This window comes from Tamandua tetradactyla, chromosome 5 (assembly GCF_023851605.1).
Source record: "Tamandua tetradactyla isolate mTamTet1 chromosome 5, mTamTet1.pri, whole genome shotgun sequence".
NCBI lineage: Eukaryota > Metazoa > Chordata > Mammalia > Pilosa > Myrmecophagidae > Tamandua > Tamandua tetradactyla.
In genome coordinates this window covers 58243570-58315658 of record NC_135331.1, presented here as the reverse complement: position 1 = coordinate 58315658, position 72089 = coordinate 58243570, and the positions used below count along the sequence as shown (strand labels likewise).

At 38.4% G+C, this 72089-nt stretch overlaps 1 protein-coding gene and 1 pseudogene across 2 annotated transcripts; both read left to right on the top strand.

Annotated features, from left to right (window-relative positions):
• The first annotated feature begins 25531 nt into the window (after positions 1 to 25531).
• Positions 25532 to 26020, top strand: LOC143682459 (peptidyl-prolyl cis-trans isomerase A pseudogene; annotated as a pseudogene).
• Positions 26021 to 28246: 2226 nt separating this feature from the next.
• On the top strand, positions 28247 to 70381 carry SPTSSB (serine palmitoyltransferase small subunit B). 2 transcript variants are annotated; one of them, XM_077159150.1, is made up of 4 exons: positions 28247 to 28434; positions 44331 to 44465; positions 45716 to 45808; positions 67374 to 70381. In XM_077159150.1, exon 4 carries the CDS (start codon positions 67406 to 67408, stop codon positions 67634 to 67636), a length of 231 nt encoding a protein of 76 aa, XP_077015265.1. In that variant the 5' UTR covers positions 28247 to 28434; positions 44331 to 44465; positions 45716 to 45808; positions 67374 to 67405; the 3' UTR covers positions 67637 to 70381. The 2 variants fall into 2 exon arrangements, with proteins under 2 accessions (XP_077015265.1, XP_077015264.1); XM_077159149.1 differs by lacking the exon at positions 44331 to 44465 and having other exon boundaries at positions 28251 to 28434.
• Positions 70382 to 72089: the final 1708 nt, after the last annotated feature.

Below are 72089 nucleotides of genomic sequence, written 5' to 3'. Positions count from 1 at the left end.
GCTATACAGTAAAGCAGTGGGGTGGGAAGCATTCAAGCCCTGAGACAAAGAAGAAATGGGCTCAGCAAACACCCATATTATCACTTGCACCACAATTTAAAATATAAAGATCTTACAAGCCTTATGAAACCACAAAGATAGGAATTGTTTGAAAACAAAGGCAGAATCAAAATAGAAAATGCATGGTAGCTTCTTACATATATGACACTGGATGAAAAGGCATACCCCTAGTCACTGACTTTGCTAACCTTATAAATGAGACAAACCACACTGTCTTACTTTCCCTCTCACCTTTTCCTCCTTCCTTCTTTCTTTCCTTTTAGCCATGTCTAATCACTAGACTGGAAAAAAAAAAACAGTAATCTATGAAAGTAATTCTGGTGTCTGTAGATACTCGAGGAACTAAGTTTTTTGAGCCAAATGTATTAAATTGGGATATTTACTATATCAAAACAGTGTATAAGAGAAGCAACTCTGAATGCAGAATGAGCTTTAATTTAAAACTACTTTAGCAGCCTGAGCAAACCATGAAAACCTGCAGAAACTCACATGAATTTTTCTCTTGCAAAACTGTAATAAAGCCACTTAGTTTACTTTATTATGAAGATCAGCAAGAATGTTTAAAAAGTGCTAGGAACTTGACATTACAACAATTGATCATTGACACCAGTTATTCCTATCATTTCTGCAAAGATTTAAATTCGTTGAGCAGAAACAAAAGACATAACTTTTTATCTTAAAACTTCCACATTTACCATTTTATTAAAGATTTTGTGGCTCTTTTTGGCAATTTCCTTTCTTTATCTCTGATAGCAGCCATAGAAAATGGAAAGTCGTTTAAGTTCAAACTTAAATGTAGGTTTAATAATGAAATAGTGTTTGGCTCCTTAAATATTACCTCTTTCTTACAGCTTTTGGCTGAATACCTTCTATACATATACTTATCTAGGAGAATAAAGTTATATTAATTGGGGTATTCAAAATCTGTCAGCTCTTTAGTGTTGAACTCTATGATTGTAAGAGAGGCATATTTTTCTTCAGCACCACATATCTGCCTTCTCTCTTGGAACAAAGGATGACATGTGTCTCTTCCTATCAAAGTCCTAGCCCTTCAGTGGAGTTTTGGCTTCCCTCCCATCTTGACCTGTTCAAGGACATCACTCCCACTATCCCCTCTCTCCCGCATCTTCAGTTTCTCTTCTACTACTAGTCATTCCTATGAGCATAAAACACGCCTTAATATCACCCAGCTTTAAAATATATAATAACTCTCCCTTGATCCTATGTCCCCATTCAGTTTCAGCCCCACACCTCAGTTTTCCTCTGCAACAGAACTGCTCTAAAAGATTGACTAATCCTTAGTTTCAATCCTCTCTCCAACCCACTCTAATAGTCTTTCATCCCCACCATGCACAGAACAACTCTCCTGGAGGACATTCACACCCACCAAACCCAACCATCAGGTCTTTGTTCTTATCCAAGCCAACATCTCACCGCCCTGTGACCTCACTGCCCACACTCATCTTCCCGAACCACTTTTTTATCTTAGCACCCACAGCTCCTCACTCCTAATTCCAATTCCTACTCATTTTTTCTCATTCTATGCCCATCTACTAGTTACAAAACCCCAGGACTAAGTCGTCAGCCCTCTCAGCTTTTCTAACTCCTCTGCCTCCACTCTTCAACCATCCCATAGAGCCCATCTAAGACAATGATTTAAAATGTTATCAAGCAACCAATGATGATCATATTTTTTATATCTAGCCCTGACCTCTCAACATCCACATTTGGGTGTAGAATTGGCATATTGATGTTAACATGTTCAAAAGAGAACTCCAAATTTCCCCTTAATGATCTCCACTTCTTGATGATGTGAGTGGAAATAAAGACCCAAGGATATCAGTAGCTTTGCAGAGGTCCCTTTAAAGCTGTTAGGTTCTTTAGATCATTCAGCAAATGTATTACTGACACTGTGCTGAGTGCTGAAGATACCAGGTGGGATGAAAAGGACTTCTGCCGTCAAGAAGTTCAGGGTAGTATGAAGCAGTGACTCAGCGCTCTGCTACTTCAGAGCATTTGAACAGAGCTAAAGCTGTTCAAACTTGGACTACTTAAATTCTTGGCTTCAGTTGTCACATCCATAACATGAGGATAATAATATTAAAATAATAACATATTTTGCTCATATGATTGTTGTAGAATGCAAATAGAATTTTATATATGTATATATATACATACATATGCATCGTGTATATATATATACGATGATCCCAATGGCCATATAAAAAAAACTCACTAATTGTTAACTTTTAAGCAAGCAGCTAAAAGTGTATGTCATTGACATCCAAAATTCAGAAGTGTCTTTTTCTTTACACCTGGAAAGAGAGACGGACGTATACATAAATATGGAAATTATGCTAGACATTTAGACGAATACATAAAATAATGTAAGTTCTGAAAGAAAATATTCTCCAACAAAAAGTCCAAGCCAAACAACTGCAACATGAACATCAATTGTTTGAGACTTCTTTTTCTTTACCTTATAATTACTCCTTTTAATTTATTTTGTCTTATGATCATCTCTTTTCTATCAAGTATTCTTCATTAAAAGAGAGGCTCCCACATTTATCGGCATATTCATTCTACCATCCTCTTACGCACAGAGGATCTATAACATTAAAAACCTAAGTCAGCAGAGTGACGTCATTTAAATGTCAATCACAGTAAGTCCATAAATGAAGCACATCATTTAGTTTGCTGAACAAATAATTTTCAAGCACTCCTGATTTCCAGACTATTGGGATTGTTTTTCCTTTCCAATCAGAAGCATCGAGTCTTTAGAAGCATGTCCTTTCCTTGGGAATATCGAGGGAAATATTAATGGCAAGTGACATGAAGCAAGGCTGGACTGCTGAACAGCAGAAACTGATTGCATCACTTGATTTCAGCTACGATCAATCTTGTTTTGAAAAAAAAATCTCAGTGATACTGTGAACTCTGAAATTTCTCTTAGAAACATCTCCTAACCAAGCCAAGAGTCCAACCCTTGATTCATCTAAGGCTCCTCCTAATTTGTGCTATGACTAGAGTTTTGTGTATCCTGCTATTAAGTCATTCACATGTTGGTCTTCTCATGAAGACTATGTCTTTCTTGGACAGCATACTTAACCTCAAATTACATAGGATACATATGACTACTTTTCTGTTTGTTAATTTTACAAAACTTTTGCATTCAGGTAAATGAAAAGTGAACTCAGAATTTCATAAAACTGACATCAAATCTTGAGGAATGTAACAAGAAGCATTATCTATGGTTTACAGAGGGAGAAACTGAGACCCAGAGCCATTACCAAATCCATGACAGGGCAGGGAATGGCTAAAGGGAGCTTGGTAGTAAAACACTTTCTCCTTTTTGTTTCTTACAGGACCTATTTAATCAGCAGCCTAAACAAGGTATATCCTCCTCAGTATATTTGCATTTTTCTTGAAAAGAAAGGAGGAAGAAGTATCTTTAGCACATTTATCTGTTTTCTTTTTCCCAGCTGTCTCAAAGCAAATGAGTCCCTCTGTGCCTTTTCCTTCCTCTGTTTTTGTGATGACTTTACAAAAAAGTAAACTTTCTCATTTCTACTCAAATTCTATAAATAATGAATTATTGTCTTCAGAGATAAAGGCAAGGATTAGTTTTTCCATACAATGAAAATCCCACCAAAAAAAATCATATTGGAATGCTCCCTTAAGTCTACCCTTGAAAGGACACAGAAAGGGCAAGTTCTGTGTCAGAGACCACCTCACCAGGACCTGGGAAGGAAGCATTATTTATGTCTTTCATAGATGAGAAATTGAGTCTCAGAGGGATTGACTTGCCCAAGCTCACACAGCTAACATTTGACAGAGCTAATATTTAGCAGAGGCCTGATTTCTCCAATCCATCTTATTTCCCCTTTGCCACTATGAAAGATGAAGCTTAACCCTTACAGCACCTTCAGGAGTTCTGTAATCTAACACACCATCATTATGATCCAGTGTCCCTATTCTGATTCAAATCCTAGGTCAGCCTCGGAAGTTATCCAGTCCGCCTGAGAAACCAAGGCACAGCCAAGTCTCACCCCAAAGTAGGGATAAATGTTGCTCTTCTGGATCTTTCTCAATCAAAGATGAGCCAGAGTTGGGCCATCTGCAGCAGTTAGACAGGGCAGAACTCCTGATCAGGACCAGAAGTAACATGGCATCAGAAAACGGAAAGTGAGAGAAGCAGAAGGTCTCACCACCAGAGGACCAGGTTCTCCTCCCAAGTTCACTTGGCAGCGGGGGACCTCGAATTGCCTTACTTCTCTGAGTCCCAGCTTCCTAAACTGTAAATGGATATGAACTTCTGACTAGCCATCATTACAATGATGGTCAAAAAGGGTAATGGAAATAGTCCAGGTATCCCTCAACAGGGAAATTGATAAACTGTTGAATATACAAAAAGTGGAATATTACTCAGCAACAAAAAAGAAACAAATTACTGATACATTCAGCAAGACTAATGAATCTCAAAAGTATCAGACTAAGCAGAAATAAAGACACAGAAAGCTAGATAGGTTCATTTATGTGAAGTTTCAGAACATGAAAAATGAATCAATGGTGAAAGAATTCAGACTAGTGGTTGCCTAATGAGTGGTGGTTACTGACTGGGAAAGCACGAGGAAGCTTTCTCAAGTGAAAGAAATGTTCTATATCTTGATAGAAGAGTGAGTCACAAGAATGTATGCATTTGTCAAAAATGATCGAATGTACAATTAGGATCTGTACATTTCACCATATGTAAATTGTACCTCAATAAAAATCATAATAAACACCCTTTGCAAATAGAACTCTGTGCAAATGTAAAATGCCACAATTGCTTATCTAAATATAAGTCTTCTTTACATTACTCACTGCATGGTCAGACAATCCCATATGAGTGACTTGCGGTGGCTACAGAAAGTGCATTTAATTGAAGTTGCTTCCTCTTACTATCCTGATTTTATGATTGGATCTGAACATAGGGATTTCTGAGAAAAGCAAATAGCATACAAAAAAAGAAATACTAAGTTTAGAAGTAATGAGTCATAATCTAATAACAAGTGACATATGGGCCATTCCATAGCATTGACACTTTCTCTAAATCAGACTCCCTAGAACTCCATAGAAAAGGGAAGTTGCTATTTAAAATTTAGTTCAAGAAAAGCAAGTTGCAATAAAGAGAATAATATACATTTTTATTAAGGTGACCAGGCTCTTCCAAAATTCTCTTATTTCTGCTCACAACAGCCCTAAAAAGCAGATATAATTTTCTCCATTTAACAGATTAAAAAAAATCAAAGCTCAGAACTGAAGTCTTTTGCCTAAAAATATATAGGAAGAATTCAAACCTGGGTGTCTGACTCCAAAGCTTCTTTCCTCTATCCTTAGAGATTACACATATATTTTTCCCAGTCTCACTTATTGTTATAATTTGCTATCTTCACAGTTGTATGTAATTTTATCTCTTATACAAGACATTAATAAGAATATCTAACATTTATTGAATATTTATCAAGTTCCAGGCACTTAATATGTATTAACTCATAAATACTTAAAAGAACCTAAGAGGTAGATATTATTACAAGCATGTATTTACAAAGAAACTGACCAAGGGACGTACAAAACTTTCCTGGTCATGCAGTAAATAGCAGAGTCAGAATGTGTGCTCAAATAACCTGAACTCTCAGGCCACTCAAGCATCAACACAATTCACTGCTTAGCTTACCTCTGAGAAACCCAAAGACATTACTCAATAGAACCAAAGCCTTTATTGTGGAAAATGGGAGAAACATTTCCAAGTTTCCTATGAAAGGTCTGCGACCAGAAGCTATTCTTAGATTATAAAACACATGTCTTCTCTTACTTCTAACTTATAAGAGAAGCAAGAACAATCATTATACCCATAGTAGATGCAAAGACAATAGAATTTTATAAATCTTTATTAGCAAGTATTCTAAAAAGTTCACAAGTTTGGGACATGTCTGCATGATAATTGCCCACCTCTTAGAAAATTTCATTCACCTCGTCCTATGGTTCATCCCACAGCTTCTAAAGGATGTGTCAGATTCCCGGGGTAACGGGGTTCACTATGGCAATACTAGGAATGGAGGAAGGGGACTGAGAGAGGGGACCCACATGTTTCTGAGGCTCCTCTTTCTTCACCTCCTCCTAGAGAATGAGGGATCTAAAGCTTTCATTAGTATCACAGGGTTCTCAAACTTGAACATGCAGGAGAATCACCTGGATCAGAGGTATTCCTAACAACTTCCCAGGCCAAGCCAATGCTGCTAGGCTGAACATCACATTTTGAGAAACACTGCCCTATAATATCCCCACTAAGCCTCTATTTTCATATTTCCAACCACAAGGGGCACTGAAGCAAACTTGACATAGCCCACTCCACAAAGCAGGAAGTTACAATTTTATTAACTATTTATCTAGTTACTATTTATGTTAAGCAGTAATGCTTCTTTTTTTTTTTTTTTTTTTTTTGAGGGGGTAATGCATGGTCAGGGAATCAAACTCGGGTCTCCCACATGAAAGGCGAGCATTCTACCACTGAACTACAGTAATGACATTTTAATAATAAATTCTAAAAATGCTTACTCCTGATATAAAAACAATAGAAGTTGCTCTATGTCACTTAAAAATAAAAGGCCAGATTTTATTTTTTAATAACTACTGCAAAGTTCAGTTCAAAATTGTTCCTGGATGATGCTTACGCTGCATCAGAGGAGAATCCTTGCAGACCCAGAAGCTAACATACAAGCTCTACACAGATTTCAGCAGCCCAAGTCTCAGCTCAACTCATTTAACTTAGCAAGTTTCCAGCTTCAGTTCACAGTTAGAAGCAGAGATCAATAAAAGCTCCGTAATGCTTTTCTGTTAGCTCTAGACTTTGCACAAAATGATAAAAGATGGATACAGGTGATAGTGTGAAAGATATCACCCAGGCCAAACGTGCTACAATTACTTAGTCAAGAGGCACTTTTAAAGGGATTTCTATGTTTTTCTAGGGTAATTTCAGAGATTACACATTTCCCTGTGGCTTGTTACTAACTCACCAAATTCTAGATATGACAGAGGCCTAGAAATATCTTGGTTCCATTTCCTATCAGCCTATGTTATAAGAATCTCTCCTACAATATTCTTAGGAAATGGAAAAATTACAGTCTTTTAAAAGATGAAGACAGAGACTCTCAAGACTTCCTTCTTATTTTACATAGAGTCAAGAGATCATTCTGGAGGTTACTATTAGAGAAACTTCAGCCAGATATTACAAATTGCCATGGTATGCCAAGCTACAACCCACAGTATTCCTGAAAACCCCAAAGACTCTATAAGACCCTCTAAGACTCTATAAAAGTTTTACTTATGAAGTTTATTTTTTCAGAAATTTAAAACCTCCAGATTGTTCCTATGCCAGATAAGTCCTTAATAAGATTAGACTGAAATGTAGAGGTACCAGTCTCTCCCAGAATATCAACCAGCTGCATTCCCCCACCCAAAATGCTGAAACTCCTTTTCAACATGAAGAAGTTAGAATGGTCATTGTCCAAATAATCCTGAAGACTGAGGGATGATCAAATGAGAGGGGGGAGTTGTAACAGAGAAGTTAAGATTTAACAAAGGAGTATGACTACTGAATCATTATATAGATCTTTATTTTTAGTTTCTAGTGTATTGGAACAGCCAGAAGGAAAAACCTGAAATTGTGGAACTGTAACTCATACTATACTTTGAAACTTGTTCTATAACTGCTTGTTAAGCTGTACTTTGAAACTTATCACTTTTCTGTATATATGTTATATTTTGCAATAAAAATATTTTAATAAAGACTTCTCTTTTTAGTGCTTTGAAAACTATTGCTTTATTCTTCCTTTGCTTCGTATATGTTATATTATACAATAAAAAAGTTAAAAAAAAAAAGACTTCTCTGTTTCAGAGTAACTTTAACCAACTCCCTAACCTAATCCTAGTCACTGCTATTTAAAAATACACCTTTCAAAACTATGGTATCTAAAATGGCATTGGAAAAGAATCAAGATTATTCGACTAATTTACCATCACAGAAACAAAAGTTCCATGAAGGGAGGAAGTCAGCCTGTGTTTGTCACTGCAATGTGCTAGGATGGGCACAGCTGAACATATCTGGTGTTCAATAAATGTTTATTGGCTAAATTAATCAATGAATGATACCACCAGAGGTATTCATAGCTGTCACAGCATTTTGTAACTTTCCAGAATAACTCTAAATGGCTTGTTCTATTACTGCAGAAAAACATGTTTTGGCTCAAGTCCAGAAGGAATTGTGTTTTCTACTTAAAATACTTGCTAGTGATACCAACTAAACCTTTCAAAATAGGCAAAATTTAAAGTGTCATTTTATAGATGCAAATAGGAAGCTTTCAATTTTGGTATTGTGAAATTTTCTGAATTTTTCATTTTAGTTGGATTGTTGCAATGATCTCTCTTATACGTGAACATGAAATTCCTCAGAAACAAAGCTGGAATTTTATTTAACCCATTTCATTCTAGATTGTAATTTCACCACTTAAAAAAAAAATACTTCCATCATCAATTTCACTCTTAAGGGGAAAAGGAAACTAATAACCACAGAGCTCCTGTGATGTATGAAGCAAAAGGAAAGACTCTAGAACCATCACCTATTCATGACATCAGTAGGCTTTAACTTGCAGATATCTAATCATCCATTGAATACAAAAAAGTCAATTGGACAACTTTTGTGATAAAATTAAATTAAGTGACCCAAAAGCTCTACGACCTAACACGTGCCTTCATAAATGTGTTAAAGGACTAGAATTGGAGAAAATAAGCATTGACATTAGAAGATAAGAGGAGGAAAGATTTCCCAGTCAAGTCAGGAATGCAGTTTTATATGGCTGGAGAAATCAAGCATTTAGAAAGGCATTGATTATTTCCTCCAGGGGAAAAAAAGTAAAACAATAGTTCTGCATGATTTTTTAAAGGAGATAGAAGGTGGGGATGGCCATCACATCCTTCACAAGAGATGGGAGAGGTCAAAAACTTCCCTTAAGTGTAGGGAAGACTTAAATAAATAAAATAAAAGACTTTAATCTAATTTAAAAGCAGAGTATCACATCAGCACACTTGCTACTAACTCCTCTTCCTTCCCTTCTTTCATTCTCTTTCTTATCTCTCTCCCTAACTGACCCTCTTTTTATTCCTCTTTTTATCCTATGGTAGAAGTGTCTATCTGCATCTCGACCCCTGCCTCTTCACATACACATCTTCATTCCCCACCCACCACTTTTATTCCTTCCTTTCTCCCCTAGGGACCACAATATGGAATTGAAGTTCTCAATCTTATAGCCCTTGATTAGGACATTTTATATTAAAGATGGCTTGACTTTTTTAATGTGTTTCAGTCTTGTTTAAAAGTCATGATTTTGTTAATTACTAACATGTCTCGAAATCTGCTATATACAGAAAACCTTGTTCTAAGTCTCAGTGAAAGATAATTTTAAGATGAACACACGAGAGGCATAATTTCTGTAGGCCAGAAGGAGTGCACATCACAAAATATGTTTCTAGGTATGCCTGGCAACTTCTAAAGACAATCATCAAATTAAAGAAAAATAAAAATACAATTAGAGAAAAATTCCAGTATGATGAAACTGGTGTAAATAAACTATACTCATTACTAAGATAGCTACATTGTCCCAGGATAAAGTATGAAAACCTTAATAGTTAGAAATTTTAAACACAACATTTTCAATAATGGATAGAACATCTAGACAGAAAATCAGTAAGGAAGTACGACTTGAACAATACTCTAAACTAACCACACCTAACAGACATATATAGATCATTTCACCCAACAACAACAAAGTACACATTCTTCTTGGGGTACAGGTGTATCATTCTCCAGAATAGACCATATGTTAGGCCACAAAACAAGTCGAAAGAATGAAGTTAGAAATCAGTAACACAGGGAGAAATGGAAAGTTTACAAATATGTGGAATTTATGTGAATTCTTAAACAGCCAATGGGCAAAAGACGATATCACAAGGGAAATCAAGCAACATCTTGAGGTGAATGAAAATACAACATAATATATTTTATGGGATGCAGCAAAGGCAATGCCAAGAGCGAAATTTATAACTATAAATGCTTACATTTAAATAGAAAGAATATTTTAAATATTAACCTCAAAACTGGAAGAAATAGAAAAAGAAAAGCAAAAAAAAAAAAGAGCAGAAGAAAGTAAATAAAAAAGCTTAGGCTGGAGATAAATGAAGCAGAATAAAAATAAAGCAATAGAGAATCAACAAAAGAAAAATGTTGGTTCTTGAAAAGATTGATAAAATTGACAAAATTTTACCTAGAGAGATGAATTGAAAAAGAGAGTACAAATTGCTAAAATCAGAAATTAAAAGGGGGACATTAATACCAACACTTCAGAAATAAAAAGGCCTATAAGAGGAAAAATGAACAACTGTATGCCAACAACTTAGATAAGCTAAATGAAATGGACAAATTCCTGAAAACATGGAAACTACCTATCTTGAATCAAGAAGAAATAGAGGATCTAAACAACCCAAAAACTAGTAAAGAGATTGATCGGTCATCAAAAACCTCCCGACAAAGAAAAAAACAAGACCAGATGGCATCACAGGAGAATTTTAACAAATATGCTGAGAAGAATTAACACCAATCCTGCTCAAACTCTTACAGAAAATTGAAGAGGAGGGAAAGCTCCTTATTTCATTCTACAAGGCCAACATCAACCTCATACCAAAGACAGATAAATATTCCATATGAAAAGAAAATTATAGACCAATATCTCTCATGAATTCAAATGCAAAATCCCCAAGAAAATACTTGATAACTGAATGCAAAAGCACATTAAAATAATTACATACCATGATCATGTGGGATTTATCCCAGGTATGCAAGGGTGTTTCAACACAACAAAATTAATGCAATAGGTGCATTAATAGAATTAAGGGGGAAAAAAAAACACATGATCATCTCAATTAATGCAGAAAACGCATTCGACAGAACCCAACACCCTTCTTTATAAACACTTAGAAAACTAATAGGAAACTTCTTCAGTGTGACAAAGGGCATATATGAAAAACTCACAGCTAACCTCATATGTAATGATGTAAAACTGAAAGTTTTCTCTCCAAGATCAGGAAACAGATAAGGATGCCCACTGTCACTACTGTTATTCAACATCATTCTGGAAGTTCTTTCTAGAGCAAGTAGGCTAGGAAAAAAAGGATCCAAATTGAAAGGAAGAAGTAAAACTTCCCTTGTTTTGCAAATGAATGATCCTATATACCAAAAATCCTGAAAAATCCACAGTAAGATCCTAGAGCTAATAAATGAATTTAGCAAAGTGTTGGGATAAAAAAAAAAAGCAACCTTAAAAATCTAGTGGTGTTTCTAGACACTAGCAATGAATGATAGGAAGAAAAAATCAAGGGAAAAACACCATTTACAATAGCAACTAAAAGAATCAAATATCTAGGAATAAATCTAACAAAAGACAGATAGGACTTGTAAATAGGAAACTACAAAACATTGCTAAAAGAAATCAAAGAAGACCTAAGTAAATGGGAGGATATTCTATGTTTATGGATTAGAAGATTAAATAATGTAAAGATGCCAGTTCTACCCAAATGCAACCCCATCCAAAATTCCAATAGCCTTCCTTGTTGAAATGGAAAAGTCAATAATTAAATTTATATGGAAGGGTGGGTGGGCCATAATGGCTCAGCAGGCAGAGTTCTCTCCTGCCATGCTGGAGACCTGGGTTCGATTCCCAGTGCCTGCCTATGCGAAATATATATATATATATGTAAGAGATAAAGGGCCTTGAATAGCCAACGCCTTCTCATAAAAGAAGATTAAAGTGGGAGGACTCACGCATCCAAATTTTGAAAGTTATTACAAAGCTACAGTAATCAAAATAACGTGGTACTGGCTCAAGGACAGACGTATGGATCAAAGGAAAAAACTGAAAGCTCAGAAATCAACTCTCACTTTTATGGTGAACTGATTTGTTTTCCCCATATATTATAAAACTTTTCCAGGATGCACAGGTGGTTCAGTGGTAGAATGCTCACCTCCCATGCAGGAGACCCGGGTTCAATTCCCTGACTATGCATCTAAAAAAACCCTTTTCCAGCACACAGAAAATTAGAGGCTGGGTAAGCAAACACCCATTTACCCATCAGCTAGACTTAAAAGTTGTTAATATTCTGCCATTCTTACTTCATCTACTATTTTTTTTTAACATTTGTTATTGTGGAATATAACATATATACAAAAAGCAATATTTATCAAAGTATGTTTTAACAATTACTTTTAAGACAAATTTCGAAGTTTTGTATGGGTTACAGCTCCACAATTCCAGGTCTTTCTTTCTAGCTGCTCCAAGATACTGGAGACTAAAAAAACATCAATATAATGATTTAGCAGTCATACTCATTTGTTAAATCCTAACTTCTCTGTTAGAACTCCCCTTTCTCCTTTGATCCTTTTCCTAATCTTCAGGTATATTTGGGTTATGCCCATTTTAACTTTTTTATGTTGAAAAGGAGCATCAGCAATATGGGATAGAGAATGAAACTGGTTGATGTTCTAGGAGAGAATGGCACCTTTGGATTTCAGCACTTGTCTGGCCTAAGAACCATCTGAAGGTGTTAGGTTTCTGAAAAGTAGACTTAGTGCCTGCAACTTATGTAGGATCTCAGGTACAGCCCTGATTGTTCTTTAGAGTTAACAGGAATGAATTTGGTTGGGATTTTACAAAACTTGGCAATTAGCAATATCTATCTGAAGCCTGCATCAGAGAAGGCTTCCGATAGCCTCTGGACTTTATTTGAACTCTCTTAGCCACCAATAGTTTATTTTGTTACATTTCTTTTCCCCTTTTGGTCAGGAAGGCATTGTTGACACCATGGCTCATTACTGGGACTCGGGTCCCATGTTGCAAGGGAGAGTCACACTCCTGTATATCATGTCCCAAGCAGGGGGAACAGTAATGACTTTCTTTGCAGAGTTGGGCTTAGAGAGAGAGTCTACATCTGAGCACCAAAAGAGGTTCTTTGGAAGCAACTCTTAGGCATAATTATAGGTAGGCTTAGCTTCTCCACTACAGACATAAGTTTCACAAGAGTAAGCCTCAAGATCAAGGGCTTGACCTATTGAATTGAGAGTCCCCAGTGTTTGAGAGAGGACCTAGGGTTTCCCAGGTGGGAAAGTTTAATAGTTCCATATTTTTTCTCCAGTCCCTCAGGGATTTAGTAGATATTTTTAAATTATCTACTCAAGAAACTCTGGGAGGTATCTGGATATTACCTTAAGCTATACAGAATTACAAGCCCTCATTCCCATTCTGGGCCCCATGTATTTGAGTTGTTTAAATGAGGTATTAGGACAGGTTGAGTTAGATTGTGTGCTACAAAAACCTTAGGTTTTGGACAAAATAAAGCTCTCTTCCTTTGGTCTCATACAGTAAGTTAAGTTCTAAAATACTGACACTGTCATCCTTTACTCTGTATTCTGATTTAGCGTAGTTCCAACCAGATTGGCTTAACTCTTATCCCTAATTGAAGCCTGATCTCTTTTTTGATTTCTTTAACAGTTGTTGAATGTTGTAATGTGATTTTCACGGCTGCACAACTACAACTCTAAATGTTATCACGCAGGTACCCAGAGTTCCAGGAAAATACCTGCTTATACATATATAGCACAGCATCTCACAATCTAGAAATAACACTTGAAGTTCAGGAATAAATGAGACTGCTATAAGAGTTTAAAATCTAGGTCCAAATTTTCTTATAAGTATTTTCTAAAAGAGACCATACAATATTTGTCTTTTTGTTTCTGGCTTATTTTGCACAACATAATGTCCTCCATTTCACTTATCTCACTGAATGCCTCAGGACTTCGTTCCTTCCCATAGCACAATATTCCATCTTATGTATACATCACAGTTCACCTTTCTGCTTCTCAGTCATTGTACCTGTCAGCCACCTCCTTCCATTGAGCATCATGGATAATGTCCAAAATAAAATCCATGTCTCACAGTACCCTCACTTAGTTAGACAATCATCATGGCTCTTGATTTTAGACAATTTCATTGCTTCAAAGAGAAAAATAAGAGATAAACACACCTTCACTAAAGAAGAAAATCCAAAATTCCCCTTAATGGCTGTCTCTTCCCCACTCCCTAATTGTTTAAACCTAATATTGCTGTCTTCCTGTTGAATATAGACCATAACATGCAATGGTAGTTTTCATCTATATCCTTCTATTACTGACTCTTTGTACAAGATTCATACCTTTAAAGTAGTTCATGCAAAAACTTATTTATATTTTTAGTGTTAATCAATGAGATACATGGCTCTATATAACCCCTTTAAATTATATTCATGTTCAATATGGCTGTGTTATTTACAAAGCCACTAATGACCTACCATCACTTGTATCCATTCCCATATATTTAAGTTCAACCTCACTAGGTAACTGTTCACCTATCTCTAGCTTCTGTGTATTTCTAGGTGCCCTATATTCTACATTATAAGACTCTGAGTTTACCTTTACCAGGGTCATATTAATGAAATGAAACAGTATTTATCCTTTTGTATTTGGCTTATTTCACTCAACATGTGTCCTCAAGATTATCCTTGAGGACCTCATTTCATCTTACTGATGCATAATGTTCCATCACATGTATAAGTCACATTTTGTTTATCCACTCCTCTGTTGATGGGCACTTGGATTGTTTCCCTCTTTTGGCAATTGTGAATAATCCCGCTATAGGCATCAGTATGCAAATATCTTTTCATGTCACTGCTTTCAGCTCTTCTGTGTATATACTGAGTAATGGTGTTACTGGGTCATAGGGCAACTCTATATTTAGTTTTCTGAGGAACCGCCAAACTGTCTTCTACAGCAACTGTACCATATACATTTCTACCAGCAGTGAATAAAGTGGTGGATTGATTTTTGACAATTGGGCAAAGGCCAATTAATTGGGAAAGAATAACCTCTTCAAAAAACAGTGCTAGGAAAACTGGATCTCCATCTGCAAAAGAATAAAGTGGATTCCCACCTCATGCCATATACAAAAACCAACTCAAAATGAATCAAAGACCTAAGTATAAGAGCCAGAACTATCAAACTCCTAGAAGGAATCATAGGGAAGCATCTTCAGGATCTTATATTAGACAATGATTTCTTAGACTTTATACATGAAACACAAGCAACAAAAGAAAAAATAGATAAATGGGACCTCATCAAAATTATAAACTTTTGTGCCTCAAAGGACTTTATCATGAATCTAAAATTATGACTTCTTCAATGGCAGAAAATATTATAAACCATATATCTAATAAGGATTTAATATCCAGAATACATAAAGAAATCCTTCAACTCAACAACAAAAAGACAAACAACCCAATTCAAAAATGGGCAAAAGATTTGAATAAACATCTTTCCAAAGAGGATATATAAAGAGCCAGAAAGCACATGTAAAATTGCTCAACATCATTAGCCATCAGGGAAATGCCAATCAAAACTACAATGACAATGGTAGAATGCTTGCCTTTCGTGCAGGAGACCCAAGTTCAATCCCAGACCATGCACCCCCAAAAAACACAATGAGATACCATTTGATATCCACTCAAATGGCTCTATTAACAAAAATAAATAAATAAAAAGGGAAAACTACAAGTGTTAAAGAATTATGGAGAAATAGGAACATTCATTTATTGTTATTAGGAATATAAAATGGTGCACCTACTATGAAAGACACTATTGGTGGTTCCTTAGAGAGTTAAGTATAGAATATGATCTTGAAAATCCACTTCTAGGTGTATATCCCAAAGAATTGAAAGCAGGGACTCAATTAGATATTTGCTAATTGAATATTACTAATATTCATAGCAGAAATTATTCACAATTGCCAAAAGATGGAAACAGTCCAAGTGTCCATCAACAAGTGAATGGATAAGCAAAATGAGGTATAAAAACACAATGGAATATTATTCAGCCATAAAAAGAAATGAAATTCTGATACATGTGATGTTCTAGTTTGCTAGCTGCCAGAATGCAATATACCAGAAACAGAATGACTTTTAAAAAGGGGAATTTAGGGGCGGGCCGCGGTGGCTCAGCGGGCAAGAGTGCTTGCCTGCCATGCCGGAGGACCTCGGTTCGATTCCCGGCCCCAGCCCATGTAAAAAACAAACAAACAAACAAAATATAATAAAAAACAAGAAAATGTTTAAAGATGTTTCCCTTTCTTCCTCCCTTCCTTCCTTCCATCCTTCCTTCCTTCTCTCTGTCTTTCCTTCCCTTCCTCCCTAAAAAAAAAAAAAAAAAAAAGGGGAATTTAATAAGTTGCTAGTTTACAAAAGGCCGAGAAAATGTCCCAATTAAAGTAAATCTACAGAAAAGTCCAATTTAAAGCATCCAGAGAAAGATACCTTGTTTCAAGAAGGCCAATGATGTTCAACGTCTCTCAGCTGGAAGGGCACATGGCAAACATGGTGGCATCTGCTGGCTTTCTCATGGCTCTACCAAAAGGGACTCTCTCCAAAATGTCTCCTCTTTTAAAGGATTCCAGCAAGCAACTCCACCTTCAATGGGTGGAGACACACCTCCGTGGAAATCATCTAATCAAAAGTTTCCACCCACAATTGGGTGGGTCACATCTCCAAGTGAACAATCAAAATGCTCCCATCCAGCAATACTGAATAAGGATTAAAGAACATGGCTTTTCCGGGGTCCACCATAGATTCAAACCAGCACATTCCACCCTTCGGACCCCAAAAAGACATGCTCTTTCCAAATTCAAAACACATTTGTTCCATAACAATATCAGAAAACCTTAAATTTTTCAGTAGCAATACAAATGAAGTACCAAATTAGAGACAGTATAAAATCTCATCAAGTCACTTACAGGCATGGTCTGTCCTAAGGTAAAATTCTCCTCTGGCTCTGAACGTGTAAAACTCAAACATGTTATTTACTGCCAACATATAAAAGAAGAACATTCATAGGATACATATGCCCATTTCCATAGGGAGGAACGAACACAGGGGTCACAGGGCCCATACAGTTTCGAAAACCCACAGGGAAAAGCCCATTAGATTTTAAAGTCTGAGAGTCATTTATGTTCGGGGCTTTAGAAAGCAGCTGTCCCACCCTTTCCAAGGGCCTATGCAGTGGCCTACCTATCTCCGAATGCAACCTTGAGGGACATTGGGGAGACCACCTTTTTCTCGGCTCCACCCTCTCCAAGCATCAGGGCTGCACCTGGGCTCTCTGCCATCTTCGGGGCACACGTTCAATCCCTTCATGTGGTGGCAGCCAAGCTCTCCCCAAATCCCAAGGAATGTGCTTCATCCTCTCCAAGGTCTGAGGGGGCATGACTCTTCCACTGCAACAAGGTGGAAGACCCATCCTCTGCCTTTGGGGCAAACTCACCCTCTCCACATGCTTGGGTGAGTCTGTGCTTCTGGCCCAAAGCTTCTCAACTCCAGACCCCAGCCTCGATGGCTTTGCTTCTAAAGTGATTTTTCCTCCAATGTGTCCCTTCTCTGAACCCCCCAGTCCAGACTGGCAGTGGCTCTGTTTATACAGGTCCCAAAGCATTCTTGTCGGCTTTCTATGCAGTAGCCTCGGATCATGCCCATGAGACATAAGGAGTTTCCAAAAATCCTCCCTGGATAACTCCATGTCCAATCCTGGCTTTCTCTGAAATGGCTGGCTGGTTCCACATTTGGTTAAATCCTCACACAGGGCACTATTCTCTAGGGTCTCTATTCTCTAGGGCACTATTCAGAGGCCCAAAACTTTCCAGAACTTCAATTTCTGGTTTCTTTGTACCCAAGAGTTCAGTTTTCAGCTTATCTCTTTCCTGTTGCATTTCACTATAAGCTGCAAGGAGAAACCAGGCTGCACTTTCCACATTTATTTGGAGATCTCTTCTGCTAAAAATCCAAGTTCACGGCTTTTAAAATCTGCCTTCCAGCCAAAGCCACTAGTCAATTTTGCCAGATTATCTGCTATTCTAAAAGAAGGATAGCCTTCCTTCCAGTCTGCAATAGCACATGCCTCGTTTCTGTCTAGAGCCTGGTCAGAAATATCTTTCGAGTCCATGTTTCTACCAACAGTCTCTTCAAAGCATTCTAGGCCTTCTCTATCAGGCTTCTCAAAACTCCTCCAGATGCTTCCCCTTATCCATTTAAAAAGCTGTTCCAACATGTTTGGTATCTGCAAACTGCACAGCACCCCACTCCTCAGATACCAAAATCTGTTCTAGTTTGCTAACTGCCGGAATGCAATATACCAGAAACAGAATAGCTTTTAAAAAGGGGAATTTAATAAGTTGCTAGTTTACAGTTCTAAGGCCAAAAAAAGTCCCAATTAAAATAAGTCTATAAAAATGTCCAATTTAAGGCATCCAGGGAAAGATACCTTGGCTTAAGAAGGCCGATGACGTTCAACATTCCTCTCTCAGCTGGAAAGGCACATGGCAAACATGGTGGCATTTGCTGGCTTTCTCTTGGATCTACCAAAGGGACTGTCTCTAAAATGTTTCCTCTTTTAAAAGATTTCAGTAAGTAACTCCACCTTCAGTGGGTGAAGACACACCTCCATGGAAATCATCTAAATCAAAAGTTACCACGCGCAGTTGGGTGGGTCACATCTCCTTGGGAGCAATCAAAATGCTCCCACCCAGCAATATCGAATGAGGATTAAAGGACATGGCTTTTCTGGGGTCCACCACAGATTCAAACCAGCACATGTGGCAACATGGATGAACCCTGAATATCGTGTTGAGTAAAACAAGCCAAACACAAAAGGGAAAATATGATTTCACTGATAAGAAATAATTAGAATAAGCAAGCTTGTAGAGTCAGAATCTAAAATATAGGTCACCAGGGCACAAGGTGAGGGTAGGGAATAAGGAGTTAAGGCTTTAAGTGTACAGAATTTCTATTCAGGATAATGGAAAACTTTTGGTAATGGATGGTGGTTATGATAGCACAACATTGTAGACACAATAGCACTGAATTATTTATTTGAATGTGGTTAAAGGGGGAAATGTTAGGTTGTATATATAATACTAGAATTAAAAAAAAATTAAAAACCCATAGAACTGCACAGCACAAAGAGTTAAACCCTCCTTTAAACCATGGGCTATAGTTTATAGTACAATTATAGACAAGATGCTTCATCAGTTGTACCACACCAAAACAAAGTATTAACAATAGGGTAGTACATGGGAATCCTGCATTTTATGCCAGACGGTTTCTTTAACCCACAACTTTTCCAATAATAATTTTAAAAGAATGAAAACCTGAAGCAGAATAAAATATTTTAAGACAAAAAAAAATACATAGTTTGTCTCATAAAGGACATTTTTCAAAGGTGAGGAGAAATTCAATCCTAGGTACTCATTTTGTTTCAGCTATTGATCTACCTCTTAATTGCTCTTCCCTTTGTTATTATTGATTTTAAAATCAGAAGGAGTGCTTACCATTTATTCATTTGTATATCCCTCAAATGTCTGCAGGGACGGGGCCCAATGGGGAGAGAAGGAAAGCATATTGTCCTCTTGCATCTGCAGCTTCTAAGCTTAGAGACAGCCCCAGAGCCAAATGCCTCAAAAAGGAGGACACCAATGCCTCCAAAGGGAGATATTGTTGAGTGACATTACTTGCCCTGTTTATGAACATCAAAGAGCAAATATCTGTGCTCCAAGAGTTTCACAGTTTCATAGCAACCATAAGTCTTAACTGGGATCCAAATTCCCCATTCTGTTCTTAGTTCCTCAAAATCAGGTCCTTCACTGATAAACCCAGTGAGCTGCATTCTGACTCTATTCTCTTAGGGCTTGAACTATTGTTATTTCTCAGAAGTAGTAAATTTAGGTTTTTCACTCTTTCAATCACCAAAGACCTCTCAAAGACCCTTGAGTATGCCCTCCAAAAATAGTGTTGCATCTAGAAAGACCCTGCAAAATAATAGTCTTCATCCCTCTAACTTGGAATTGATCACATTTTATTCAGAGTCTTAGCAAAATGCCTAGTTATACTTCTACTCAAAATTATATCTCAACTTTCCTTAGCAAGAAACATAATCAGTTTCTTTTCTTTTTAAGAAGCTCTGATGGGTGCACAGGTGGTTCAGTGGTAGAGTGCTCACCTGCCATGCAGGAGACTTAGGTTAGATTCCTCACCCGTGCCTCCTTGCAGCCAATGTGAAACACAAACAAAGCCTTCCAACTTTCATTTCTCTAATACGTTAAATTCGCGTACCTACAATGCAAATGCTGACTTGTGGCGAGAGTCTTGCCCTCCCTACTATTTGCCACCTCTAAGTGGCTCTCAAATAGGAATATTAGAACCATTCTCTCTCCTCCAAATAAAAATTATCCATGTTAGTAAGAGACAAGTATAGCATAACATAAAACCCAAGTAATTCAAAAATTTTGCCCCAAGTATTCTTGTTACCCTCTACTTATTTTTACCAGAACTGCTGGTAAATTGAAAACTAAAACAACAGCAACGACGGAAACGTGTTTAAGCTTAGCTACCTTTTATTCGCTAGTTAGGGTACTTCCTAATTAAGCAACTTGCTCTTACACTCCAGCCTAAAATTCAGAGTTGAAGCTTGAATGACAAAATTAGAAATTTCTTGGCTCTCTAGAATGATTTCAAAATAGTGGAACCACAAATGTTATGGTCACACATGCCAAGGACCTATTTCAGTGATCTTCCTTTAATGCATGCCTTTCCTTTATACTCATTGAGTTGACCCTCAAACAATTAATAAGACAATAAATATGTGGTTAAAGGCAATTCAACTCACATCATCCTCAACAAGTTCTTCTGTGTGTTACCTCCGTTTTAGAAGCCCTCCGTCTCTCTACTTACGTTTTCCTACAAAGAATAAAAGTTTTATTTTCACAGGTTTCAATGTGGCTTCCTTGGAGGGTACCTCCTTGAGTACTGACTCACTTCTTTTTTAATCATTTATAACCCAAATTTTCTACTTTGTGGGTCCAGGCAGCCATCACTACTCACAAAGAACAGGCCTGAAAGACATCAGTCTACCTGGGGGTTCCCGGTACCTACAACATCTGATACGCTTGATGAGAGGAATCTCTCTTCTTACACCTCCTATTTTATCATCAAGAAATGCTCAGTCATGCTTCTTACCCCTTGCTATTAAGACTTGTGTCATCAGTGACATCTAGCCAGTCCAGAAGCCCCAGTCGATTTGATTACCTCACTCGTCAATGTCTTCCTGATTGGTAAGTGTTCTCAGTAAATGCCAACACACACAAACCCTGGTGTCCTTTCAATCACAGTAATTTAACACCTTTTTCATCCCATCACAAGATTCTCTATCACATGCTCAAATGAAACTTAAAATCAGCTGGTAATAGAGTTCCCTCCTGTTGAAACAGAAGTAGAAAAAAGGACCTGGAAGTTCTGCTACACCATAAACTTCATCTGTGATAGTCAGACATTAACTTTTCATTAAGTTGGGATTTTTAAATACTTACATCAATGAGTCACTGAATTGCGGCATAGAGATAGCTCTAAGTTTATTTTCCAAACACTTTGAAAATTTAGAAGTTCAGGAAAGATATATATCTACTGAGTGAAATTCTTCTTTTTTGCCCTAAAGGAGATAGATGATATAACAATATATATTTTTAATGTAATTTAATAAAAATCACTTGGTACCATCCCCCTTTTTCCTATTCTTTTTCATGTCCTTCAAGGCATAAAACTTTCAGAATTAAAACAGTTCTAGGAGGAAATGTTGAATTGTGCTCTGATTTTTTATTTTGATATAGACTGCATATGTCTGACCATGTCAAATAAACTTTTTGGCCTTAATATATTATCCAACGGTTTACTTTCTTATTAAATGGGGCTAATATTTGTTCTAGAGTACTGTACTAAAGAAGAAATGATATCATGGTCTTTGTATAAATATTATATTTTTCAATTCACTTCAGTAAGCACTGAGATAGTCAACCACAATCTAAGACACTAAGCAGTAGGAAGGATGCAGGATTGACCAAGATAGAGTTCCTAGATATTGCTAAGCATCAATCCTATTAATGGTTTAAAACAAATAGGAATTTAGTAAAAGAAGTGAAAGATTTGTATACTGAAATTTGCCAAAAAACTGTTGGGACTGGCTCCGCATCTCAGCTCACCAAGCATCTGCCCCGTGCTTCCTGGCCAAGATTTCAACAGACCTCACCAAAATGCCATCTCACATGGAAGACACCACAGAAACTATGATGTTTATGTTTTACAAATTTTAAGGAGACAAAGACTACTTAACAAAGAAGGACCTGAGAGTACTTATGAAAAATGAGTTGCCCAGTGTGGTAGTTAGATTCAGGTGACAACTTGGCCAGGTGAAAGCGCCTAGTTCTGTTGCTGTGGACATGAGCCAATGGTACGTGAACCTCATCTGTTGCTGATGACATCTGCAGTCAGCTAGGAGGTGTGCCTGCTGCAATGAATGACATTTGATTTAATTGGCTGGTGCTTAAATGAAAGAGCTCAACGCAGCACAGCCCAAGCAGCTCAGCATACCTCATCTCAGCACTCGCAACTCAGTCCAGGCCTTTGGAGATGCAGAAAGAAATCACCCTGGGGAAAGTTGTTGGAACCCAGAGGCCTGGAGAGAAGGCCAGCAGAGACTACCCTGAGCCTTCCCACATAAGAAAGAACCTCAGTTGAAAGTTAGCTGCCTTTCCTCTGAAGAACTAACGAAATAAATCCCCTTTTATTAAAAGCCAATCCATCTCTGGTGTGTTGCATTCCAGCAGCTAGCAAACTAGAACACCCAGATTTTTGGAAAATCAAAAAGACCCTCTGACTCTGCATAAAATAATGAAGGATCTGGACCAGTGTTAAGGAGGCAGATGGGCTTCCAGGGCTTCTTTTCATTCATCGCTGGGCTCACCATCGCATGCAGTGACTATTTTGTAGCACGCATGAAGCAGAAGGTAAAGAAGTAGACTGAACTGAGGAATTAATTCTCCCAACCTCATAAGAATTATCCCAAGGGTTGCTTAAGGAATTTGCCCCACAGCTTCCCTGTGCAGAAGGATTTCATAACAGAAGGGGGCTCTTAGAAAAAGCACAAATAAAATCCAACTCCCATTTGATAAATAAAGGAAGAAAAGTCAATTAAATGCCAGATAAGCCTTTAATTTTTATATTGTTTGAATCCTCTTGCCCTCAATAAACAAATTTCTTTTTTTCTTTTTTTCTTTTTTTTCGCATGGGCAAGTACCAGGAGCAAATTTTTTAACACCAAAAAAACACTTTTGGAAAAATATTACAGATAAATAAATAGAAAGATATTCTATGTTCATACATCAGAAGCCTTAATACTGTTAAAATGACAATATTCCCCAAAATAATCTACATTTTCAATCTGTGGAAAGAGATAGAGATACCTATCAAAATTCCAGTAGTCTTATAGACAGAAATTGACAAGCTGACTCTAAAATTCACATGGAAAGGAAAGGACCCAGAAGAGCCAAAACAATCTTGAAAGCGAAGAACAAAATTGGAGGGCTCACACTTCTCCATTATAATATTTACTATTCTAAAGTACAATAATCAAGACAATGTGGGCCAGCTAAATATGCAAAATACTACTTTTACAGAACTAAAAGAAAACATCATTCTAGATATTAACTGAAGATATTCTATTTTAAGGTAATTTGGTAAAGTGCTTAGATACACAGTACCTATTTTTAAAGCAATGCATTGGCTCTATACTATCAATAACGATTAGAAAGATAAATGAAAAAAATGCGGAACTGGCATAAGGATAGATATATAGATCAATGGAATAGAATTGAAAGTCTAGAAATAAACCCTTACAGTTATGGCCAATTCATTTTGACAATGATGGTAAGAAAATTCATAAGTAATCAAGAGCCTTTTCAATAAATAGTACTGGGATGACTGGATATCCCCATGCAAAGGAATGAATTTGGACCCATGCTTCATACCATGCACAAAAATTAACTAACAGGCCTAAACATGAGAGCTAAAACTATAAAACTCCTAAAAGAAAACATGGGAGCAAAAGTTCATGACCTTAGGTGAAGCAATGGTTTCTCAAATATGACAAAAGCATAAATGACCAAAGAAAAGAGATAAATTTAATTTTGTCAATACAAAAAGAAAATTTGTGCTTCAAAGAACACCATCATGAAAGTGAAAAGACAATCTATAGGATGGGGGAAAATGTTTGCAAATCATATATCTGACAAGAGACTCATATCTAGAATATATAAAGAATTCTTACAACTCAACAGAAAAAGACAAATAACCCAGTTGAGAAGTGGACAAATATTTTGAGTAGGCATTTCTCCAAAGGTAGACGCACTAATAAATGTATTAGCTAATAAATACATGAAAAGATGCCGAATAGCATTAGTCATTAGGGAAATGCAAATTAAAACCACAATGAGATACCATTTCACACCCACCAGGATGGCTATGGTCATAAAGAAAGAACATTTAAAATGTTGGCCAAGATGTAAAGACAAATTGGAGCCCACATACATTACTGGTGGGAATGCAAAATGGTGCAGCCTCCTTGGAAAATAGTAGTTCCTCAAAAAGTTAAACATAAAGTTATTATATGACTATGCTGTTCCACTCCTAGGCATACACTATGAACATTTGTGTACAGGTTTTAGTGTGGACATACGCTTTCACTCTCTTGATTACTGAAGCATGGAGGATGGGATGGGTCACTGAAAGGAGGAGAAGGAAGGTAAATTTCTGCCAATAAAATAGGAAAAATGAGAATGGACAAAACAGAAGTTCCTGAAAGATGGTATTCAGGGAAGACAGAGAGAGAGGGAGTAAGGGAGAGAGAGAACTATGCTAAGTACCTTGTACATAGTGTGTTATTTAATTTTCAAAAGAATCTTATGGAGTCAGTATTATTCCCTCTTGGATGAGAAAACTAGGGTATAGATTACTAGGTAATTTGTCTCAGACTTCAGAACTGGTTGGTAGAAAATATGGGATTTGAACAAAGCCCATAGACTTTCCTCCATGCCACCCTGGTCAGGTTTGGAGGCTTGAGAAAACTCACACTTTAGGCTGTTGGTCTTAGTCCCGTAAGGGTAATACCACCCTCAGCAACTGGATTTGGGTACGTGATGGTCATTTTAAGTAGATTCTCAAATCAGATCTTTTTTTCTTCCTGGTATTCTAAACTCCAGAGACATTCCAAACAACATTTCTGGGTCATAAACACAACTTTGATACAAACAGGAGTGACTCTGTGTGGTCACATTACATATATGATTAATTGAGATTATTAAAAATTATTTAAAATAATTAAAGAGGCCTTGCAGACACGGCCACCCACTATTGCAGTCCCCCATCCACAGCCATGGTCAACCCAACCGTGTTCTTCAACATCACGGATAGCAAACCCTTGGGCCGTGTCTCCTCTGAGCTGTTTACAGACAAAGTACCAAAGACAGCAGAAAATCGTTGTGCTCTGAGCACTGGGGAGAAAGGATTTGGTTATAAGGGTGCCTGTTTTCACAGACGTATTCCTGGATTTATGTGCCAGGGTGCTGACTTCACATGCCATAACGGCACAGGCGGCAAATCCATCTGCCGGGAGAAGTTTGATGAGTATTTCATTCTGAAACATACGGGTCCTGGCATCTCGTCCATGGCCAATGCTGGACCCAACACAAACGGTCCCCAGTTCTTCATCTGCACTGCTAAGACAGCGCGGTTGGATGACAAGCACATGGTCTTTGGTAAGGGTGGAAGAGGGCTTGGATATTGTGGACATCACGGAGCCCTTTGGGTCCAGGAACGGCAAGACAGCAAGAAGATCGTCATCGCCAACTGTGGACAAATCTAATAAATATGATTCGCGTTTTGTCTTCACCACCAGCCCATTTCTTCTGTAGTTCTGGAGAGCGTCCCACCTCCTCTGCTCTGTCTGTTCTGCCTCCACTATCCTATCATGGTGCTCTCACTGCAGTTCTTTGGGTTCTCCATTATCCTCTTCTTCCAAGTCTACCTGGATTGCTGAGATAAGTTTATGATTACGAAATAAAAACTTTAAAACATTTAAAAATTAAAGATTATTCTTCTGCCATCTATTCCAGTTTCTAACTCCTCCAGTGGAGTAGTTGTAAGGTCTCCTACCCATTTCACAAACCTTTGGCTGGGAGGAGTAAAACCCATTTTGACATTTGCACAAATATACAAGTACAGTGTGTGGGGTGGCGAGTGGGATCCAGTGGGAAAACAACTAGATAATGAATAATAAGGTTTAGAAACTAGTATAAAGACCATTGACCCACAGCAAACCGGCTTGGTGATCCTGAGCAAGTTGCTTCTAGGGGGTGTTTATTTCCCTGTTTCTCAAATGCCCTGCCAACATTACATGGTATGTCAGGAGAAACCAGGCGAACAGGCATGTGAACAATGCCAAGTGATAAATAAATTAAAAATATTGTCACTGGTTCCTAGTATGTAGAAACAGGAGCAGAGGGAAAAGATAACAATGTTAAATGGCCAACATGGGTTCCAAGCAGGTGCTCAGTTCCTATTGGCTCCTTTCCTTGAGCCCAGGCACCTACAGCTTCCTTTACGGACACCCTCCCTCCTGCATGGAGAAACCACAGCCTAATAGCGTGAGTCTCCCTCTTGATAGCACTAGCCCTTGCAGCTTGGAACTGCTGGAAGCGTGTTGCGAAAATAAGCAGATACCTGCCAGCAGCTAAAATTCGCGCTTCAGCGCTATTAGCCCTGACCGAGCATGTGCAGAGCCTCTTCCTTCGGCAGTGGGGAGCTGACTGGCAGACGCTGCCTAAATGCTCATTAATTAAAAGAAGCTTTTGCCCCCTGGGTGTCGTGCGGGAAAAGTCTCGGCCCCCGGGATACCCAGGCGAGGGACTTCGAGGTCCGCTGAGCTCTAAGCAAGCAGCCGCGGCGTTAAGTCTAAGCACTCTGCCCTCGGTTGGGAAGGGATGGATGCTGTTTTGCATGCAGGTTTCCAGGGAAGATGCTCTCCCCTGCCCGGTGCCTCCTCGGGAAAATAATTGAGCAGCGAGCGTCAGCGCAGGGCGCTCCAGCCCGGGGATTAGCGGAAGCCGGCGCCGAGCGCGCTCTGCACCACCCAGCCGCCGCCGAGCCCTTTTACCCCAATTTGCCTTCCTGCCGCAGTCCGGGCCCAAATTAATTCTCTTCACTTGTGAGTGAGCACACACAAGTTCCCCGGGCACGATCCTTCCATCTGTTTCCCCGGCAGAGTCCAGCTTTTAAATGAGTAACCTCCCAGCCCCGGGGAGGGAAGGGGATGGGGGGTGGGGGGTTGGGGAGGGGTAATAAGTAGCCGGGGAGGGAGGGAGGCTGTGAGAGGCATTTCGCAGGTTCAGAGGCACCTAAATTAGCTGTCAATGCTGAAAGGGTTTGCTTTCTTCGGTTTTTCACAAACAAATCCGGTGGGATGCCTGCTCGGCAGACTGCTGCCCCGGCCTGGAGCCCTAGATTCACTTGGCAGCCTGATGCTGAGTTTCAGACCGCAGTCCTGCTCACCCTGCTCCCGGGCTTCGCCCTCTTGCCCAAGTCTGCAGATAGATGGATGCTGGACGCAGGGTTTCCCTGAGCCGTTTAACGCCGACTTAGGCTAAAGCCCCAAAGCTCCCACCGTTGAACCTCCTGTTTATCTGCCCCTCCGAAGAACATGCCCCGTTGGTATGTCAGGGCTCCCAACCCGAGCGGGGGGAGGGCGCTTTCCCATCCCCTCCTCCCCATCCCCGCCTCGGCTCGGGGTTTTACTGCAGCAGCCGGAGGTGACAGCGACGCCTTAGCCTCCTCTGTTGCTCTCGGAGCCTGGGCTTCCCCTGGACCTGAAAGCGCCCCCTCCTGAGAGTCTGGTCCCCTGAGAAGTGCTAAAGAGCTGCAGAAAACCAAATTCTAAAAACGTGGAAATCGCTGAGCTGCATTCCTCCGGGGACAAGCCTAATCGCCCACGACTGAAAGTGACAGTGAGGGGGAAGTTGGGACCGTGGAGCAAGGGGGGAGGGGAGTGGGAACAGTCAGGTTGGACGCAAGTTTGCGTGGGAGTGTTTTCCTTCTGTCAATAATTAATCACCGGAATCAGTCTGGCAGAATTGGAGTTTTAGCAACAGTGCGGAGGGCGGGGCCGAACACCTAACTCCCGGGGACTCGGAGTCTCCCGGCGCAGTGGGAAGCTAGCAGCAGCCGGGAGGAGTCAAACCATCAGAGCTCACCTGGCTGCAGGGAGAGACACTCAATGGGAAGGTAAGCATCTTCCAAAATATCTATTTGAACTGTAAAGTAGCTTTACTAGGTTAGAATTCCTGTGTTTGTGGGGGGACAAATTTTAATACCGAGCTTGGAGACAATTCATCAGTTTGTTATTTAACTGCATTAACAGTTTAAGAACTGAATGGGTTTTTCCATTTGCCTTTTACAACGTTGGAAACTAGTAAAACTAGATGTTTTCACTCAACAAAACTCAGTTGAGATGTTTCCCTCAACAGAAGCCAAACTTTGTTGTTGAAACTTTCCCTACCAAAAGGAAGAAAATTACTTTGCTGTTTACTTTCCATTGTTTACCTATGTGTAGTTCACTAATAACATTTGACAGAAAGACCATTGGCATGTCCATGAATTCACTCTTAAATATTCGTCTTGTCTAGTCTAGTTCCGCGCTCGTATACAATACTTTTTGCCCATATGCTGCTTCAGGCAATACTACACACAAGTCAAAAGCAAAAAAAAAGGGAAGAATTTCCAACAAGGAATACATTTTAACCTTTTCTCCTGATTATTAAGAAGTACGTATTTTCTCAAACCACATGAACATTTATAAGTAATCATACTTCTACACTCAAGGAAAAATATATAATTAACTTTGCCTTGGGGTGGGGGAGGAATGGTAGGAAAGGGTCTTAGATATGAGTTAGATTCTAGATCTAGTTCAACTAAAATAACATTCAGCTGGTTGGCAATTAACCTATGAACCCAGTCCATAATCAAATTTTACATCAAATAAAAAATTTTCAGATTTGTTAAGCCCCCAAAATCAAAAAAAAAAAAGAAAAAATGCATTTGAGGAGTTGAGAAAGTTGTGGGGTTCTGTAATCCTTTTGAATTAAAACTAAAGGAATTCATGGCCATTTTTGCTCTTGAACTGTTTAGATCTGTGGATGGATTGCTGGAGCAACACGACAATTCCATAATGATAAACTAAGAATGGCTTGTCAAACCAAATGTATGGGCATTCTAAGATTTGACTGGATCTGAAGTTTGAGATCCAACCAGTCCTCAACTTCCACTGGTTCTCTTAATCCACTCCCTATACATTTGAAAATATTATTGGAAAAACTTTCCTTAATAATTCTATAGCCAATTGTATATCCACTACGTGAGTATAAGCTACTTTACCACCAAGTATATAAGAAGCAAAAGTCTTTATTACAAATTATCCAAATGGGACTGAACTTCGGAAAGTCAGTGTGAGGAGCTCCATGAACCTACTCACCAACAAGGCAACCACAATTGACTGATGAACATTATTAAAGCAAAAACAAACGTTTAAAGACAGGAAATTGTCCTAAGAGCATACAGCAAATGGAAAAAAAATATTTAGTTAAGACAATTTACTAAATCTGGGTAAGAACAATGAGTCTGTGGCATTTAAGCCACAACACACCTCCTCATTCAACATGTCTGAAAGTTTCACTGAGTGCAACCAAGAATATAGGGTCCCTTTCCAACTAGGTCCCTGCTTCTCCCTAGAAGAAGCAGTCCATCAGCATTTCTCATCCCCACTCCCACCTCCAGTCTGTGCTGCAGAAGCTCTACTCCAGGCAAGAGTACCAGAGGGGTCTGGGACTCTTATGGCAGAAATTCTATCTAAGGCATAGCTGACCAAAAATACAAGGTTCCTGATTATTCTCACTGCATACCACCCACTAGGCATGCCAAGAAAACCAGAGGCTACCACTCTTACTTAGCACTCTGTTCATAAAACAGGGGTGTCACTCAGAGAGAAATGGGACACTGTCTCTGGCCCTACCTCCAAAACAATATTGCAGATTTTGCTCAGGGTACATTGGAAACAAAACTCCAAAGCTCTCCCCAAGGGAATTGACATTATTTGGAACACAGCATGAGGAAAGTTCAAGCTTGGAGGCAATGTCAAAAACAATGAAGATATGGGTGGTAAGCAATTAAAAGGAGGTTGATAACTCCATAAGAGTAACAAAGTAAATCAGAGACTAGCTCAACATTTACCAGAGAGAATCAGGAAAAGAGATAGCTAAGTAGAACCTTCCTGTGTGAGAATAAACCTCAAAGACTGGCCTAAAAGCTATCCCTTTAAGGGGCCCAAATTTAATAGGATCAGGCTGTGGAACAACTTGTACACCAAGTTAGTGCCAAAAACAATAGAGCAGATAGTGGAGGCTCCGAGCTGGGTGTGACATCAACAAGAAAACAGCTTAATAAAGAAATCAGGGATAGGGACAGTCAAAAAGAGCCCTACTAAGACCACTGTCATACCAGGGTGACCACGCATGCCCAAGACTGCACCCCCTGAGGAGTGACATCAGAGGCTGCACACTACAGTAGATATAGTGTTCACTAAAATAGTTTAGCCAAGTCACTATGTTTCTTCTCCTTTCAAAAATCAGTTGTATTTCTGTATACTAGCAGTAAACAACCTATAAATGAAATTAAGAACACAATTCCATTTACAATAGCATCAAAAAGAATAAGATACCTAGCAATAACTTTGCAAAAGTAGAAACAAAACCTATAATCTGAAAAGTAGAAAATGTGTCGAAAGAAATTCTAGAAGTACTAAATTAATGGAAAGGCATTCCATGTTCACAGATTAAAAGACTAAATATTGTTAAGATGACAATACTCCCCAAATTGATTTATAGATTCAAAGCAATCTCTATCAAATTTCTAGCTGCCTTTTTTTTTTTTTTTGGCAGACATTGTCAAGTGGATCCTAAAATTCGTATGGAAATGCAAAGGACCCAAAATAGCAAAACAATCTTATAAAATAAAAACAAAATTGGAGGATTATTTCCTATTTCAAAACTTATTATAAAGATACAATAATCACGACAGCGTTGGCATTGGCATAAAGATGTAGAATAATGGAATAGAATTGCAGGTCCAGAAATAAGCCTTTATATTTATATACAATTGATTTTTGACAAGAGTTCCAAGATATTACAGTGAAAAAGAATAGTCTTTTCAACAGATGGTGCTTGGATTACTAGATAGCTCCATGGAAAAGAATTAATTTGGACCCCTACCTCATACCATGCACAAAAATTAACTCAAAGTGAACCATAGATCTAAATGCGGGACCTAAAACTATAAAACTCCTAGTAGAAAACATAGGAGTAAAAGTTCATGACCTGGGGTTAAGCAATGGTTTCTTAGATGTGGTACCAAAAGCACAAACAAATAAAATTAAATAGGACTTTATCAAGATTAAAAATGTATGGCTTCAGAGGCCACTATCAAGAAAGTGAAAAGATGACCCACAGGATGGGAGAAAATGTATGAAAATCATGTATCTGTCAAGGGACTTGTGTCCAGAATATATAAAGATTTCTAACAATTTAGCAACAGAAAGACAAATGACCCAATTTAAAAATAGGCAAAAAAAAATTTATAAACATGTCTATACAGATATAGAAATGGCCAATAAATATACAAAAAAGACACTCAAGATCATCAGCCATTAGGGAAATGCAAATCAAAACCACATTGAGATACCACCTCATACCCACCAGAGTGTCTATCATCAAAAAAGACAGATTACAAGTGCCAGAGATGATATGGAGAAAGTAGAACATTGCTAATGGAAATGTGAAATGATTTTGTCACTGTGGAAAAGAGTTTGTAGTTTCTCAAAAAGTTAAACACAGGGCTACCACATTACCCAGCAAATTCACTCCTAGGTTTATACCCAAGAGAAATGAAAACACATTTTCACTCAAAAACTTGTACACAAATAATCATAGCAGAAATACTCATAATATTCATAACAGCCAAAAAGTGAAACAGTTCAAATGCCCATTTATTAATGATGAATAAATAAAATATCATATATCCATGCAATGAAATATTATTTGGTAATAAAAAGGATGAAGTACTGCCAAATATTGTATGATTGTATGTATATGAAATATCAGAATAAGCAAATCCATAGAGATAGTAAGTAGATTTATGGTTTCCCAAGTTTGGAGTGGGGAGTTGGGTTGGGGAGGAATGATGAATGACTGCTAAATGATAAGGGGATATCTTTGTGGAGTAATGAAATGTTCTAAAATTAACTGTGGGGATGATTGCCTGTCTATGAATATACTAAAAACTACTGAATTGTGTACTTTATATGGGTGACTATCTCCTGAGATTATGATAATCTCAAATGCAAGAGAAACTCCCAAGTAATTTATAGTCCCACAATTTATCTTTTATGTTTTGAGCTCTCACAAGCTGTCTGGTCCTATGCTAAGAGCCATGGAATTAGATGATAATGCTTTTTTCCAGAATCAGGAATATAAAGTTAGAGAGTCTGATTTCATGGAGTGATAAAGCAGCACCTGAACTTGTTCTAGGGACAGTTATGAAAATACCAAACCAAACAGTGCCCTCGATTTAGGGATTCAAGTAAGTCTATCTGCTTCAAGAAACTTCAAGGATCTTCCATTCTCTCGGCACAAGCTTCTATTAAGAGAACCTTTACATAAGGGAAATAATTAAGTCTTTTCAACAGCAGTCTATTTTCTTTGTAAAGCTCAAAGCTAAAATTTATCATTTAAAAGTACTAAAAATGTTAACTATCTCAGGATGGCAAGGGGCTTTTCCTTGATGAACCAACTGAGGGATGGTTGAGGATTTCATGGACAGTCTTCTCATATATAACAAAGTAAACGTGGATGATCCTGGAAGAGCAGGGGTTCCAACAGGCCAATAATTCAGTGTCAGCTCTTCTTTAAAAAAGTAAATACATCCAAGAGCAAGCTGCTTCTGCATTGCTCCGAAATACCTAGATGTGTTTGGCAGAATTTTCCATCCATCTGGTCAATCTTGGAGCCCATAATGGAGACTGCAGGATTTTCATGCCATGGCAGTTTAGGCAAACTGTAACCTCAAACAAAGGAATAGTTTGCAGAACAAACCCATAAAGTGAGGACACAACCTCAAACTGCCAAGGTAGAGGGTCTTAGAAGAGATGGTCCATCAGAAGAAACCCCAAGGTCTCAGAATATGGCTAATTCCAGGTCTAAAATAAACTTGCATTCTCCCTCCCCACCCACTGCCCACATACACACTTCCAGGCATGACCCAGGACACAGCAGATCACAACCAGTTCCCAAAGCCCACCTCCTTGGAAAATCCCATACATGGCCTCTTGACTACACCAGAAGAGTAGAGTTGCCGCCTTCTATTTTTCTGGTGGAACCACATAAATCTAGCTCCTGCCAGTTCTGCATCTCAAATCCACCCCCACTTCCCATCCCCCTCATCTGTACATCCCACCCCCAGCCCCAGAGGCTACTTTCCTCAATTCAACCCAGATTGGATTGCAATGCCCTCTGTATTGCCTTTTTAATGTAGAAGAGACCACAATCTGGGGGCTCTGCTGCTGCTTTCTCTTTTTGTTTTAGTCCAGAACTGTCTTCTTCCTTAGTTTAATCAAGGAAACCAGCTACACTTTCCAGCCCTACTATAATTCTTTTTCCCCCTAAGTATGTTCATTTCCAAATGAACTTTTTGCTTATATAAGGCTCATACTTTTTAATCTCCCTCACACTGATAATAATGTTGGAGGTTCTTTTTTTAACTTTTTTTATTGTATAATATAACATAAATACAAAGCAAAGAAATAAAAAAGCAATTGTTTTCAAAGCATTCTTCAACAAGTAGTTGCAGGACAGATTCCAGAGTCTGTCATGGGCTACCATACGTTCCTCTCAGATTTTTCCTTCTAGCTGCTCCAGAACATAGGAGTCTAGAAGGAATAAATATTTTTTTTTATCACAATCAGTTTTTTGTGTGTGTGAGTATGAAAAATAACATATATACAATAAATTTCAAAGCACAGCACAATAATTAGTTGTTGAACAGATTTCAAAGTTTGGTATGGGTTACAATTCCACAATTTTAGGTTTTTACATCTACCTGCTCTAAGATACTGGTGACTAAAAGAAATACCAATTTAATGATTCAGCAATCACATTCATTTGTTAAGCCCTATCTTCTCTGTATAACTCCACCATCACCTTTGATCTTTCTATTCCACTCTATAGGGGTATTTGGGCTATGCCCATTTTAACTTTTTTCATATTGGAAGGGGCTGTCAATAATATGAGGTAGGGAGATAGAACTAGCTGATGTTCTGGAGAGGCTGAGCCCTCTAGGTTTCAGGACTTATCTGGTCCAGAAACCCATCTGGAGGTTGTAGGTTTCTGGAAAGTTACTCTAGTACGTGGAACTCTTGTGGAATCTCATGTATTGCCCTAGGTGTTCTTTAGGATTGGCTGGAATGGTTTTGGTTAGGGTTTGGCAGATTATGATAGGTAGTAAAGTCTAACTGAAGCTTGCATAAGAGTGACCTCCAGCGTAGCCTCTCGATTCTATTTGAACTCTCTCTGCCACTGATACTTTATTAGTTACACTTCTTTTCCGCCTTTTGGTCAGGATGGCATTGTTGATCCCATGGTGCCCAGACCAGACTATCCCTAGGAGTCATCTCCCACATTACCAGGGAGTCTTTCATCCCTGGATGTCATGTTCCATATATATAGGAGGGAGGGCGATGATTTCACTTACAGAGTCAGGCTTAGAGAGCAGAATGTAACCTCCTCTTTAGCCATTGTTTTATTGACACAATGTCCACAAAGGTTAGATAATAACCTGACTACATATTTTAGGGTCTTTTTTATCTTTCTTCTCCCACCTGCTGTCTCCAATGATCATATCACCTGGGTAGGAAAAGAGAGGAGAATTGCTTTGATGTACCACAGAGCTAGGAAGATGGAGGAAGGTTGTGTTTGTCCTCCCATGCATAGGTTTAGAAGAATATACCATGCTGATGAAATTGGGTTTCATGTGATTTCTGACCATCAAAACTTTAGTTGAGGCCCTATTATCATATTTTGTCCAATTAGAAGATTTCTATAAAATATACAACCAGTTGTATATTGTGCTGGTTTGAAAGGATATATGTCCCCTAGAAAAGCAATGTTTTAATCAAAATCCCACTTCATAAAGATAGAAAATCCCTATTCAATACTATATATTTGAAACTGTAATCATATCATCTCCCTGAAGATGTGATTTAATCATGAGTTGTTGTTAAGCTGGATTAGATGATGACATGTCTCCACCCATTTGGGTGGGTCCTGATAAGTTTCTGGACTCCTATAAAAGAGGAAACATTTTGGAGAATGAAGGAAATTCAGAGAGAGCAGAGACAAACAACATAGTCATGAGAAGCAGGGAGCCCACAAGCCAGTGACCTCTGGAGATGAAGAAGGAAAATGCCTCCCAGGGAGCTTCATGAAATAGGAAGCCAGGAGTAGAAGCTAGCAGATGACACCATGTCTGCCATGTGCCCTTCCAGATGAGAGAGGAACTGTGACTGTGTTTGCCATGTGCCAGCTCACTTGAGAGAGAAACCCTGAACTTCATCGGCCTTGTTGAACCAAGGTATCTTTACCTGGATGCCTTAGACTGGACATTTCTATAGACTTGCTTTAATTGGGACATTTTCTTGGCCTTAGAACTGTAAACTAGCAACTTATTAAATTCCCATTTTTAAAAGCCATTCTGTTCCTGGTATATTGCATTCCGGCAGCTAGTAAACTAGAACATATATAAACTAAATGCATGTAAGAAAAGATGTGGTCACAGTTGTTGTTTAGTAAAATTGCTCTCATCAGGATTAATTCATTCATTCATATATTTGGCAGATATTTATTGCATATCTCCCCTGTACCAGGACACTTCTAGGGTCTCAACGAGCATTAAACAAAACAGAAAAATACTCCTGCCCTTGAGAAGCTTAAATTCTAGCAGGGCTGTCAGGTATTTTAAAAATAATAAAATTTGAATTTTATAGTATATGAGACAAAGATATGGGCTGCAGAAAAAAATTAAGAGGAGACAGTGAAATATAACTGTGGGATCAAGCTAGGAAGTACAATTATGGAATTAAATCTGGTAAAGATCACATACAAACCCGGTAGTAGTGACTCTGGGATGGGCTACAAAGATTACCAGTTCTCCCTTAGCTTGATTCTCCCTGTCACAGCTTTGGTTTTCCTGCCAATTAGCTGCAACCACCAGCATTATTTTGCTGCCATAGATTTGCTGCTGCTTCATTAAGGAAAATATTACATATTAATCCAAACACATTCCACGCAGGCACAAGGAACATAGATCTCAACACCTTCTCTGAAAATTTATAACCTAAATAAAACTCCACCTTATGACAACAAAAATTATCCTTAAAGGAAATTATTTTTCCTTTAAGGGCTTTCAGTTTTCTTTTGGCTCTTCTCTCTTGCTCTGCCCTGGATTCTTATAATCTGCCAAGAGATTGTGTGGTAAATAATTAAGAACTGCTTTCCCAAAGTTAACACTTTTTGAAGAGTGAAAGGGTTGGGTTGAGGCTGAGGGGAAAGAAAATTTCCAGGCCTTTCTGGAAAAGTGAAGGGAGAACAAATCTTTCAGAACTGCAGAGAGTGGCAGAGTGTCAACTCCCACAGACCAACTGGGAGAAAAAGGGGGGGGGGGGGGTAGGGAAAAACAGCCAAAGAGTCTCTACCACTTTCCCAGACTGCCCCAGAATCTCTAGTCAGGTATTAAAAAATTCCTGAGAACATCACATTATTATAATAAAATATAATGGTTGTGGGGCTGCTTTCTTTGGATAGAGCTTTTAGATAAAAGACTTCAAAGGGAGCAGGGACTTAATTTCATAAGTCAAAAGGAAACTTGTATTTCAAGCCTGGAGGAGAAGGGTTAAGAATGTTTAGAGTAAAGTGAGAAATAAATCAAAAGACCTCTTGTTATAATGGAGTAGTTAAAGAGCATTCCAATTCCCATTCATTTATTTTCAAATTTTAATTTAATTTAGCATACATTCCTATGTGCCAGGAACTGGGCAAACAAGACAGAAGAGGACCCTACTTCAAAGACATTTCTTTTAAGAGGTTATATAATATGCCTCTTGAAGAGCACAGTGATGAGGACAAAAACTTGCTGAACTTCCTGTCCTGACACCCCCTCCAGACTGCTTTAGAAGCCTCCCTCTGTGCCCCAGAGTCCTACATTTATGCGTCATGGCTCGTGTCATACTGTGTGGGGATGCTCACTTAATTGTCCCTTCTCCTACCTGGAAAATGGTCTGAGGATAATATCCATATCTGTCTTATGCATAGTTTATATCTCTAGTATATGCTTGCTAAATATTTGATTGGATGGATGGATGGATGTGTGGATGGATGGTTGGATGGTTGGATAATTTTCCAGGTAATAATCAGAACTCTTTGCAAAGACAGACAGCCTGGCAGAGTGGTTAGGCATGTATGCTCTGCATTAGATGTATGACTGTAGGCCACGTTTTCCATTTCCCAATGACTTAGTGTCTTCACTCTTAAATTGAGTACAGAAATAATGTCTACATTATAGCATTGCTATATGAAGCCCAAAGGCAATACATATAAAGTGCTTAGCACAGTTCTGGGATAAAAAGTTGCTTATTAACCAGCTGTTAATAGCAATATAGAATGGAAGCTTCCTGGGTGACAATTTGCCATTCAAATATTTTAACCCTGCTCTTTCAGCTCCATTCTAAAGCCAAAGGATGCAATTAGTAATTCCAAGCTAAAGTTACCACTCAGAGTTGAAAAATCTATGGGAAGGATCATGAGGGAATTTGGGAATGAATATAAACAGGATATTGAGAAAGAAAATCAAAGACTAGAAAAATAAAGAAGTAAAACAACATAGGATAGCATATCCTAAGCAACTTTTTGGGGGTAATAACAGCTCTCCTGCCTTTTTGGACAAGTACCAGTTCATGTCTATATTTTGGAACATCCCCATTGCTCTTCATAGAATGTCACACCCAATAAGTGTCAGTAAATGTTCACTGATGTAAAAGAAAGAAAAATTTTTTTTTAAAAAAAGTTCATATTTTCTTATTTGAAGTTGAGTCTTCTAAATTTGAGGGTGTTATCTTTTTTTCTTTTGAAAAGCTACTAATCCTTTTTTCTGTGGAAAACCTTCAGTCAAAATTGTCACAATGCTTCTTCACATGCAGTTATGTGTCACCATCCTTTTAGAATCAGACCGAGCATCCGAGCCTAGCTGAGATGAAGGGCTAACCTGTGATGTCTATGCAAACCCAGGAACTTTAAAGTCTCATGCACTCCTATCAGAGAGAATATGCTTGGCCTCCTCCCCAACCAAGTGGATCCTCACAGGAAATTAAAAATATCACTCACAAAAAAACATTTTATTTCTTGCTCACAATGGAGTCTCTGATGGCCCAGAGCTCTGAGTCAGCAGCTCAAACATGAAGGAAAATGTGTCAGTATCCAGGGCACGCCCAGGCCCACAATAAATGGAAGCTGTTCTTAACCAACCTTCTAAGCAGAAACTTTCTTTTTGTCTTCAGAATTTTCTGTCATTATCTCAGGACTTGGAGTTCTTTATCTGTTTGAGAGGAAGCAAAGAAAAAGGAAAGTCTTCTAACTTAATGAACTGAATGAAAGTCTTCTAACTGAATGAAAGGCATCTTTAACACAAATATATATATCAATTTCCTACTTGCCTAGGTAGGCTGATAAGTAGCAAACAAATGAACAACTCAAATACTTGACCCCAGGGTAATAATGCACCGAATTACTGATTCATGGATTTTTCTGTTGTAAGCCATCTATACACTTCCCCCAGCCTCCAAAGAAATGCACAGGGTTATGGATTATTTTTAAGTGTCTAAAACAGTGTCAGATCCATAGTAGTGGTTCAGTAAATATCTATGAGAGGAATTGGATAAATCTTGAGTTAATGTAAAATTTAGCTTAATGCAATCATTTAGAAAGATGATTAGGAAAACTCTATAGCTACATAGAGAAAAAATGCTTTTAAGTAAAATCAATTGAAAGAAAAATCAGAAAACATTATTAAATATATACTATGATTACAGCTATGAAAGTAAAATAGCATACAACAGGAAAAAAATCCAAACTATCAACAATATGTGTGTGTTTTTTAAGGGGATAAGAATTTTCATAATATTTTATGATTTTCCTTATTTTGATAGTTCAGGTGGATATTTCATTTCTATAATAGCAGGTGTGGTTCTAACAACAGTTAAAATTATTAGTGGTAGAAAAAAAACTTAATGTTACAAAGAAATTGGCTCCTTGTACTGAAAAACCAAAGATTATTTGTATAGGAATAATAATTCTTTTATTGTTATCAACAAACTCTTCTGACCCAGCTGCTATTTTTATTTCATTGATATTCACTAAAATTGAATTTAATATATAAATACTAGCAATTGCCACTCAAATAATCAAGAAGATCTGGTTAACTGTAGCATCTTTAAAAGTATTATGCCATCACTGAGCAACATTATTTGTCATATTATGTAGAATCATATCTCTTCAGTGAAGTTTAAAGGTAAATGTGCTGGTTTGAAAGGATGTACGCCCCCTAGAAAAGCCATGTTTTAATCAAAATCCCGTTTCATAATGGTAGAATAATCCCTATTCAATACTGTATGTTTGAAACTCTAATCAGATCATCTCCATGAATGATGTGATTTAGTCAAGAGTGGTTGTTAAACTGGATTAGGTGATGACATGTCTCCACCCATTTGGGTGGGTCTTGATTGGTTTATTGGAGTCCTATAAAAGAGGAAACGTTTTGGAGAATGGGAGATTTGGAGAGAGCAGAGAATGCTGCAGCACCATGAAGCAGAAAGTCTACGAGCCAGCGACCTTTGGAGATGAAGAAGGAAAATGCCAGAAGTCAGGAGAAGAAGCTGATAACACCATATTTGCCACATGCCCTTCCAGCTGAGAGAGAAACCCTGAACTTCATCCGCCTTCTTGAACCAAGGTATCTTTCCCTGCATGGATGCCTTAGATTGGACATTTCTATAGACTTGTTTTAATTGGGACATTTTCTCAGCCTTAGAACTGTAAACTAGCAACTCACTGACTTTCCCCTTTAAATTCCATTTCTGGTATATTGCATTCCAGCAGCTAGCAAACTAGAACAGTAAAATAAAGAAAATTTTTCCTTAAAACTTTACATTTGTTCTTCTCTAAAAACTTTTAGGTTAAACATATTGCCTACCAACATACTGAAAACAAAATTTAGTATCAAATAAATGAAAAGCCTTCTGATCTAGTATTTAACAATTGTATACATTAAGGAAAATAGCTGATCCTTTATTTTGTTGAAAAGTTTTAAATTAATTATGTTCCTCTTAAAATTAAAATATGTATATTCATATATTAGTACATACATACTAATATAATACATAGATATGTTTGTAAATAATAATGAATTCGTATCATATATACAAAGGTGCAATAGAAAACTCGCTAATTTTTTATGAAAGTGGCCCAAGCTCTGTATCTATAATCAAACATAAAGCACCACTGCTCGCTAAATGAGATGTTGTGGGAAGTGCATATTCATGTTTTCATGGCCATGTGTTAGGTAGCCCCAGTTTCTCTTATAATTGTTCAATAAATTATTTCACAATACTGGTGCTACAACCTATTAATCTATTTACCTGTAATTATAAACAAGGCAACTCCGTAAGAAGTCAGAAACTGTGCCTTGCTCTTCCACATGCTAACATTTACTAATTTTGATTAGGTATAGATTCTAACTTGGTTTTTTGTTGTTATTGTTTATAGATACATTTTAAAAAATCAATGCTAATACGTATGTATTCTTGGGCAGAGTTCTAATTTAGAACACTAATGTTGTGGAATAAAAAAATTGCTTTTTAGAGAAAAGTCAGCTTCCAGGGAAAGAGACAGAGTTAAAAACCATTAGAAAATTGAATGTGAACTATTCAACCAAAGGGCAAGGGAGAGAAGGAGCATTACATTTTTTTTTCTACGGGCAGGCACTGGGAATCAAACCCCAGATCTCCAGCATGGCAGGCAAGAACTCTGCCTGCTGAGCCACTGTGGCCCACCCTCATTTACTCCCTCATTTAGTTAGATGCAGTTGAAGTGGAAGATTCTTACTAATTTTAGGCAGTATGCTTGGAGAGCAGGACTTCCTCCTTTTTATCTTCTCCTAATAATAGTAAACTTCTTATCCTTTACTAATACATTCATCCAAGAGTAATTTTTAAGAAACAATTATTCGGTCATTTAATTAATAGAAAAAAAAATAGGCATGGAAAAAATAAGTAAATGACCCCAATATTTTAGTGATCAAAACCTCTTCCTCATCAAGGCTGCACATATGTTGTCTGTCCCACAATGGAGAACTTGAGACTTAAATTTTTAATAGGATATTTTATTGCCTAAAACTTAAAGAAAAGAAAAAAAAATCACTCAGGTTGGTCTTGTTCTGGTTTTGGTGGGCAGGAAAAACAGGTTATAAATTAAGATCAAGGAAGTCATTTCACAGGTTTCCTCTGTTTGGAAGGAAACAGCATCAACGCAAACACAAAATAAGATATGGTACCACTGTGATCTACTGACTTCCTTCCTGGGTGGGTTTGTCTTCCAGATTCATGGATTTTTCATCTTGTCACCATTTTACTCACTTACATCATATGTCTCTGACATGTTCCATAGAGCCACCTGAAAGGAATCTCTCCAAAATCAAAGAAGAAGAAATAAAATGTATGTAGGAAATTGAAGGAACAAATGATAATTGTGATAAAAGTTACCATCTTCGAGCCCATACAAAGAGCAGGCACCACTCAGCAGCCTTTACCCATGTTTGTGTTGTTTGTTCCGACAACAACAAAGAATTAAGTTATCATCTCCATGTCACTGATGGGGAAACGGATGTCCAGAGAGATTAGACAACATCTGAATATCACATAACAGTAGCTCCGGTTTGCCAATTCCAAAATCTGCACTCAATTCACTATGGCAAAAAAAAAGGGGGGTGGAGTGGGGATTTAATAAGTTGCTCGTTTATAGTTCTAAGGCCAAGAAAATGTCCCAATTAAAGCAAGTCTATAGAAATGTCCAATCAAAGGCATGCAGGTAAAGATACCTTGGTTCAAGAAGGCGGATGAAATTCAGGGTTTCTCTCTCAAGTGGAAAGGCATATGGCAAACACGGTCAGAGTTTCTCTCTCATCTGGAGAGGCACATGGTAAACACGGTCAGAGTTTCTCTCTCATCTGAAAGGGCACATGGCGGACACAGCATCACCTGCTAGCTTTCTCTCCTGGCTTCCAGTTTCATGAAGCTCCCCAGGAGGCATTTTCCTTCTTCATCTCCAAAGCGCTGGCTGATGGATTCTCTGCTTTGTAGTGCTTCAGCATTCTCTGTTCTCTCTGAATCTCTCATTCTCCAAAATGTTTCCTCTTTTATAGGAATTCAGAAACTAATCAAGACCCACTCAAATGGGTGGAGACACACCTCTACCTAATCCATTTCAACAACCACTCTTGATTAAATCATATCTCCGGGTAGATGATCTAATTACAGTTTCAAGCATACAATAGTGAATAGGGATCATAAGAAACAGCTGCCTTTACAAAATGGGATTAGGATTAAAATGCAGCTTTTCTAGGGTACATACATCATTTCAAACCAGACCATGGAGAAATTTTAGTAATTTCTTCTTAAAACCTTCCTCCTGTTTCATAGCAATCCTTAGAAGGTGTTATCTGGTCTGGACTGGAACAATTTCCCTAATGGAGCTCTTCCTACCTCAGCATGTAACCCATTCCCCTTTAAACAGCTTTTATTGTTTAACAGTTTTTTCCTGTGATTCACCGCTAGAAACAATAAAACAATTGCAAATCTCCTACACAACAGCCTGTGACACCTTTCAAGATCTTCTTGACAAGTTCTTCTCCCAGAAGTTCTTCTCTGGTCTACAGGTCCTTGGTTCTCTCAGTGTTCTTCATTGGAAATCTTCCAGTTTTCTTCCATCTGGCTTCCTATGGATGTGCTCAGCTTGCTGGAGTGACCAGGTTTTACCAGCCTGGAAAAGGATGCTAATCAAAATCAGGAGCCATAGTCCCTTTGCATTCTGTATGGCAAAGTACTTCTATAAATGCATAAGAAGGTGGCATTTATTTATTTACTTATTTCTTTACCAACCATATCACACTATGGCTCGTAAGGAGCATGGAGCAAGTAAAATTCCTTAGTCTTTTTAAATTAAACTATCCATAAGCCAAAATTTCCCCTGTTTTATCCTTAGGTAATTGAAGTTTTGAATTGAGAAATAGGGCTCTATATTTTCATCAACATTTTACCCTCAGACCTTCTTCAACTCTGTAATCTGTCTCTTAAGCTCACACCCTCTAACTTGAGGTCATCTGCAAATCTGATCACTCATACTTTCTCTGCCACAATGGTCAGGGCAAAATGCAGAACACTGGGGCTCACTATTATAGACCTTTAATCATTTTTATGATGCTTCACCAATTACAAACACTTTCGCATATATTGCCTCATTTAATTCTTACAACTATCCTGTGAATAAGACACTGCCATTGTTCTTTAAGTGAGCAAAAGGTTCACAAAGATTAGATAATTTTCCAAAATAGGAAATGAGCCCTGTATCCAGTGCTCTTTTTTTTTTCAATTTTATTGAGATATATTCACATACCACACAAATTATCCTAACTATACAATCACTGGCTCACAATATCATCACATAGTTGTATATACATCCCTATGATCCATTGTAGAAGTTTTCATTACTCCAGAGGAGAAATAGGAATAAAAAGAATAAGACCCAAATCCTCCCCTGCCCATTATCCACCCCCATTGTTGACCCATAGTATTGGTGTAGTACATTTGTTACTGTTGATGAAAGATTTTTAAACATTACTGTTACCTAAAGTCCATAGTTTGTAATAGCTATGCTTTTACTCATACACCCCTCTGTTATTTTTTTTTACATTTGTAGTGGTTCATAGAGGAAATTGCTTACATACATGACTTCAAACAACCATTTTCAATCAAATTCACCTACAGTGCGTTACTATTTCTTATAAGCCCAAGAAGGAGCTACCATCACCTCTACTCATTCCCCAAAATTTAGGTAACTGCTACCCATTTCTAGCTTCTGTCTCTCTCTCTAGGTATCCTATGTTATTTATTTTTCCTATGCATGTTTTTATTATATTACTCATCTAATCCTTGTGCTCTTTTTTAGAAATTTTTAAAAGCTGAGTGATTGCTTTTTAATTGTGGAAGCATACATACAATATAAACTTTTCCACCCCAACCACTCCCAAGCGTACAATTCAGTGGGATTTATCACATTCACAATATTGACACCCTCACCTCCACCCATTATCAGATATCTTCCATCACTCCAAACATACACCTGCACCCATTTTGCATTAACTCCCCACAACCCTCTACCTCTCCCCTCCCACCCGCTCCCTACAGTAACCTGTATTCTACTTCCTGTTTCTATGAATTTGCAAGTTCTAGCTATTTCATATATGTGGAATTGTACACTATTTGTCTTTTTGTATCTGACATTTCATTCAATATGATGTCTTCAGGCTTCATCAGTGTTGTAGCTTGTACGACAACATCATTCCTTTTTAAGTCGACACATGGATGATTAATGTAATCTCTTTTTTTTTTTACATGGATATTAACAGAGACTAATTAAAACCAAGAAACATTTTCTACAAACAAAATCTCACCTAGGAACTCAATGTTTAAAGCAGATCAAATGCAGGCTGCTCTGTTTATATCAATGTTAAATTTCTTGAACTTGAAAGCTGCACTTAAGGTGGTCACATAAGTTAATATCCCTGTTCTTAGGAAATGTATATGGAAGTATTAAGTGTTCAAGGAACATGGTGGATTAACCTACTCTCAAATATTTATAAGAGATGGATAGATAAGTAGATAGATAGATAGAGAGAGAGAAAAAAATAATTACATAGCAAATGTGGCAAAATATTAAAAGTTGGTGGATCTGGGTATCTAGGTGCGAGATGTGTTGGAGTTCTCTATAGGAATTTTGTATTATTTTTACAACTGTCTAACATTGGAAATCATTTCATAATAAAAAGCTGTGGAACCTTTATAGTATTTGGAGTACAATTGGAAAATCACCAATCAATGACATTTTCTCAAACTGTAACTTTCTCTAAAAATGATTTTGAAAGACTAGCTTGATATGCTAGTCTTGCTTTTATGAAACATTCTAGAATTCTGTAGGGGGATCATATTCTGTCTCGATGGTTTAATGATCTTTTATATAGTACAGAATTGCTTAATGCTTAAAGGCACCTTTGAGTTTGTTTAATCAATGCCTTTATTTCACAGATGAAGAAACAGCAGCCCAGAGAGGAGAAGTAATCCATGCAAGATCATTCCTTTGAGGAGAAAAGACAAGAACCCAGACCTGGACCTTTCAAGGTGGGCATATTCTTCTGGTTATATCATGGAGTCTTGCTTTTAGAAATCCAGCTTTTTAAAATTGCTATTATTACGTGATGCCATCTTTAACAAAAGGAAGCTCCCAGTTCTCTCTTAAGCAACCAACAAACATTTATTGCATATCTGATATTGTAATGGCATTGAAATATGTCACAAAGCAGTAAATTGCAGTGATTGGTCTTAGAAATGATGCCATAAAGCAGTGATTCTTAATTTATAGACATTAAGGGCTTCTTTGAAATATAATGCAGAAAACATTCATCTATGCAAAATCTTGCAAACTTTTTAAGTGGTTTCCAGATGACCCCATCACCACCCACCAAGGCTTTGACCTCCGAGTTAAGAATCCCTGACCTAAAAGAAGCCAATCCTAATACAAGTGCCAAGGTCAGAATTGCGCAGCACCAGCTACTGTCTTATGTACGGGTCTGCTGTTTCAGCATCCTTCATCTTTTATTTAAAGGAAGCAGCACCTTATTCTGGATGACATTTTATACAAGGAATAAAAGTTTTAATAAGCATTTCATTAATCAGGTAGGACAATTGAAAAGTAAATATGACAAATGAAAACACTGGCTACCAAAAATGTTAATGAAAGTGGGGAAGGTCAGCGTGTGTAACAGGACATCCACTTTCTTCCTGGTTCTTGCATTTTTAAGGAAAGAAAGGAAAAGAAATGGAATGAAATGTTTAAAAACCTTTGACTACCGCTAGCTGCCTCCCACTTTTATTAAGTCTATAGCATAGAATGGTCTTTCAACTAATGGGAAAAGGGGGTAGGGAATTTAGACAGAGAGAAATAGATTTCTCTTCTGAATGGTTGTTTCCTAGCCCTACCCTTTCTGCTACAAATGTTTCAGGAGATTTATGGTTCTGAAGTGGTTGACAACAATTTTATTTCAAAATAGTTTGGCAAATCCCAATGTTACTTTAAAGTTAATGATAATGAGGCTTAATTAAAAAAAAAAAACTCCTGTTACACAGTATCTGTAAAGCACTGTCCTGGAAGGCAGTGTGGTATGAGAGAACACTTTAGAGACAGAGTCCTAGGACTGAATCCCTGAGCTGTTTCCTCCTAGGCTTTAAACAATAAGCAAGGAATAAAAACTTTTGAGCCTCAGTTTCCTCATCTTTGAAATCAGAGGTAATATATTTAAAGTGTTTAATATAGTTCTTAGCATGCATGAGGCACACAGCAAAGAGTAGTGATTATTGAGGTTGCCAAAGGCTTCTTTACCCAGTGATGACAGCCATGTGAGCACTGAATTAACATGCTGAAGAAAAATCTCTCTAAATGTGGCTTCTAAATGAGCAACTGATAAAGGTCAGAGGCTATACATTTAAAATGGTTCTATCTTCCTCTTTTTGGTGGGGGACGGTGGGGGGTGGTGGTTGGGGGGTGGAGCATGGTCTGTCAATCGAACCCGGGTCTCTCGCATGGAAGGCAAGCATTCTACCACCGAACCATCCATGCACCTTTTTCTTTTTCTTTTTCTTTTTTTAATTTTTATTAATAAAACCAATCAAAATACAATATGAACATTCTCTTTTTTCATCACATCACATAGTTCTATATTCATCATCATGATCATTTATTAGAACATTTGCATCAATTTAGAAAAAGAAATATAAAGAACACAGAAAAAAAAATTCATATATACCGTACCCCTTACCCCTCCCTTTCATTGATCGCTAGCATTTCAATCTACTAAATTTATAACATTTGTTCCCCCTATTATTTAATTATTTTTAATCCATATATTTTACTTGTCCTTCAATGAGGTAGACAAAAGAAACATCAGACACAAGGCTCTCACCACCACACAGGCACACTGCGACAGTCTTAGACCTAATTTTAAGTAGGCTTAGCCTATCCTTTGTGGGGTTAAATTCATATGAACAAGCCCCAAGACTGGGGGCTCAGCCTTATTGGTTTCGTTGTCCCCACTGCTTGTGAGAATATCAGGAATTCTCCACTTGGGGAAGTTGAATTTTCCCCCTTTCTCACCATTCCCCCAAGGGGACTTTGCAAACACTTTTTTATTCACTGTTCAAATCCTTCTGGGATTTATTGAGGCATCACTCTGGACAAACCTACAAAATCTCATGCCCTACGCAAGGTTCCATGTACTTATGGTGTTCAATTAAGCTGTCCACATAAGTTATATTAGGAAATATACTAGTTGAAATATAAATTTTGTACCAAATAAACATTTTTGCTTTTTTCTCACACATAAGTTAAAGTTTTAAAATATTAATTACCACCTATTTTCAACACCCTGCATTATTGACATTGCTTTGTTCTTCCTCATGCAAAACATTTTTAGGTTTGTACATTTAGTCACTATCATTATACCCTATTCTTTTAGTCTTTTGTCTGGTATTCATAACCTTAGCAATAGTATGCTAGTATACTGTAGTAGTAATGATAAGTTAATTCCATTTAGCCCTTCCTATGTACTATTTTAGATCTTTGATTCTTTTTAATCCTCCCAGCCATTCTGTGAATTAAGTTCTAGTATCACCCTTATTTTCCAGTTGAGGAAACTGAGGATCAGAATGATTGAGTAACTCAGCCAGGATCATGCAATTAATAAGGACAGAGTAAGGATTCAAACCCAGACTGGATTCAGAGCACAAGCACGTAACTACTGCACCACACCACCTCTGAGTAGGATTCTTACCTGAGCAGGAGCTCCCCATGTGCTCACCGTGAGACCTTGGGCCTCAGTTTCTCCATCTTTAAAAAGGGGATTATTTAAGTTAAGCATCTAGTCAGTGTTGCCACATTGGCAACTAATAATTTCTATTCCCATTATAAGATTCGAGTGTTTTTATCTTAGTCTAAAACATTTTTATATCTGGGAGATTCCATCTCATAGTCTTCCTGGCAAAGAGCCCATTTATTCAAAGGGGGAGGGTAATATATTTTATCTCACTTAGTTTAGCCTACAGTTAAAGTGGTTACAAAATCTGTTGGTTGAAAATAGTTCTCCTAATATGCCCAGTTACCATCAGCCTTCTCCAAACTGATCTACGTATCCACAAAGTTCTCAGGACACAGACATCAGTTACCCATTTTTCAAAAGAGCAAGCTTGGAGCTCAGCACCCATCTTCCACTTTTCACAAGGACCCCACAGGTAGCCTTGTATTTGGAGCAGGAGAATTAAATTAGTAGCAATACATCCACAGGGTTCTCCCCAAGAGAATGAGAAATCGCCTTTAAATCGTCAATGAGATTCTTTCCTTTTAGCGCCTTTGTGAGTTCAGTATCTCACTGCCAAATATGGGATTATAAAATCTAATTAGCATAATTTAGTTACCTAGAAGCAACAGCATATCATATTTTCACTTAATTCAATAGGATAGAAAGTAAGGCTTCCCTCCTACCTTCCTTCCTCTCCTCACTCCTCCCCTGAAACCACCTGGTCTGGAACACAGCAGTATAGCCAAATTAGTGGGAAATTTCCCTGGAGCTTGAGGTGGAGAGAGAGAGCACCTCAACAATGCTCTATCTATTTCCATGACCCCCAGAGTCAGCCTACCTCTCCACTCACTTTCCTAAAAGCAGTAACACCGGATATAAAAAGGAGGTTGGTTAAGGGCAGTGAAAGAGCAATAGGCTATATTACTATGGTCATAAAGTCACACCTATGAAAGTTCAATATTTCTGGTCACAAAAATAAGAACAGTGAGCTCAGAAAGTTTCCAACCAGTGTAATAGGAAATAAAGAATGAGACACAAAAAGAAAAGTAAGCACAAAAAAAAAAATATATATATATATATATATATGAGCAAATCTGTTTGATGTAACCAAAACTATGCAAAGAAGATCAATAATTAGTGATAGAAATTAATATTGGAAGGGTCTTTGTTGACCAGTTGTCTATGCAACTAAATTTTCTCTGGCAGAATTCTGGTAACAAGTGCTCAGTTTGCATACTTTGGGCAAATGAATATGGTAGTATCTTACTTTCCTCACCCTCAGATTGTCCCTTGGATAAAAGTCTTCAGCATCTAAGGTTCACCAAATAATGACTTTCAATAAGGATGAGATAAAGGCTTAATGTTTCTTAGTCAGGCTTCTAGCTCCTAAGAAAAAGAGTCAGAAACAAACATTGAGAAATTAGTTCCTTTACAAGATTATGGGTTTGACAGGCAAGTGCTGAGGAAGAGAAGAAAGAAAGCAGAATTGTCACTGTCACCAGGTGTGGTGGATGGAAGGCTGTACCCCAATTTGGACATGTGCTTGGTCTTCGCCCACATTCTGGTGGGTATGGACCCATTGTAAAGGAGATCTCTTTAAGATGTTTCTTCAGTTAAGGCATCTCTCCACTGAATCAGGTTGGGTTTTCAACTAGGTTTCTGAAGTTCTTTATGAGCAGAGTGAAAGTCACACAGAGAGAGAAGCCAGGAGAGGCCACCATGTACACTGCCATGTGACAGAGGAGCCAAGGACAAAGGATCGCTGGAAGCCAGCTCCAGAATGCCACAAAGTGTAACCTCGCTGACACATCAATTTTGGGCTCCTCCTAGCCTCAAAACCATGAGCCAAAGTGCCTGGCAGGGTCCAGTACCCCTGTGGAAGCTAGACAAACCCCCTGGGTTCAGAACAGAACTCCAGTACAGACGGGATCTGGTTTACCTTCTCAAAACTAATGATTGGGGAATAGGAAGGAAAAAGGAAGGTTTCAGCTTGTAAAGTACACCGAGGGCAGAATGACTCCTTGGGAACCCCGTCTCCTGGGACCTGGAGGGAAGGGGGCTCCTAAGGGCACGCACGCACTCCAGGCCAGGAAGGGAAAAGCCCTGGGCTTGGTGGTTTGGGGCGCCTGTGGCTGGATGGGGCTGCGCAGGTGGGACCTCCAGGATCCAGTGCTTGCTTGCAAATCCAGGTCACTGTCTTCTCTCTGGATGGGAAACCACTTGCCTTTCAGGTCTTCTTCAGTGAACATTGTTGCAACATTGATTTTTAGGGTGTGTGGGAGTGTACTTATCTGCAAATATAAGAGAACAAAACTGACCCAATAAATTCCTATTGTCTAAGCCAACCTGTTGTATGGGATTTGTTTTAGCAGCAGGGAAAAAAAAAAAAAAAAACACCAGGGAAGAAGTTTATAATGAGAGTGGAGAAGTAGTTCTGCTAAGAAAACTCTTATTCCCTTTTAAGTGCTCTGGGTATTGGAGTCTTATATGACCTATATTTCACAGCCTTCCTCAAAAACAGGTAAGCATATCATAGAATTTATACTTCCCATAAGTACTGAAGGAGATTAAACTACTATTATTTCCTTAGTGTGAAGAATAGCCCTAAACACTTCAACCCTCCTCTCAAAAGACTCTTTGTAGTTTAGCAGTTCCTAGTTTCCCTCTTTTATCCTGAAAACCAAGAAGAGGGAGACCCCATTAGGGACCTCCCAATTATTACTTGAAGAACTTTGGGTTCTTTGTTTACTCAGCTTTGGATGATGTGTCAGTATAATTTTGCTGAACTTTCAATGTCCCACTCCAACTTGAGAATCTCAATAACTTTTAGTGACTTTTTAAAAAGTGACAATGAAGGCTGCTGGTAGTGTTGCAATTCTTTTTATCTTTGACTTCTAAAAACATTTTGACAGGCCTTGGAAATAATATCTTCAGAAAGAAAAATTCACCTGGATGCAATACACTTTCGCATTCCTTCTTGATAAGATAATAGGGTTTTATATTTCATTTATTGACAAAATAGTAATGAAGAGGACCTTCCTAAGAAATAAAATTGTAGTTTAAATTTGGCCCTCAAGCCCTACTCCACACTGCAAAATTGCCAGAAGTAAATGGGGGTACTTGTCCCCTTTCTATATTAAGAAGTGAAAGGACACCTCCCTACAAATTTCTCTTCCCACTCATAACACCTACCCAGCATGAATGTGCTTGATGCTCGTGTTAGTTTCTAAATAGATATGTTCTTCTTAATAGCCACATGGCATTTAGATTGATCTAACCTGAGTGTAATACTTCCTACATGATTATGAAATTTTCTGTTAAAGTCAAATTCCAAATTTTCTTTACCAGGCAGACGTCGTTCATTCATAAATTCTTCTGAAGTCTGTCAGAATATACCAGAAAATAAGGACGACTTTGAAATTGCAGTTACTCAATACATTCCATCTTACATAAAGACATCAGTTGGTCATTGGATGGAAATACATGTTTTTTATGGTTCTGCTTTTGTCAATGTTAACGAGAGCTGGAGACAACGGTATACTAATATAACCACCAAAAACCGTTCTGCCCTTGTGTATAACTCAAAACAACACTGTACCAACAACTTGGCTAAGTTGTTGATGCGGTTTTCCCTTTTAGTACATCATTTCAGTAACTCACTTCTAAGAACAAAATTATAAAAGTTAATTAGGATCATTTAATTTCCTAAAAGCAATACTTGTTTTGACTTATATTGTTTCTCCTTCTCTTGGGCTCTTATAGAATTATCTAATTAATTCATGAATATGTAGAGAAAGGCCCTTTCTCCATGGCTGTTTAATTTTCTTCCCTGAGTTGATTCATCCCAAACTTTTTAAGTTGGTTTTAAATTCCCTCTACAGACTTGAACTCCAAATGCAGCATTTCTAGTCTTGACTTCAAATGTTCACTCTGGTGTCAGCATGGGGGACTGGTTGCCAAAGGAAGGCTGGTGAATATTCTAAGATAGAAAAGAAATTTCCAGGAAGATGTCAAACAAGGATGGAACTTTCTGTGGGGCACAGCAAACATTAAGATCACTCACAGAAAATTTGCATATAACTGGAAACTGGGAAGCCAGTAAACTATGGCCAATCTTAAATAGACAGGATATGAGGTTCTGCCACTAAACATATGAACATAAGCCATATTCATGTCTCTAATGCAAAAAGAAGTTATGACTCTTTGTACTTTGTGAACTACATTGTGCTCAACTAAAGTAGCCGCTTGTAATTAGGCTCCCAAGACAAAAACTATCAAGTAAAGTTGTGCAGTGCACAGCCCACACAACAGCAGGTAGTGCCCTGCCCAAGACCCATTGAAAATTTATTTAGAGATGGCAGTGCTTTTCAAGTAATGGTATGCAGTAATGACTATACACATGCCTTGTTTTATTTTTTGTTTTTTGTTTTTTAATCTCTAAGAATTCCAGTTAGCAAACATAAATAAGGGCTGTTTTTCACCCCTGTAAAATATATAAACTACTTCATTGCTGAAGTAACCATTATAGTTTATTACACAAAAACTCTGACTATAATTTAGAAAAACCCTGAAAATGGTTTGAAGCTATTCCAATCAACAAGTAATGACAACAAGCACTAGTATTACTTTGAACTAACAGGGAATCTTCTAAAGAGCTCAAGACCTGATGCTCTTCTCCTTACCCCATCGCTGAACCAAGATTTGAGGCAATTATCAATTTTCTTCCTTTTACACATAGAGAAACTGTGACACAGAAAGATTTTGGAACTTCCCGAAGGATACAAAATTAAAATAAGTAAATAACTAAAAGGAAAAAGCTACAATATAATTCAAGTCTCCTGATAATCCAGCTTAGATTTTTTTTTCCATTAGAACCGCTTTATACTTATCAATCTTAAACTATTACCCATTTAGAGTAAGTAATTGTAAAAAACTATTTTAATGGGATTTAAAACCATTTCACAGGCATTTTGTATCCCCCACAGAGTCCACGAACTTTTAACATAGGAAAATAAAAATACATTTGTTATTTTAAAAGAAAAATTATACCAGCTCCCTTAGACCTACAAAAAGACAGATTGTCCTGAAGTTACAGAAAGTAAATCTTTCTAAAACTCATTGTCTGAAGCAGATAATGAGAATTCATGAGCCGCTTTCATGTGCCCCACATTGTGCTAGATCCTGCTGTGGAAAATAACATCCTTAATAACCCTATAATTCAGTCAGTGGGTCCACCAGCCAATCAGCCAGTCAACAAGCCAGTGGATTTTTCTGTGTTCCACATTCCTGGCACTGGAGATATAAAGATGATCCAGAATGTTCCCAGTAGCCATAGACCTCATAGTCTAGTGGAGAAATTGATTAGACATGGCTAATTATAATACAGTATAAGTGTTGAAATGTTGCTACAATGGTAACTCATAGAAGAAAGCAATATATTTTCCCTTGCAGGGGAGAGGGCTTCTGAGAATCTTCATAGAAGAGAGGATATAGGAATAAGTCTTTTAAGTAAATAGGTTTTTTCTCCCAAGAGAAGGGGACACAAGAGCATTTCTAGGGAGAAAAAAAAAGTATGGGCTAACCTCTGGAAGTTTGAGGGTGAATGGCATTTACCAGGGGCATTGGGAGACAAGGCTCAAAGGGCAGAGGGAACAAACCATGAAAGACCTTGACTGAATGTTTCATTTCATAGGAAATGAAGAGCCATTGATAGTTTTCAAGTAGAAAAATGCATGGGTAATTCTGGAAGTTAATGCCACCAGCAGCATAAAAGACTATAAAATGGCAAGGAGATGAGTTGGCAGACTATGCCATTAGTTCAAGCAAGAGATGGAGAGAGTTCACTCCCAATAAAACTTCCTGCAGTGATGGAAACATTCTATAGTCTATGTACAAAATGGTAGCCATTAGTGAAAATGTGGCTATTCAACACTAGAAATTTAAATTGTCACATGTGGCTAGTGGCTCCCATATTGGACAATGCGGATCCATCTTAGAGAAACTAACCTTTGAGTTAAGCCTAAAGCAAGGCTTTCCAACTGCAGATTGCCATTGGTGGGTTGAAAATTGATAGTCAGACAAAATTGGAATTTTTTTTAATGAAAGAAGGAAATAGCCTAGGATGGGATTGAGTGGGGTGAGGTAAGGTAGGATGGAGTAGAGTAAGAGAGGATATGAGAGGCTAGGCTAGAAGTGGACAGGACAGGATAGAATAGGATAGAAACTATCCACATGCCATCGCAGACCAAGTGTGATTTTGACAAACTTTTATTTCAGTAATAGGGTTGTGTGTGTGTGTGTGCTCTGGGCCACAATATAAACTGTATTTTTTCCCCTCTGTATTATGTTTTAAAATGTCTGAAAGTCAGTGTCTTATGGTAAGAGATTTTTTAACTACACCAAGGGTTATTGGGAAGAGCTTTCCAGAAGGGTGAAAGAGTATAAGCAAAGTTCACTGAAGTCTGGAACAGGGATAACTCTGGATTGTTCAAGATTTTCCTAATTTTTTGTTTTTTGCCTATAAAATTATTTTATAATTTGGAACAGTTTTAGATTTACAGAAGAATTAAGATGGTAGTGCAGAGACTCCATTTACTTACACCTAGTTTCCCCTATCATTAAAATGTATTAGTATGGTACATTTGCTATAATTAATGAGCCAGTATTGATACATTATTATTAACTTATGTCCACACTTTCTATTATCTCCTATTTTTACCCAATGTCCTTTTCTATTCCAGGATTCTCTGCAAGCCACGACATTACATTTAGTTCTCATGTCCCCTTGGGCTCTTCTGGGCTGTGACATTTTTCAGATTTTCCTTATTTTTGATGACCTTGACAGTTTTGAAGAAGGTCAGGTATTTTATAAGGTGCCCCACTGTTGGAATTTTTCTGATAATTTCACAAGATTAGATTGAGATTATGGGTTTTTGTGAGAAGAACCACTGTGGTCAAATGCCATTTTCAATTTATCATATCAATGATATGATGATTACATGACTGAGTTAGTATTTCTCAGTTTTCTCCACTGGGAATTATTCTTTTTTATCCCCTTTTCTACACTGTACTTTTTGGAAGGTACTTCACTGTGTTCCTAACTTGTCTTAAAATAAATGAATTGCTTAATTAAAGAAATAATTCAAATGCCTGGATTTTCTCTGTAAGAGATTTGATTTAATTATTTTTTTACTTGAGTAACTCATATTGAGTTCTGTCCAAAGTGAGCTACTTCTGAATACAGACAACAGTCTCTTTTTAGATACAGCATTCTTTCTCTGCAGCAGGCAGGGTATTTTTTTTTTATCACTTCTTATGTTCTTCAGGCTCCAAATATGATACACTAAAAAAACTGTGTGATTGACCAGGAATTCCAAAATAAACAGGAAAGGAGTTAACTGAAAATCAGTTGTGAGTCCTTTTTCCTTTCTCTGCAGCTTCTGATTTTGACATTCTAGACGTATCAAACCAAAATGTTACGGTTTGTTTGGTTTTTTTTTTACTCAGAAAGGAAGATTCATATTTAGCTAATTTTTAGGAAGGAAAATCCCTTACAGAGAAAATCCAGGCATTTGAATTATTTTTTTTGAAAAGAAAATAAGACAAGAGGATCAAGTCTTCTGCAATAATCCCAAGGTAAATTCCCACCCAAATCACCTGCTACTCATCAATTGCAATAAAAATTGCCTAACTTTCTACCACTGCTACCCCTGTGGGCATAAACAATACCAACAAAAAAAGAACTTCCTGAGCAAGTTCCTAATTTTATTACTTTCCTACTTGTGCTTCTTACAGTGTCCTCACTTTGTGATTTATACACATGGGTGATGCAATGAGTGATGCTTAATCTAATCACTGGAAGCCTTTTAGGAGGATTCAGAAAAGACAGGCTCTCTTCCTACTTCAGCTGGCGAGCCTCTCTTGTGGAGTTCGTCCAGACCCTCCATCGGAATTATCACTTCACAGCCTGCCCTGTGGATTTTGGACTCTGCATTCCCATGGTCACATGAGACACTTTTATAAATTTTATATTTGTGAGTGTTCCCCATTGATTCTGTTTCTATAGTATTAGCCCTAACTAACACAACTTGGTACCAGGACTGGTTCTTAAGAAACAGAATCTTAAAAATGGTTTTTATGAATGGGTTTCTACTCTGACTGGACTCAAAGGCACTAAGGACGCTGATTCCCATAATCAGAATGACACTCCCAATCCATGGACTGAGGCGGCAAAAGAGATAGTCAAAATATCACCATTCGATTCTCCTAATGCTTCACTTGTACGAAGTCAGGCTCTGGGGGATAATGTTTCTGACACCTTTATGGAGTGTTGTGGAAATAGGAGGTATAGAGATGTTGGCTGGTTGTTGTTAGATACACTGTCTACATTAAAGGGTGAAAGGGATGGGCTTAAGGCTTCAAACGAGAAGCTTAAGTGCCGTCTGACAGATGTAGAAGTTTCTATGGGTATTTTGAAGGAAAATCTTATTTCCTGTAGCCGTAGACTTGAGATCTCTGAAAATCAGACTCAGAATCTTAATGTTAGAGTAGCAACTTTACAACATAAACTGAAATCTCAGTGTCGCATGGTGTCTGCCATTAAAGTGAGGGCACTGATTGGAAAGGAGTGGGACAATGAAAAATGGGATGGTGACATATGGATTGATAATGATGTTGGGGGTGAGGTTGAAATCCTAGGTCATGCTGAGTCTTCTCTAGATACCCTGTAATAGTTTGCCCTGAGAACATAGCTGCTCCACCTCCAGCCTGCCTTGAGGAGTTGGCCACCCAACCTCCACCTGAAGGTATTAGCCCTAGAGTGATTAATCGTGTTTCACCAGATGAAGCTGCAAATGAATGCCCTGAAGCAAATGGCTTGGAAGATATTTCTAGTTCTTTTCATGACCCACCCCCACCACCCCTCATTTCTTCCAGACCAATAACTAAACTAAAGTCTCAACAGGCCCTTAAGGGTGAGGTACAAAGTATCACACATGAGGAAGTACGTTATACTCCAAAAGAACTGTGTGAGTTTTCCAATTTATATAGACAGAAATCAGGGGAATATGTGTGGCAATGGATGTTAAGGGTGTGGGATAATGGTAGAAGGAATATAAGGCCGAATCACACTGAATTTATTGACATGGGCCCACTAAGCAGAGATTCTGCATTTAATGTTATAGCTTGAGGGGTTAGAAAAGGTGTTAACCATTTATTTGGATGGTGGTTGAAACATGGATCAAAGCGTGGCCGACATTACCTGAGGTTGAAATGCCAGAACTGCCCTGGTCTAATGCAGATGAGGAGATCTAGAGGCTTAGAGAGATTGGAATGTTAGAGTGGATTTATCATGCAAAGCCTTCTCTTACACCCTAGGAATGTCCAGAGGATGCACCTTTTACCAGAACAGTGAGAAATAAATTTGTGAGACTAGCGCCATCATCACTGAAAAGCTCTGTAGTTGCACTTCTCTGTAGGTCAGATATTACTGTAGGAACTGCTGCCACTGAGCTGGAATCCTTAAACACAATGGGGATGACAGGATCCCGAGTTGGCAGAAGCCAGGTGGCAGCACTTAATCACCAAAGACAGGGTAGACGTGGCTATTATAATAGACAGCAAACTCAAAGCAGGAGTCAAAATTATATGAGTCGCAGAGATTTGTGGCATTAGCTAGTAAATCATGGGGCACGTAGAAGTACAATAGAAGGACAGTCTACTAAATTCTTGCTTGAGCTATATAAGCAAAAGAGTTCTATGTCAAGTGAACAGAAGTCTAACCTGGATTACAAAAACACAGAGTCACAGCCCCTTAATCAATTTCCAGATGAGACAGTTTACAGACCCAGAGCCCCTTGAATGAAGGGGAGGCCAGGTCCCTTTGGGGGAGAACCCTGTTACACTGCCACAAATTTATACTGTTAACCTTCCTCTAAGTCTTCCCCAAGGAGACTGACAGCCTTTTACCAGGGTAGCTGTGCATTGGGGAAAAGGAAATGATCAGATATTTTGGGGATTATTAGACACTGGTTCAGAAGTGACATTAATTCCAGGGGACCCAAAATGTCACTCTGGGCCATCAGTCAGAGTGGGGGCTCATGGAGGCCAGGTAATCAATGGAGTTTTAGCTCAGGTTCATCTCACAGTGGGTCCAGTGGGTCCCCAGACCCATTCTGTAGTTATTTCCCCAGTTCCAGAATGTATAATTGAAATAGACATACTGAGCAACTGCCAGAATCCCCACATTGGCTCTCTAACTCATGCAGTGAGGGCTATTACTGTGAGAAAGGCCAAGTGGAAGCCACTAGAACTGCCCCTACCTAGCAAAATAGTAAATCAGAAGCAATACCATATTCCTGGAGGGATTGCAGAGATTACTGCCACTCTTAAGTACTTGAAGGATGCAGGAGTGGTGATTCCCACCACATCCCCAATCAACTCTCCTATTTGGCCTTTGCAGAAAACAGATGGGTATTGGAGGATGACAGTGGATTATCATAAGCTCAACCAGGTGGTAACTCCAATTGCAGCTGCTCTTCCAGATGTGGTATCATTGCTTGAGCAAATCAATACATCCCTGGTACCTGGTATGCAGCTATTGTTCTGAAAAATGCTTTTTTCTCAATAGCTATGTGTAAGGACCACCAGAAACAGTTTGCTTTCAGCTGGCAAGGTCAGCAATATACTTTCACTGTCCTATTTCGGGGTATATATCAACTCTCCAGCCCTATGTCATAATCTTGTCCACAGGGACCTTGATCGTTTCTCCCTCCCATAAGACATCATGCTGGTCCATTATATTGATGATATCATGTTGATTGGACCTAGTGAGCAAGAAGTAGCAACTACTCTATACTTACTCGTAAGGCATTCGTGTGTCAGAGGATGGGAGATAAATCCAACAAAAATACAGGGGCCTTCCACCTCAGTGAAATTTCTAGGTGTCCAGTGGTGTGGGGCATGTCGAGATATCTTTTCTTCTAAGGTGAAGGATAAGTTGCTGCATCTGGGCACTACTACGACCAAAAAAGAGCCACAGCATCTAGTTGGTCTCTTTGAATTTGGTGACAATATATCCCTCATTTGGGTTTGCTACTCTGGCCCATTTATTGAGTGCCAGAAAAGCTGCTAATTTTGAGTGGGGACCTGAACAAGAAGAGGTTCTGTGACAGGTCCAGGCTGCTATACAAGTTGCTCTGCCACTTGGGCCATATGATCCAGCAGATCCAGTGTTGCTGGAAGTGTCAGTGGCAAATAGAGAAACTGTTTGAAGACTTTTGCAGACCCCTATAGGAGAATCATAACACAGACCCTTAGGATTTTGGAGCAAAGCCTTACCATCTGCTGTAGATAACTACTCTCCTTTTGAGAAACAGCTTTTGGCCTGCTACTAGGCCTTAGTAGAGACTGAACGCTTAACCATAGGCCACCAAGTTACCATGAGACCTGAGTTGCCTATCATGAGCTGGGTGTTCTCTGACCCACCAAGCCATAAAGTTGGGTGTGTGCAGCAGCACTCTATTGTAAAATGGAAATGATATATCTGAGATAGGGCCAGAGCAGGTCCTGAAGGCACAAGTAGGTTACATGAAGAAGTGGCCCAAATGCCCATGGGCTCCACTCCTGCCACATTACATTCTCTTTCTCAGACCAGAGCTATGGCCTCTTGGGGAGTTCCTTACAGTGAATTGACTGAGGAAGAGAAAACTCAGGCCTGGTTTATAGATGTTTTGGCACAATATGCAGGTACCACCTGAAAGTGGACAACTGCAGCACTATAACCCCTTTCGGGGGTGTCCTTGAAGGACAGTGGTGAGGGGAAATCCTCCCAGTGGGCAGAACTTCCAGCAGTGCACCTGGTTGCTCATTTTGATTGGAATGAGAATTGGCCAGAGGTGCATTTGTATACTGACTCATGGGCTGTTGCTAATGGTTTGGCTGGATGGTCAGGGACTTGGAAAGACCATAATTGGAAAATTGGTGACAAAGAGGTCTGGGGAAGAAGTATGTGGACAGACCTTTCTGAGTGGGTGAAAAACATGAAGATATTTGTGTCCCGTGTGAATGCACACCAGAGGGTGACTTCAGCAGAGGAAGGTTTTAATAATCAAGTGGATAAGATGACCCATTCTGTGGATACCAGTCAGCCTCTTTCCCCAGCAACTCCTGATATTGCCCAATGGGCTCATGAACAAAGTGGTCATGGTGGTAGGGATAGAGGTTATGCATGGGCTCAGGAACATGGACTTCCACTCACCAAAGCTGACTTGGCTACAGCCACTGCTGAGTGCCCAACCTGCCAGCAACAGAGACCCACACTCAGCCCCCAATATGGCACCATTCCCTGAGGTGACCAACCAGCTACATGGTGGCAGGCTGATTACATTGGACCACTCCCTTCATGGAAGGGGCAGCAATGTGTTCTAACTGGAATAGATACCTACTCTGGATATGGGTTTGCTTTTCCTGCACACAATGCTTCTGCCAAAACTGCCATCCATGGGCTGACAGAATGCCTTATCCATCGTCATAGTATTCCACATAGCATTACTTCTGATCAAGGAACACACTTCACAGCAAATGAAGTGTGGGAATGGGCACATGCTCATGGAATTCTCTGGGCTTACCACATTCCCCATCATCCAGAAGCAGCTGGATTGATAGAACAGTGGAACAGCCTTTTGAAAACTCAATTGCAGTGCCAACTAGGTGGCAATACCTTGAAGTGCTGGTATAATATTCTCCAGGAAGCTGTATATGCTCTGAATCTGCATCCACTGTATGGTGCTGTTTCTCCCATAGCCAGGATCCATGGGTCCAGGAACCAAGGGGTGGAAATAGGAGTAGTACCACTCACTATTACCCCTAGTGATCCACTAGGAAAATTTTTGCTTCCTTTCCTTGCGACCCTGAGCTCTGCTAAACTGCAGGTTTTAGTTCCAGAAGGGGAAGTGCTTCCACTAGGAGAAACAACAATGATTCCATTGAACTGGAATCTAAGACTGCCACCTGGTCACTTTGGACTACTCATGCCCCTGGATCAACAAGACAAGAAAGGGATTACATTATTGTCTGGGGTGATTGACCCTGACTATCAGGGGGAAGTAGGAGTGCAACTACACAATGGAGGTAAAGAAGAGTTTTCTTGGGATATAGGAGATCCCCTAGGGCGTCTTTTAATACTACCATGCTCTGTGATTAAAATCAATGGAAAACTGCAACAACCCAACCCAGGTAGGACTACTAATGGCTCTGAAACTTCAGGAATGAAGGTTTGGGTCACCCCACCAGGCAAAGAACCACGACCAGCTGAAGTACTTGCTGAGGGTAAAGGGAACATGGAATGGGTAATGGAAGAAGGTAGTGATAAATGTGAACTACGACCATGTGATCAGTTACAGAAATGAGGACTATAATACTGTTTTGTCCCTGTTATACTATTTAAGTTGTAAGATATCAAGTTTAAGAATGAATATTACCCTAGGACTTGCATTCTATTCTGGAGAGATTTAATATATTTCCAGTTATATACAGGACAGTTGAGTATTGTTAGGTGAAAGAAAAAATGTGTATTTTATTGTTGTTTATTTAGAAATTAGCTGTGGTTTAAGGTGATATGCATAGCTGCCAAGTTGACAAGGGGTGGACTGTCATAGTCAGGTTTATGTGTCAACTTGGCCAAGTGGTGGTACCTGTTTGTCTGGTTGGGCAAGTGCTGGCCTGTTGCAATGAGGACATTTCATAGAATTAAATCATAATCACGTCAGCTGCATATGCAGCTGATTCCATTTGTAATCAGCCAAGGGGAGTGTCTTCTGCAATGAGTGATGCTTAATTTAATCACTGGAAGCCTTTTAAGGAGGATTCAGAAAATATAGGCTCCCTTCCTACTTCATCTCGTGAGCTTTTCCTGTGTAGTTCATCCAGACCCTCCATTGGAATTGTCAGCTTCACAGCCTGCCCTGCAGATTTTGGACTCTCCATTCCCACGGTCACGTGAGACACTTTTATGAATTTTATATTTGTGAGTGTTCCCTGTTGATTCTGTTTCTCTAGAGAACCCTAACTAATACACCCTTTTTTTCCATATATGAGAAGTCATCTTCCTTTAGCAAGCATATAACTAAAAACAAGGAGAGTTGTTGTGCTTGAGTAATGTAAACATTTCAGAACCTTTGTTTAGTTTGGCAGGGATATGGCATTAGGTCTTTAAAGACATGAGCAAGTTAACTTCTCATTTCATAAAGAAAGCTTAAGGCTTTCAGATGTTTGCTGACATCTAGTCCTAGTTTACCTAGAGATAGTTAATTTCATGATGTTGTTCTCATCTTGTTTCTCCAAACCCAGCCTCTTTTCCTAGCTCCCTTTTAGCATTTTTCCATCCCTTTTCTGCCCATTTAAGTTTCTCTGAGTGCTCATTCCTAGGTCTTAATTCACAACATACTTGCTCTGTGCTACAGTTTTCTGCTTCCTCGAAGAGTATCTCCAGCCTGCAATGCCTTTTGGGATAGTTTCCTTCTGAAGCATTGCTATTGACAAAAAAACCAGAGTAGTACTCAAATGTATTTGTAAATGAATGAATGAATTCTCCTACCCATGCTACTCATCTTAAGTAGTCTTAAAGTCTTTAAAAAAAATAAATAACTGTCATGTAATCACAGAAATAAGAAAAATGAACTCAAAAGGAAGTGGCAACATATTACCTAAGAGACTCTAGAACCTAAAAATAGTGCATATTCTAACAATAGGTGGTAGCAGATGGTTTACCAATAATAACCAACTCTCTCTCTTCTCACCTTTTCATAATAAGAAGCAATGAATAAAGAATCTTTAAAATTGCTTCTCAACAAGAGGGGGGAAAGTCAGAGAAAGAGGGGAAATTGATGCTTTAATTGACTGACAGTTCTAAAGTGAGATGGGAAAATGACATAACTTTTCACATCAGAGCTTGCTACTAAGAGTGCTGGAAAAAGACACAGGAGATTGTGGAACCTGGCAAGAAAATTTTCTATTGTTAACTCCCTTAGCCATTAGCACTATGCAAATAAATTTCAAATGGCAAGATTTTAAATCAGTGCAGATTTGGAATATTTGTGACCAAGATCTTCAGTTAGTGCATGTTGGCATGCTTTCCATTTGTTGTTTCCTTGATTGCTTGCTTGCTTGCTTGATTGATTGATTTTTAGAAGCTTAAACAATGAACATTTTATCATTTCACAATTTCTGCAGCTCAGGAATCTGGGCACAGCTTAGCTGGGTGTCTCTGGCTCAAGGTCTTTGACAAGACTGCAATCAAGGGTGGTGGGAGGTCCATTAAAGCTGCCTGAGCAAGCCTTTTAATTTTAAAAAAGAAATCAATGGCTAGCCAGTTAATTCATACATTTTAAAAAGCTGGAATGTATATAGAAAATATCAATTATATTTCTAAGTGAGCTATACTCTCTGGTTTGTAAAAGTGAAAAGGGTATTAATATTTTAAACAGATTTTCAGTGCACGGTTGATTCTGAGTGAGTAATGCCCATGGGGAGAGTAGAGGTATGGATTTTCTAAAATGATGGATAATCCAAAATCATTTTAACCTGGCTTCAAAATGCAAGCAAAGATAATTTAGGAGCTTAAAGCTTCATGCTCTCAAACCTACCACAGTATTTCCCTGTTAAAAACCTCTGGGGTCCCCTTAATTCTCAGAGTAAAAGCAAAACACTTTGCTTATATGATTAGGCACTACAACGCATGGCTTGACTCTGGCCACGCAGCCTTATCTCCCTCCCATCTCCCTCCCCAGTTCCTCCACCTCCCATGCTCTTCCCACCTCTAAACTTTCCACAAGTTGATTCCTCTGTCTTGGCCTTTGTGTCACAGCCTATCCCACCTCCCAATCCCCAACCCACCTATTTTATCTGTTTGAGTCTGAATCATCCCTCAGATCTTTTCTGAAATGCCTTTTCCTCAGACTGGGTCAGGTTTCCCACAGCCCTGATGCAATGCATGTTTCCTTTAGGGCCCTTAACATAGTGATAATTATATAAGTATATATTATTTGATTATCACCTGTCTTCCCAACAAGTCCAAGCTTCATAAGAGAAAAGACTGTTTCAACTTCAGCCAACACAACCTGGCACTTGACACCTCATAAATGAATGGATTCTCACATTCTTGATCTGTTTGAAGGCACTGCCCTCAAACTCTGGATAATTGGGAGCAAGCAAGTATGCATAGCCATGGATAAGTTTTTTTTTTTTAATTAAGTTTAGTTGTTACCAGTAAGCCAACCTAAAAGCTCCAATTGGAATAACTTGTAACTTCCACCCTTTTAGCCCAACTGTGGAAAACCTTGGTTGCTTCATAATATTGCTTGCTGAAATTATCACTCTTCTGTCACTCATTTCCTCTAATGTCTAGCTCTATTCACCTTTGCTCTTTCTCTGCAATCAAAGCTAGGAGAAAAAAAAAGAATATTGGCCTCCCATCAAGGCCCACCAACCAAGACAAAACATAAATTTAGACCCAATTACTTAATTCCCATTCTGGCTTCCAGGCAAAGTGGGAGTCTGACTTTTCTTTTCATAAGAAAGTAGAACTGCTTGGGTTTTGCATTCATCTATTGATTTGAATTATCTTGGCCACTATTACATGATAATTGAAAACTTGCTTATACATGAACTTTCCATTTTAAGGTTTTGTGGAACTGATGCTTATCAGAAGAGGTCATTTCTTGTTAAAGCCAAGCTGTATGAAAATCAACAATAGGTAGCCATATTTCACTTATGGCTTTCTTGGGATTATGAGTGCATCACAATTATTTTTTTAAGCTGGTTTCTTGGCATTCGTTCATTTACTCATTCATTCAGCAAACATTTACTGAGGACCCACGTGTATGCCAGGCCTTACCCTAGGATCCAGCATGCAAGGATAAGTGAGGGTGTCCCCCATAGCCTAAGGAGTCTACAGTCTTTTGGGGCAAAACATCTCACTTTTCCCCAAAAGAGGATCAAAGTAAAGAGAGACGTTTCCAGGTCAGAAGATAGAAGTAAGTGATCTTCATAAAATTGTAACTGTGATTGGAATAGTGTTCTAGTTTGCCAGCTGCCAGAATGCAATATACCAGAAACAGAATGGCTTTTAAAAAGGGGAATTTAATAAGTTACAAGTTTACAGTTCTAAGGCTGAGAAAATGTCCCAATTAAAACAAGTCTATAGAAATGTCCAATTTAAGGCATCTAGGGAAAGCATACCTTGGTTCAAGAAAGCCGATGACATCCAATGTTTCTCAGCTGGAAGGGCACATGGCAAACATGGCGGCATCCACTTGCTTTTTCATGGCTCTACAAAAAAAGGGACTCTCTCCAAAATGTTTCCTCTTTTAAAGGATTCCAGTAAGCAACTCCACCTTCAATGGGTGGAGACACACCTCCATGGAAATCATCTAATCAAAAGTTACCACCCACAATTGGGGTCACATCTCCATGGAAACAATCAAAATGCTCCTATCCAGCAGTATTGAATGAGGTTTAAAGGGCATGGCTTTTCTGGGGTCCACCACAGATTCAAACTGGCAGAAATAGTAAAGATTATCAAAGTGGACTTTGATGGTGCAGCACCATTGTATTCATAGGAGTCAGAAGAACAGGCACAAAGTTGAGTCTGTTTCCCCTCCTGAACAGTCATGCCCACCATGACTAGGAAAGTCTGCAAAATCTTCAGGGGTCTTTCTAAGAAACGATATATGCTCTTCTTTCCAAGATGTTTTAACTGTTGGTCCTATCTAAAGGGCAATGACACATTTCTATATGGTTTTCATAAATTCTCTAACCCAAAACCAAATGACCACCCAAAGTTATGCCTTGGACTTCTCATTTGTTTTGGGGTCCCCAAGAACACCCATATATTCACTGGCTTGCTTAAAGGACTCAGAAGATTCAGCATATCTAAAGTTTCTTACAATGGAGAGATATACAAAAAGATCAGCAAGGGAAAAAGACACAGGTAGAGGCTAGAGAAATCCATGTACAGGCTTCCAATGCTCTCTGCCTCCCATGTGGGGACACATAAAGTGTGGTCCTTTCTCCAGCAGCAAAAAATAAATAAAAATAAAAATGCAGTAATGTATGTGCAATGTTTCTACCCAGGAAAGCTCATTATAGACTCAGCTCGCAAGATTTTTATTGGGGCTTTTCACATAGGCATCATCCTTTGCCCTGGCAACTACCAACTTTCCAACTCCCAGAATAAAGCAAGTGTTTCTCCATAAATTACATTGCTGAACAGACTAGACAAAGTGAATCATCCTTATCAGATAAGGAATGGAGGGAACACCCTGAAAGCCAAGTTCCAACCTAGCCAGCAGATCATACTAAAGATAGCAGCCATGGGCTTGCTATATTAACTCATTTCTGCACACCATTCTTTAAACCTTCTGCCAGAATATATGTGGTAGGAAATAGAAAAGTTCACATTTATCTCTCTCTGTATACATTGCTTAAGAAAATATGGGTAGCCTCAATTTTTAGGTGCTATTATCACTAGAATTATTTATAAGTAGAGATAACCCAATTATATAAATATTATTGTTACTAATAATATTTTTGCTATTAATTTTACAAGTAGTTATTAGTAGTCGTAGTAACAGTATTGATTTATATGATTAATATACTGCACATTGTTTTTATATAATATTCATACTAGTCATATTTCTATTAATAGTCATATAAAATCCATTCAGTGATATTTAAAATTCTCTGAAAGGTTTAATGTCCTGAAGTCATGGAAACCTAAGGAGACTCTGTGTTTAATCACGTATGTTATTTTTCTTCTAATTTTTTACCTCTTTTAACAGGTCAGACTTTCTGCAGCTTCCAGGAGCCGACCATGGATTTCAGGAGTGTGAAGGAATATTTATCCTGGCTCTACTTTCAATACCAAATCATCAGTTGCTGTGCTGTTCTGGAGCCCTGGGAACAATCTATGTTCAATACCATCGTACTAACCATTTTTGCTATGGTTGTATATACTGCCTATGTGTTTATCCCAATCCACATTCGCCTGGCTTGGGAATTCTTCTCAAAAATATGTGGATATCACAGCACAATACCTAATTGATCTTGTTTGCATTCTGTGAAATGGCACTGCATATTTATATGTTGCTACAACTTATTGATGGAGACAAATACTGTGTCTTCTTTCACTATATGGATGGCCTGAAAATCACTCTTGTCTCTATGCACTCTTGTATCCTGCCTGGAGTTAGAGATAGATGTCTCTTTCAGTTCCTCTGCACATGCGCCATTGTGCATCAGAGCATAGATAACTCGATGACTTTTTTTCCCCCTCCCTATAACTTTAGTTTTGCCTTTTTTTTTTCAATCAAGACAATTTCATATAAAGATTTTCTGGAAAATAGGCTCATAAGATACCTATTATTAGAATCATATCTGAAACACTCCTTTGATACATATTCTATACTCAAGGATATATTTTTTAAAAAAACCTTTTCAGAGGTTATTGCCAGAAGTATCCTATCACCATTTACAATGTGTGAAAGATTAAGTAAATTATATGGACACCCCGCCACCCCAACCCCCACCAAAATCTTGCTGTCTAGTAAAGTGCTGAAACTTAACATTGTTTGACTTCAAATTCAAGGAATGGGTTAGAGCCAACTAATTATCCCCTTTCAGGCATGGTTCAGGAATTGTTTCAAATGCCTCAAAACGTCTGACTTCATGGCAGTCTAAAATCAACAATGCTGATTTTAGATAACAAAGTAAGTATTATAATACAAAATATTTTTAAGTGTAAGAAACAAAATATCATCAAAGTAAATTCAGGTATTGTGGCTGGTATTGCTGTCTTGCCTTGTATGATGCTGGGGGAAAAGAATAGAAATTGCTTCTTTCTGTGATTTCACTCTAGAGGGGGAAAAAAAGTGTGTACTGAGCTACAGGAAGAAAAGCTAATAAATAGACTGGAAGTAATATTCTACCAGCAGGAACGCAACAGTTCCAGTTAAAAGCTTTGATATAGTGGCTCCTTTGCAGAGCAGAAACATGATTTATTAAATTTTCTTTGAAGTGTTTATCTTAAAAACAAATACAAGATTTTAATTATAGTGCAGAATCAAATATGAATGCCAAAGACCAAGCTTTGCAGTTTTTCTTTCCTCTCTAAATATTAATGTTAATTCTGGAGGGTAAAAATATAACTAGTTTCTGAGCAATATTTTCACCCTTGTTTGCGTCATGAAAAAAATGTTTCTTTTAAGCAGGGTCAGAGAGAAAGATGTTTGGCATGTCAGATTAATTTGCATGTTTGTTAAAAAACAGACACATGTCTTGAAGATAAACCAGGTCTGAACATGTATTTGTTGATTTTTGCAAAATAAAATTTAAGTTTAATTTTATAAGTAAAAAATAATCACCTTTCAATTTGTATTTTCCTTGCAGTGCACTAAATACCTAAGTGGTTTTATCTGTTTTTTACTTCAAACGTATTCGCTCATCTTCTCTTCACTAATTCAATGTGGCAACTGACCTTAAAATAGTAGCACCATTTGTTGAATTTTTGTTTGATTGTTTGCAAGGGTAATTCAGTGGTAGAATTTTCACCTGCCATGCAGGAGACCTGGGTTCAATTCTGGGTCCATGCACTTCCCAAAAACAAATAAGCAAAACAAACAAAAATTCAACAAATGGTGCTGCAATAACAAGATACTCAGGTGGAAAAATAATGATATGTGACCTGCCATGCAGTATACAAAAAGAGAAAACAGGAGGGTAAGAACTAATGTTTATCAAGGGTCTGTTCCATGCTGAGCATGTTTCGTGTGTTGTAGTAGGCACTGAGGTCTCCTATTTACAGGTAAGGAACAACCTGAAACTTGGAAAAGTTATCTTTCTTGCTCATTGTCTCTTATCTACTAGAGGCAAAGCTAGGAGGTCAATCCAGACCAGGGCCCCACACTGAGTCCTGCAAAAAGCTGCCACATTGAAATCCATGACAGAACAAGGTGAGCAAATGAAAGGTGATGGGACAGGATCAGCAACATGTTAGAAAGCAGAGTGCCGTAAGGGACATGAGACGGCCCAGGTTGGTGGAAGAGCGAGGCCAGGCCCCAGGGGCCATCTTAGCTGCTGTATCAAGGAAGCTGTGCTCACCCATTGCCATGCTTCCCCGGCTCACGTGCCTATTTTGAAAGATTGCTTTGACTTTTACATATTTGACAGAGGAGTTCAGTTAAGCATGAACTTGGACTCATTTCCAGTTCACAGTGATTCAACACCCTTATAGACATGGACCCCTGCTAACTATTCTTGGAATTCAATCACAAAGATACAGCATTGACCTTCTCAAAATCCCCCTTCTAAAAATAAGAGAATTAAAATAAACATGAGTAGACATGGTAAAGCTTAAAAAAAAAAAAAAAGGATTATTGCAAAGCACTGCCCCAGGATGTACCTCGAAAGTAAGCATTTCCTCTGAGCAATCAAAATAATAAATAAAAGGTCCCAAACCTATAATCATAGTTTGGAAGTTCTTCTAAGCCAGGAGACGCACTTTGCTTGACCATAGCTAGCCAGATTAGAAACATTTTTTAAATGCCCTTCCTTTGTTTCTATTACTTGGTTATTTTTATGGTGTATATAGGACTTGAGGGGAAAAAAAAAAAAGCAAAGTTCCATGTTTCTAACGGCTTGCATTCATCACTCACTAAACTAGGAATCATAAGTGTTCCCTCACTGGTATTGGCCCGTTGACAATTGCTTTTATCTACTTGTGCAAAAAGAAACACAATGCCAAAAAAGCAGGCAGTTGTCACATCAAGATAACATCGATCTGTCTAATAAAGATGAGTGTACAAAACAAAATTCACTGATCTATGCTTCCTATTCCTTTCTTCTTCCACTGACATCTTTAAGTTCCCTCGCTAGAAGTGCATGTAGTCTTCAAAGGCAGGAAATCTGCCCTTATTTCTGAATCTCCAATATCTACCCCAGTGCCTAGTACAGGGTTTATCAGATACACACCTTAAAAAACACCTACATAGCTCTCTGTACCCTATGTCCACAAGAAAATAAGGAAGCTCAGTATCCGTAATGAGCCATCCTCAGAGTGGACAGGCTTAGGTTGCCAATCCAAAGAGTAACTCTCATTTATTCATTTATTCACTCATGCAACACATTTTTCCAAAAGCCTACCATGTATTAATAGATAGAGGAAAGGATAGATAGATATGTGATGAAGAAAGTACAGTAGAAACTAGCTGGTGGGTATTCAGATGTTTACTGCAAGATTCCTTTAATTGTGCTGCATGGTTGGAATTTTTAATTAGAAACTATTGGGGAAAAATGCCTACAACATGCTAGGTATTGAACATGTTGCTGGAGAAACAAAGTTGAATGAGACAGAAGCATCACTGATCTTATAAATCAGATGGCCCATAAGCAAGAAGACCAAGAACAAAAAACAAACAAGCAAGCAAAATATTTACAAACTGTTGTAAGGGTTTATGAAAGAAATAGCAGGATGCTGGTGAAAATACCAAGTGGCTATGGTGAGCGGAGCACTCAGTGTGAAGGGAACCACAGGCTTGCTTCTGCATTTACTGTAAAATCCTGCCTCATCTGAGCACGGGACTTGGAGCAGGGGAGAGATGGGGGAGGGAAGTGATGTCATTTACTGGAAGAAGATGACACTGGCTATTGTGTGAGAGGAGCAGAGAGAACCAATGCAACTTTTGCTGGACTCCAGACAAGAGCTGGACCAACGCAGTGGTATCCGAGACAAGAAAGGTGGGCTGTTTGATTTGACAAACATTTCTAAATGACAAACATTTAGAAAGTAGGCAGAACTTGCTGACAGATGCGATCAAAGTGGTAATTTCATTAACTACACAAAATCTTTTTCTTTAAACTTCTAACCCACCCTAAAGAAACTTCCTCCTCCTTTTGGGAAAGTTTATTTCCAGAGCTGATTCAATGGGGTATAAGAGACTAGAACCTTTCTGAGAGGTTGAAAGAAACAGACTTTGTATTTTTTCTAATTTGTTTGCACTTTTAAAGCTTTGCTGTGGCTTACGAAGAATTCTTATACTTCTGATACGAAGAAAGGACTCGATTTTCCACCATGAAATAGAATGTTATTCTCTGGGTATTTTGCATCATCAAAACTGACTAAGCAAAATAGTACCAGCCTTGGTTGTTGCTAGGGATTAAATTATTCTGACATCATTTTAGGGCTTGTAAAGTCTCTGAGGACAAACTTGAAGGTTTGAGTCCTCTTTAATTCATTTCTGAATTATTATGCTGACAATGACAAAATTAATGGCTGTGGAAAGAGTTAATGGTGGGTTAGTGGGGCAGGGCTGACCAATTTTTATGTTTGGTTATTTACACAAAACTTATAAGGAAATAGCAGGCAGAAGAGTTCGAAAATAAAATTCCAGTTACTTTTACTATAATGACAAAGATATTTCAGTAGCTTTACAAAGGCTTGGTGAATGTCACTTTATGATAACATTCACACATCTAATCACTTTCTCGGAAAATTCAAAATT

Excerpts from the sequence above, each read along its gene's own strand:
- SPTSSB (XM_077159150.1), top strand. The coding sequence starts at position 67,406 with ATGGATTTCAGGAGTGTGAAGGAATATTTATCCTGGCTCTACTTTCAA.